This window comes from Lontra canadensis, unplaced genomic scaffold (genome assembly GCF_010015895.1).
Source record: "Lontra canadensis isolate GAN:19392208 unplaced genomic scaffold, GSC_riverotter_1.0 scaffold99, whole genome shotgun sequence".
NCBI lineage: Eukaryota > Metazoa > Chordata > Mammalia > Carnivora > Mustelidae > Lontra > Lontra canadensis.
The window spans coordinates 5,232,041-5,302,693 of record NW_022631093.1 but is presented as its reverse complement, the minus strand read 5'-3'; the positions used below and the strand labels follow the sequence as shown (position 1 = coordinate 5,302,693).

The window sequence follows — 70,653 nt, the reverse complement described above, 5'->3', positions numbered from 1 at the left end:
GGAGGGGGTCGAGTTGGTTGGTAAGTAAATACTTGCTGTTAATTATGCTACACGGTGACTTTTGGAAAGCTCTAGGTATCTGGGCAGTTGAGAAGAAGGTCTTCTCTTTTTGTGTCTCAAGGACAGCACACTCACGTGGACACTCAGAAAGGTCTATTTACTTCTTCTTAATGTTTAACTCTTCCTAATGTCCCATCACAAAGCTTGTTCCTAACACTTGTGGGACAAAAGACAGGACAATGAGGAGGCAGACATTCTATGAGCCTATACACCGAACAGCTTTATCAGGGTGTAATTGACAATCAAACTTACCACCATAGATGTAACACACGTACACACCCATGCGGCCATCTCTGCAAGCAGAGAGTGAACACGTGTAATGCTCCCCAAAGACCCCTCCCCCTGCACGATTCCACCCTGCCATACCCCCACCCCACCTCTGCCATCCCCAGGCAACCACTGTTCTGCTTTCTGTGGCAAGGGATCGATCTGTGTGTTTTAGAGTTTTATGTAAATGGATCCATATACTACGTACTCCTTTCCTTTGTTTTTGCATCTCAGCATCCTTCTTTTGAGACCCATTGTGCTGATGCCAGTATCATTGTTTCACTCTCCTTTATTGTTGGGTAGCGGTCCACCGGCCCGCCGCATAGACATAACACACACTACTAACCCATTGACTGGTTTTTGACTACTTGTTTCTTATTTGGGGCTATTAAGAAAAAAGGTGTTAGGAATATTCATGCATCAGATTTGGTTTCTATATATGCTTTCTTTTCTCTGGAGGAAACACCCAGTACTGGAGTAGCTGGATAGGTTATGTGCATATTTACTTTTTAAGAAACTGTCCAACTTTTCCTTACACGTGGCTGTACCCTTTTCCACTCCCACCCACCAGCAGTACAGGAGAACGTTCCAGTTCCTTCCCACTCTTGGGTGTGACTAACGCTTCGAATGGTCTTTTCCATTCTGGCCATTCTGACAAATGTGTAGTGGAATCTTATTGTGATTTTAATTTGCATTTCCCTCAAGAATAATGACGCAGAGAACTTTTTATCATGTGCCTGTTTGTCATCCGTGTATCTGCTTTGCTGAAGAGTCTGTTCAAACCTTTGGCCCTTTACTGAAAAATGAGCTCGTTGTTTTCTTGATACGGAGTTTTGAGAGGTTTTCTACTCTGTATATTCTGTACTCTTAATCAGTTGTGTAATTTGCAAAGATTTTCCTCTCAGTCCATGGCTTGTCTATTTATTCTCTTAACAGCATCTTTCAAAGAGCAGAGTTTTAAATTCCAATGAAATTCAAATCATTTTTTTTTCTTTTATGAATCATGCTTTTTGTTCTCATATCTAAGAACTCTTTGCCTAGCTCAAGGTCATAAGGATTTTCTCCTGGAAGCCTTATGGGTTTGGGGTCTCACACTTAGGCCTAAACATTTTTTTAAGACTCCATTTTATATATGGTGGAAAGTCTGGTCTAACTTCTCTTTGCATATGGAGTTCCAACTATTTCAGTCCTATTTATGGAAAAGAATACACCTTATTCACCAAATTGCCTTTGCAAGTTTGTCGAGAATCAGTGTCTATTTCTGGAATCTCTGCTCTGTTCCATTGATCTATTTGTCTATCTCTAGGCCAATGTCATCATCTTGATGAGTGTAGTCTTCCAATAAGGTAGTATTAGCTTCACTATTTTATTCTTCTTTTTCAAAGTTGTTGGGCTAATACAGGCTTATTACTTCTATATGAATTTTAGCATGAGCTCACTGATATTTAATTTAAAAGAAAGCCAGATGGGATTTTGATTGGAAGTACAATAAATCTATAGAACAATTTGCTGAGAATTGACAACAATACCGAGTCTTCTGACCCACTGTTTTTCCCATTTATTTAGGTTTTTAAAATTTGTCTCAGCAAAGTATAGTTTTCAGTCTATGGATCTTGCACGTTGTTTGTCATGCTTATCCCTAAGTGTTTTATAATTTCTGGAGCTATTGTAAACTGTGTTTTTAAAAATTTCATTTTTGGTTGTTTATTGCTGTCAGCGGAAATACAATAGATCTTTGTACGTTGATCTTGTGTCCTGCAACCTTGCTAAACTTGTTTATTAGCTCTGGTAACTTTTCATAGATCCCATCAGATTTCCTGCCTAAATGATTATGTCAATGGTTAGTAAGAACAATTTTACTTCTGATTTGGATAATTTCTTTTTCTTGACTTATTGCACTGACTACAACCTTCAGCATAATTTTAAATCAAAGCGCTAAGAGCAGACATCACTGTTTACTACTTGATCTTACAGGGTAAAGGCTGTTCGTCTTTTATACTGAAGCATGGCGATAGGTGCAGACCCACTGTACAGGCCCGCTATCAGGTTGAGGAAGTTCTCCACCATTCCTGGGTTGCTGAGAGTTTTTGTTTGTTTTTCATCGGGAATAGATGCTGGATTTTTAAATGTCTTCTCTGCATCTATTATGTGTTTTTGTTTTGGTTTTGTTTTGTTCTTTGTTTTTTGGGGTTTTTTTGCTTATTAATATAGTGAAGTACGTTGATTTTCAAATGTTAAACTCACCCTCCATTTCTATGATAAACTCTACTTGGGTATGATATATTGCCTTTTTATAGGTTGTTGGATTTCTCTATGCTAAAATTTTGTTTCAAATTTTTCCATCTAAGTTTATGAAGGCTATATTGGTCTGTTGTTTTTTTGCGATGAGTTTTTCTGGTGTGGAATTAGAGTGATGCTAACCTCATCACAGGAGCTGGTTTCTACTTGGGCATGGTCTATTCTTGGAAGGATACTCTGAGGATTCCAGAAGACCCTCAGGGTGATTCTGGCAGGTGACTTGAGTTTTCCAGTTATGTGCAATATGAGCTAGAAGAGTTCTGCATATGGTTCCTCTGCCACTTCCTTACAGTCCTGGGCAGAGCACTGCAGGCGAGGCTCTTTAAAACTCTGGACATAGGGTGGGGCTCCTGAAGCCCAGGACCAAGACGCACCGCCACCACAGAGCCTTCTGGAATCCTGACTAGCCATCATCTGGAGTCCTTGCTCAGTTTGAAACTAACCTCTTTCCCTTTTAGAAGACGTGCTGTGTGAATCACCCTGGCAAAAACTCTCTCTAGTGTGTTTTCAACCTGCCTTGGCTACCACCACCTTCCCACTCAGACAAGCTCCAGGCTCTCATCTTTAAAATCCATGAAAACCAAAGCTCGTGAAGCAGGGTCTTCAGGACCCTCACCACCCTTGCCCCCACTCTTCCACAGGAAGAGCTGAACCCCCTCACCCTGTCCCCGCTTCCCATCCCACAAACAGCAATCTGCCTCTCACCCTCACCACTCCTGCCAAGGTCACCAACAAACTCCTTGTTGCCAGTCACTTGGGGGTCCTTCTCTGCTTCACAAGTCATATCCTTGGGCACTGCCGGCTGTGTCTCTGCCTTGGTGCATCTCCTGTTGACTTCTGTAACAGCTGGTCCTCCTCCTCCTCCTGTCTCACTGGCCTTTGTGTCTCTCACAGACACCAAACATACTGGTGCTCCCATGATATCTTTCTCCTATTCTTACTCCTTAGACTGATCCCCCAGTTCCAGAAGACGTACCCCTTCCTCACCAGCAGCCACACAGGTGCGCTCAGACTGTGCACAGGCTGACTCCAGACAGCCTTGTCCCCACTGTGCTCATTCCATGGGGCAGAGACCAGATTTGAGTTATGCACAACCAGGCCCTATGTGACTGCTCTACCTCTATACATTCCAGGCACACCACTTGACACCCTCCACAGCAATGGTCTCTAGGCTGCAAAGGCTTTAAAGACTCAATTCATCCCTTAATCATCTTCGACAGACCCGGTGCACAGTAGGTGATCTTGAAGAGGGCTGTCTTCCAAGTCCAACCCCCACTTGTAGCCAGAGTGGGTTTCTCCACCGAGAAAGGCCACCACGTCCCAAGGGTGGGGTTGTCCTTCTTTTGGACTGTGTGTTCTTCTAAACCAGAGGAATGGATGGAGCCCGATGCTAGCTCTGCCTCTCAGACTCTGAGTTTGCTGATTTAGCAAATAATATAGTCTACCTTACAGACTGTGGGGAGGATTGCGGAGGTAAAGGTGTGGAACTGTCCCCTGCCTTCGGTCCCCCGCCTTGCTCTCTAGGGTGCTCAGGACAATACCTCTGAGCAAAGGATATTTCAGGGAAAAATTTCTTATCCCAAAAGGAGCCCAAACCTGCCCGACCGCCGCTAGCTCTCAAGGTCTGTTCCATTTCTGTGCGTAATTGTGCCCTCAATCTAGTCATCTGTCCATTCAGATGGCAAAGGCTCAGTGCTTGCTGCAGCCACATGCTGTGGCCAGCACCGGGAGACCAGGACCCTAGGTGACCAAATACAGTCCCTGCCCTCAGGACACTGCACTTTGCCACACTTGGGAAGTGTCGGAGTGGATCTAGGTATATACTTGCTAATGGAGGAAAAACACTGGCTTCTGGGACAAAGCAGTAGCAGGGTGGGAAGTAGAGAGGTGGCCCCAAGGAAGGGCTCTCTAAAGAGGTAAATGTTAGAGAATGCAGTTGGAGCGCAGGGAAATTTCTGAGAACTGGTGGAGCAGCTGGAAGGGGCAGGCTTGAGCAATCAGGGAAGGCAATGTGGTGGCCACGAGACAAGGGGAAAGGGAAGGGTCTTGGGTACCATCGGAAAGGTAGGGAAGCACCAGATCACCCAGGACACAGAATCAGGGCCGGATGCTAAGAACAAGAGGCCTTCTCTCAGGGTTCTGAGCGGGAATGAATAGGATTTGCTTTGGGGTTTGCAGGTGGGGGATTTCCTTACTGTCAAGGGCCATCTGCCACCAGGGGGAGCACCTGGTACGCACCGCCTGAGCCCTCCCCTTTCTGCCGGTCAGTTCTTTTAACTCCTACACCCAGACCCCAAGCCCGAAAGTACCCTCTTCCTCAGACCGGGAGCTGGGAACCGGTAGAGGAGAAGAGAATGTTGGCAGTAAACGGAGTTCGTTGCTTACGGAGTCCTACGCACCTGGCCCGAACGAGTCCCACTGTTACACACATAGTCCCTGGCCTCTAGCACACACAATACTATTAATAGCCCCTTTTTGGATGGCAATTCGGCGATTACAATTTTAAATGTGTATATTAGTGCCGAGCAGTTCCACGGCTGGGACTTCAACCTCAAGAAATACTTGTCTATTTCCACGAAGAGGCTTGTGCAAAGATATTCATTCACTGGATCGCTATTTGTAAACTGGTTAAAAAAAAAAAACCAACACAAAACAACAACAAAAATACCCCAGAACAACCCAGAAACAATTTCAATGTCTAATCCTACCAGGGCAATGGCAAAATAAATCATGGTCCATGTACTCTTGGGGAGCTATTATAAATAATGAGAGATCTCCAGATAGTGTTTTGGGATCATTTCCCAGACACAAAGAAGTTTCCCACAAAGCTGGTGCGCTGCAGTCTCATCCTAGCAAACAGAACACAGACATAAGCAAAATAAAGCTATTTTTATTTACCTTCATATGTAAATTTATAGATAGAAGACTAAGGAGGAGGCAGAGCAACCTTTTTAAAAATAGCTCTTTTCTCTGGGGCAGGGTTGGGATGAGTAGCTCAAATTAGGTCAAGGGTGGCTTGTACTAGCTTTAATTTCTCTCTTTTTGGGGGGGTTCCATACAAAATTAAAAGAAAACAATCAAACATTTGAGCTTGAAGTTACAGAGCTAGGAACTGGGGGAGCTGGGATTCAACCCAGGTGGAGGGGCAGCAACGTTCAGACACAAAGCACTGCTACTCTTCCTAGTCACCCCCTGACTCGGGTTCATGGAAGTATCTTCTGAAGACCAGACACCGTGCTAGGCACAGGGAGACCGCAAAGAACAAAACTGAAGATCTCTGTCTAGTGGACCTTACTAATTGTTTGAAATACTTTTAAAGGTATTTTCTTATTTATTTGTCGGAGAGAGAGCAAGAGCGGGTGCGCACAAGCAGGGGGAGCAGCAGGCAGAGGGAGAAGCAGGTTCCCTGCTAAGCAAGGAGCCCAAACCAGGGCTGGATCCCAGGACCCTGGGATCATGAGCTGAGCCAAAGGCAGTTGCTTAACAGACAGAGCCATCCAGCAATCCCTGTTTGAAATCCCTGTTTGAAATATTTTAAAGTAAGACAGGCACACACCCCCTGCAGATAACTCTTCTTCTCCCCTGTTCCCGCCCCCCCACCCCCCCCACCCCCCGCCCAGTTCAAACTTTGGTTGGGCCATTGAATAATTGGGCCACTTTTTAAATTCTTACCATTTCAGTTACTTAAACTGGGAGTCTCTGTATATTCATCTACAAAATGGGCCAACATTACCAATAGGGTTATATACGAGACAGAAACTTAACGGAGGGCTTGGCACAGTGGTATATGCTTGGTCACAGGGACATGATTACCCTTGAGGTTCCGGTCCCTTTGTTAATAGTTGTATAGGTCAGGTCTCTATCCAGCTCTTGAATCATCCAAGAGGGTAGAATTGTGAACAAGGGATGGGGTGGGGAAAGGGAAGGCTAATTCATCCTTCTCTATCCTTGAGAGCTATTTTCTTAGGAACTATGAGGCTTTAAAGTTTTGAGCTCCCAAGATCAAACCTGGGCTTTATCTTGAAACCCAGTTACCGGGAGAACCCATCATTAATTCAGCCAGGCCCCATTCAAAAAGCATGTGCACATCACAAGCTCTGTTACCAGGGGCCAGCTCGGGGCCTGGCACGGAGAGGAACTGAGCTGGTCTCAGTCTTAGATCAGATCACAGGCTGTAGTGGGAGATTTTATGGAGACTTGGGCTGCCCGGGTGTGCGCAGGGACAACTTGAAAAATATCTAGGCAAGGACTTCTGGAAACCTGGCGGCTCCTTACAGCCCGCGATCGGCTCACCCACCCCCTCGCTCCTTCCCTCCCGCCAGCGAGTCTTTTCCCTTTCCTCGGGTGGGCTCTGCGGAGAGGCGGGGCGGAGAGACCGTGGACCAGCTCCCCAACACAAGGAGCTGGCAGGACCGAAAATGAGGCTCGCAGTTTGGGGGGCGTGGAAAAAGCGCAGCCCCGCCCCTCTACGTCAGTCCGCTGCAGTTAGAGAGGTAGAAATCGCAGGGCGTTTCTCGGGTCGGCCTTAGCTCAAGCGGTTACTTCGCGATCAGTCTTCGGACTTCTAATCCCTTCACGGGGGTTCGAGACCCGCGGGTGCTTTCTGACCCTTTTTGTCCTGCTCTTTTAAGAATTTTTTAGTTTTGTCCTCTGTCCCTCTTCATTTTCCCGCATTATTTATCTGCTGGTAATATATGCTGAGGTAGATTTAATGGCCTGTGGGAGAGTATGAAGAGGGTCACTCATCAGCCCAGAGTCAGATTTACCCTGTATGACAGACCAGACTCAGCACCTGCAGCTTTGTCCAATACCCGGGGCGAGGAGTGTGAGGGGGAGTCCCCCACGAGAGACTCACTGTCAAGGTCACGATCAGAGCCCTGTATTATGGATTTCAAGTCCAAGGGAATCTCCCAAACTTTAATAACAATAGGTATCATTTATTATTTTACCATTACAGACTATTGTTTGCGTATGTTAAGCTTCTCGAGGACCTGCTGGATCAACCACAGCTAGTGAGACCTCCCCCTCCTTGCTTGCTCCTAATTTTTCTTTCAAGTCCTAGAACACCCCCAAAGGGCTCCCTCACAGCCTGTGGCTGTGCTATCTTACCACATGGACTTCTACCCAAGCCTCCCTCCCTACCAAAAGGCAATCTCTCCTTTTATCTTCCCCTCACCCTTACTGGTTCCCCTCACAGCGCTGGCACAATTCCTAGACATTTTATGGGAGTTTGTTTAATGCGGGGCGCTCTCTGGAATGCAAACCGCGCAAGGGCAGGGACTCGGACCCCCGCTGTACCCAGGGCATGTAGCCCTTTCTAGGTTAGATCGAGCGAATGCACGCTGGAGGGCTTTACAGACGTGTCGCCCAAGTTCCGTCGGGAAAGGTCTCTGGGACGAGGGGCTGGCCTTGGTCGTCCGGGGACACAAATCCCGGGCTCGGGGAGGCCAAGACGGCGAGCGGCGCGGGGACCCGCGCAGCCTCGCAGCCCTTCGGGGACCGCCCACCCGCGGCCCTGCTAGCGGCCCACCTCCCGCGGCTGTGACCGCCGCGCGCGCCACAGATCACACCACGGTGACGCACGCTTCCGAGGCTTCGCGGGGGCGCTGTTCCGCCTCTCCGCTTGCACAGGCTCCCAGGCCTCTGCACCAGCCTTCCTCCGGCGCACCGCCCCTTCCGCCTCCGCCCCGGGGCAGGGGACTCGGGGCCCGCCAGCGCTCGGCCTCTGACGGCGCTCCCCGCGGACCCGCGCGGGATCCTGAGAGGGAACTGGGTGCGGCGAACAGCCCGCGAGCAAGCTCCTCCACCGGCGTGGAACAGCCCCGGCGCAGAAGGAAGAGCAGGGTGGCCCCGGGCTCCCAGCCCCTCGCTGCCCAGTTCCTCCCGTGGGCCTACATACTGGCCCTACCATGGCCCACCTCCTCCAAAAACAGAAGTAAAATCTACACCAACAAAAAGGATCCCCCTAACCCAGGTCCTCTCCTAACAACAGTCCGCTTCTTTGCCCCTTCTTGGCAAAGCACCTTTGTCTCCATTTTCTTAGGGCTTTTCTCTCCACCAGTCCCTGGCTTTTATTGAGGGGTCCTCTGGCCAAATTCAACCACCGATTCTCTTTCCCCACCGTCTTCCAGCCCAGTGAATTCACAGACTCACCCTCCTCCAAGCCCCTGACACCAGGCTCCTCTGTGTCCCCTTGTCTCACGGGCCTGTCTTTCCCTATCTCCTTTGGAGGCTCCTGCTCTGTGGACCCCCAAGAGTTAGAGGCCCCATGGCTGTACCAGCTTTGCTGTGACTATCCCACCCCTCTCATCTCCCTGTCACCAGATTCAGTCCCCAGGCATTCAATTGCCAGTCTGTGATGAATGCAGACAGCTCATCAAGCCCAGGTTTTTTTTGACCTTCAAATTTTAATATCCAGTTGCTTCCTTGAGGTCTGACATTGCCAACATGATTAACCCAAACTCTGGAGCCCCTCCCCAAAACCCACCCAAACAGGTTCCTTCCTCCTTCCCGTCAGGAAATGGCAGCTCTATCTAATTGGTGGCTTCCATCAGAAATTTCAATGCTATCTTTGATTTTTCCTCATTCCCCCCCAATTCAATCCATTAACAAGTTCTTGTGATTTTACTTCTAAAAGAAATCCTTAATTCTCTCACTTCTCATCATGGCGACCTCCAGAGTCCCTGGTTCCATCACTTTCCACCTCCACTCCTTGACAGCAGAGAGCCGGGTTAGCTTTGTGTTAGCACCCTCCGTTTCATCCTCCAGGTGGAAGAGTCCCCCATCAATATATTATGAAAAAAGGGAGGTCCTTCTACGAGGACTCCCCAAGCTGCTGGGGTCCTCATAGAAGGATACAGAAGCGAGCTGCTCCAGAGGGGCAGAAAGATGTGACATGAGCCCCTTGGGATCCCTAAACCTCCATCTGGGAGGGTGGCTGGAGACTCTCTCATCCTTAATGCTACAGCTGGGGTGGGGGGGTTACACAGGAGGATGAAAATACATGCATTTGGCAGTGGGTCAAGTGCAGACAACGTGCTCCTCTGCTCTGCCCTGTGTGTGTGGCCCGGTGGCTCTTGCTGCTTTTTTTCAGACCTGAAAGAGTATCACAGCCACATGGCTTCTCTTTGTGAAGAGCTCTCATCTGTCAGCTCTCCAGAGACCTGCAGATGGGGCCGCGCTCTGCTCTATTGTTTGGCTCATCTTATTGGTGTCCTGGTTTTTAAAAACTTCCACGAAGGGTCAGGCAGAATAGGTGGGCTTTGAAGGGCTCTGAAGTCTCACGTGACTGCCCCAGCTCAGGGAGTAGGCAGTGGGCGGCTGAGCTTGTTCTGCTGGACAGAAGGGGCCACTTGGCCCCCAGGGGCCTGACACCCTTGTTCTCCGGCTCTTTCTGCCTACAGCTGTACCTGAGCCCTCCTCTCTTCAGGGCCCAGGGCTCCAGCTCAGAGAGGCATACCTATACTAGACCCTTTTAGAAAAAAGGGACCAATGAGAATGCCCCCCAAAGAGCCTGTCTGGAAGCCAGAAGCTCCCGGGATGCATGGCTGCACCCCTGTAATGGTTACCTGGTGTCCCGTAGGGAAGGGGATCCTGGCACCTGCCTCTGGGGTAGGCATGGGGCTGGTGGGATGAGGTCTACTCCTCACAGGAAGTGGGACTGCCATTTCTCCCCCACTTCCTAGCCAAGTGCTTGGTATCCCACAGGCGTTCAACACAAACCGACCAAAGGAGGACTTCGTGAGCGTTGAGAATGATAGTCCTACCCTCTCCTTTCAGGGCAGTGCTAACTTTCCATGTATCTTCAGGCTAGGGAAATCCCATTGCTTTCCAGATAAGGGTGATTAGGCTCCAGAAACTGATGCATTGAGGAAAAAACCTCAACAACCTGCATTGCAACCCCCTGGCAGCTGTTGGCGAACCAATAAACATCTGGAGAGAGTGGAGTCAGGTCTCGCTGAAATCATCAAGACAATGGCTTTCCTACAAGAATGTATATTTTTGCCTATCTGCATCACGATTACCTACCTGGTGCTCCCAGATTTTGTCAGGAACTAGGGAATTCTTGCTGGGTTCATGTGGCTTCCAGAAGCCTAGTCGGCTTCCTGCTGCCCCTGACCTGGCCTCCTGGGGAAGCAAAGCTTTGCCTTTGGAGCCCAATGTGGAGACAACAGCGACAGCTGATAGCCCTTCCTGGCCAGCCCGGAGGTGCTCTCCCAGATGCGGCCAATTTCTCAAACAGGCGTGCTCCAACTCTACCTTGTATCAGAATCACCTGGAAGGCTTAATCAAAACCCTGGCTCCAGCTCCATCATTTCTCACCCAGTAAGGTTGAGGTGGGGCTCCCCCACTTTCATTCCTGCTAAGTTCCCACATGATGCTACTGGTCCCCAAACTACATTCGGAGAAACACTGGTCTAGGGCAGTCCTTCCAAGTCTGCTGGGACATTTGCCACTTAAAAGGTCGTCCCTGCACCAGGACCATTCAGGCCAGCTGGAAGCCTGTTTGAAATGCAGAAGCTGAAGCTTTTGATTTTGATGAAGTCCCAAAAGTTCATTTTCGCTTTTGTTTCCTTTGCCTTTGGAGACATGTCTTGAAAGAAGTTGCTGTGGCTGATACCGAAGAGGTTACTGCCTATGTTCTCCTCTAGGATTCTGATGGATTCCTGTCTCACTTTGAGGTCTTTTATCCATTTCGAGTTTATCTTTGTGTACGATGTAAGAGAATGGTCGAGTTTCATTCTTCTACATATAGCTGTCCAGTTTTGAAGAGACTGTCTTTTTTCCACTGTATATTTTTTCCTGTTTTGTCGAAGATTATTTGACCATAGAGTTGAGGGTCCATATCTGGGCTCTCTACTCTGTTCCACTGGTCTATGTGTCTGTTTTTATGCCAGTACCATGCTGTCTTGGTGATCACAGCTTTGTAGTAAAGCTTGAAATCAGGTAACGTGAGGCCGCCAGTTTTATTTTTGTTTTTCAACATTTCCTTAGCGATTTGGGGTCTCTTCTGATTCCATACAAATTTTAGGATTATTTGCTCCAGCTCTTTGAAAAATACCAGTGGAATTTTGATTGGAATGGCATTAAAAATATAGATTACTCTAGGCAGTATAGACATCATAACAATGGTTATTTTTCCGATCCAAGAGCATGGAATGGTCTTCCATCTTTTTGTGTCGTCTTCAATTTCTTTCATGAGTGTTCTGTAGTTCCTCGAGTACAGATCCTTTACCTCTTTGGTTAGGTTTATTCCCAGGTATCTTATGGTTCTTGGTGCTATAGTAAAGGGAATCGATTCTCTAATTTCCCTTTCTGTATTTTCATTGTTAGCGTATAAGAAAGCCATTGATTTCTGTACATTGACTTTGCTTCTGCACAGCAAAGGAAACAGTCAACAAAACAAAGAGGAAACCCACGGAATGGGAGAAGATATTTGCAAATGACAGTACAGACAAAAGGTTGATATCCAGGATCTATAAAGAACTTCTCAAACTCAACACACACAAAACAGATAATCATATCAAAAAATGGGCAGAAGATATGAACAGACACTTCTCCATTGAAGACATACAAATGGCTATCAGACACATGAAAAAATATTCATCATCACTAGCCATCAGGGAGATTCAAATTAAAACCACATTGAGATATCACCTTACACCAGCTAGAATGGCCAAAATTAGCAAGACAGGAAACAACATGTGTTGGAGGGGATGTGGAGAAAGGGGAACCCTCTTACACTGTTGGTGGGAATGCAAGTTGGTGCAGCCACTTTGGAGAACAGTGTGGAGATTCCTCAAGAAATTAAAAATAGAGCTTCCCTATGACCCTACAATTGCACTACTGGGTATTTACCCCAAAGATACAGATGTAGTGAAAAGAAGGGCCATCTGTACCCCAATGTTTATAGCAGCAATGGCCACGGTCGCCAGACTGTGGAAAGAACCAAGATGCCCTTCAACGGACGAATGGATAAGGAAGATGTGGTCCATATACACTATGGAGTATTATGCCTCCATCAGAAAGGATGAATACCCAACTTTTGTAGCAACATGGATGGGACTGGAAGAGATTATGCTGAGTGAAATAAGCCAAGCAGAGAGAGTCAATTATCATATGGTTTCACTTATTTGTGGAGCATAACAAATAGCATGGAGGACAAGGGGAGATGGAGAGGAGAAGGAAGTTGAGGGAAATTGGAAGGGAAGGTGAACCATGAGAGACTATGGACTCTGAAAAACAATCTGAGGGGTTTGAAGGGGCGGGGGATGGGAGGTTGGGGGAACCAGGTGGTGGGTATTGGAGAGGGCACAGATTGCATGGAGCACTGGGTGTGGTGCAAAAACAATGAATACTGTTACGCTGCAAATCAATTAAAAAAAAAAATGCAGAAGCTGCGGTTCCTGCTCAGATTTATTGAATTGGAATCTTCATTTTACTAGGTTTAAATAGCACAGACCTGGGCTGTGTGTTAAATATGCTAATTCCTGCTCTTCACCCTGCCCCAACTGAAACCATCTGGGAGACTATACTCTGGAATCTGCATATATAACAAGGCAGAGAGGGGAGTCTTTTGCATGACAGTGCTGGAGAACCTCTATTCTGCACGTTAAAATCCCCAGGAGGGGTTTTGAGCTGCCAATTCCCTTAAAACCAATTAATGTCTGAATGGCTGTTGAGGTCCAGGCCTATGGATTTTAGAAAGTTGCTCCAGCTCCTACCTTGCAGGAGTATTGAGAACCACTGCTCCTGGGGTGCCTGGGTGTTTCAGTCTGTTGAGGCTCTGCTCCTGGTTCCAGCTCAGGGCGTGATCACAGAGCCCCGTGTTAGGATCAGCCCATAGTCTGCTGGAGAGTCTCTTTCTCTGCACCCCCCCACAACACATACTCTCTAAATAAATATAGAAATAAAATCTTAAAACAAACAAACACCCACTGCTCTGAGGGTTGTTGCTAAGTGCATACATACCTCTCCCTTGGCTACCCAAGGTAGGTAGTAGCTACCAGAGTCTAGAGTCAGAGTCAGTCAGAACACTGACTTCATCTGTTTTGTTTTGTTTTTTCTTCTTAAGATTTTGAGAGAGAGGGAGAGCAAAAGAGATAGAACAAGAAAGTGCGCACAAGCTGGGAGAGAAGTAGAGGAAGAGGCAGAAGCCGACTCTCAGTTGAGCAGAGAGCCCAATGCAGGACTCCATCTCATGACCCTGGGATCCTGAACAGAGCGGAAGGAAGAGGCTTAACCAGCTGAGCCACTGAGGCCCCTCCCCCCGACTTAATCATTAATGACACCTCCTTGAGTAAATCGTACAATCTCTCTGACCCTCAGTTTCTTCTTCTGTAAACTAAGACACTAAGATAATAAAAGGGAATGTGAGTATAACATACACAGCGTAAGGCTTTGTACAGCTAGGCCTTCAGTAAGAGAGGTCTCTGATTATTAGGATTGGTGCCAGAGGGTGGGTTGGTGGAGTTCCGGCATCTTGGTCATTCAATTCCTCTCCCACCAGCCAGCCCTATGGCCACCCTTAGGTGCTATAGGACAGAAATGTGCAGGCTTTTAAGTGTGTGAGAATGCAAAGCTGGGCATGTTTCCAAAAGGCCCTGTGAATGATCAAGGGCTCAGTTGATACCCATCCTAATTTGTCAGTGAAATACAGAGGCACTGTGGGTGTGGGTGGCCATGGGCTGAGCTAGTCCGTCAGGGCTGTGTGCCTGGGAACACCTCCTGCTCAAGGCAGGTGTTTGGTGAGTCTAGGAGAGATTTGAGGGCCCGGAATCCCCCTGCTTCCTGGAGCAGGTGCACAGAGGGGTCTCGCAGTCTGGCCCTGAATCCCCACCCTGGAGTCCCCATCTTGACGCAGGCTTTCCTTGAAACCAGGGCAATCGAGAGACCATTGCAGATGCTGAGTGGAAAAAATATAACTAAATTCATAGGCTCAGTCCCCAAAGTGGTTCTGGTAATATTGAAAATAGAGTTAGAAAGATGATAAATGTGTTTTTCTTTTTAGTCGTTTGTTAGTTTAAAGGTTTATATTAATGTCTAGGGCCAAGTAAGAAGTTACCACAAACCTACTGGCTGAGAACAACGTGAATTGCTTCCCAGTTTCATGAATATTCTGGGTGGGCTTGACTGGATTCCCTGCTCAGACTCTCCTAGGCTGACATGCTGTCAGTGGGCTCTTACCTGGAATCTCTGGGAAGAATCCATTTCCAAGCTTTTAGGTGGGTGGTAGAGCCTAGCTTTTGGGAGTTGTAGGTTCAAGGCCCCCATTTCCTTGCTGGCTCTCAGCTGGGGATGAATTCACTCCTAAAAATTACCTGCTTTGCTTCCCACTTGACTGACTAGAACTTCAAAGAACAACCCTGTGTCCAGCCCCTCTCAAACACCAACTGTCTGCCTGACTTCTACTTCTGCCACCAGCTGGAGAAAATTCTGCTTTTAAAAAGCTGTGTGATTAGATTGGATCCACCTGGATTATCTTTTGCCAAAGAGGGAGTAACACTAGAGAGCCAAGGTCACAGAAGCCCCCCTCCAAAATTCTGTCTACCACAGCACCTATTCTGCTTTTGTTTTGAAACTTATTAATAATTTATGTTAGCAGAATAAAGGGAAGTTATGATACATCACGTATGCTCACATTTACCTCAAAAACCAAATCTGAAAGAATGTGCTCTGATCATTTGACAAAGGTTGTCCCTGGTTGGTAGAGTTATAGGCGATTTTTGCTTTTTCTTTCTGCTTCTATTTTCTAAAACCTTTACAAGGAGAAAGTGTTAATTTTGCAAAAAGAAAAAAGTTATCTTCAAAAGCAAAGAAATCGGAGACATTAAAAGACACTAAATTAACACCAGTTTAAGGGGTGTGGTACGGGTGTGAGCACAGATATGCAAATCAAAGGAACAGAAAATGAGAAAATATGGCCCTGAGACACAAGTTGATACGAATAAAAATCAAATGTATCTCTGAGAAGGCAAAACAATATAATAGGAGAGGAAATAACTGTTGAATCCCTGGTGCTGGGATAAAAATTGGGAGGTGACATTATTCACAAAGACCCTGAATTCTCGCCTTAGAGCAACTCAAAACCAAATCGAATTTAAACATTAACAAGAAAATGATGGGTGCATTAGGAAATAAAGATTCACAAATAAGAGTTTCCTAAAGCTAAAAATGGAGTTAGAAAGATGGCCAAAGAGCTTTTATTTTTCATGATTTACTGGTGTAAATTCTGTGATTTCCAAAAAGACATAGGCTATTGAGAATTACCTTCAAAGACTTACTTTCCATGTGGGTTATTCCTCCTGGTGGAACTGTCACAACAGACCAGAGATAAAGGTGTTTCCATGTCACTCAAGGGCCCAGGGGCTCACATCAGTGTGGATTCTGTCATGTTGAAAAGGTTTTGAATTCGGGGTGAAGGTCTTCCCACCCTCCTGACCTTTGCAGGGCTTCTCACCGTGAACCCGTCAGAGGGCCTCTCGACCTGGTGGCGGCGTTCTCTCTCCTCTCTCTTGGTGTCACGAGCGGGGTGTCACTGTGCCATGAGCAGCTGCCTCTGTGCACAGTTAGAGGCTCAGAAACCGGGTGGCTGTGAACTGCCACTCGTTTTATGTTTATGAACGTGTATTTATTGACTGTGTGTCCAAGTGGGATGTTTAAAAGGCAGAGGTCTTGCTGTGCCCCAGAAGTTTGTAGTGTTAGGGAATTCGGGTCTGTATGAAAGGTACATAGAGTGGGGCTCCAGAGGGAGTAGTCCTCAAAATCCTGTACTGTAGGGACTTGGTCCCAAGGACAGGGTCCCAGCTTGTACTGGGAGCTCCTGGCTCAAGGAACATCAGGAACCCCTGCTCTAGGCAGGAAGTTAATAGGACCTGAATGGTGGTGTTTCCTGTCAGAGGAAGGCTGGAATTTGAGGCTGCATCTTGGTAGTTCAGAGACTGTTGTTGCTTTGCTCTCTGGCATGTTCTGAGGAGCTGTGCTTGTATATTGGAAGAACTGAGGATACAGGTGTGTGTGTGCCTGCACGCGTGAGTGAGTGTACACCCTAGCCCCGTGTTGTTCCCCTCCCCGACCATGGTGTGACCAGCCACCACCAGGGCTGTCTCCCTCACCCTCCACTTCTTGGAGCCAGACTGAAAGCTGTCACCGGGGAAAGGTCCCTGTGTGCAGATGGCTTCCTTGAGCTCGAATTACTTATGGGCTGTTGCCAGGAAGCCATAGGGACTTACAGGCCTTACTGACAGGGGAGAGAGTGGTTTTTCCATCTGTTCACTCAAAAACTCATTTCCGCCCAAATGAGGATATTTAATCAAAAGTTTTTCCCCTCTGTCTCTGCTGCTCCCAAACCTCAGACCTTCTTTCTTCAATACAACTGGAGGAGGAGGAGCCTAGAAATGGGGGAAACTACCTAAGCGTGATATTTCCTCCCCAGGGGAGTTAGAGGGCCCGGTCACCTGCTCAGGATAAGTCACTTGCTCTGTGGTGTGATTAACCAGCCATTTGTCTGTTCTCTGGAGCAGATGTTTTCCTTCTCCTGGGACCTGCTGGCCCACAGGTGCCCCCTCTCCAATAAGGTGTATGTGTGGGGGGGAATCTTGCCAGAGTGGACTAAAGCAGACCAGAGCAGGCCTCCCTCTGCTTTCGTGGGAGAGCTCTGAGGAGAGCAGTGGAGCCAGGCTTCCTCCAATCCACATGCCTAACAGCCTTCTGGAAGGATGCCCAAGTGTCTGTAAAGTTCCCTCTTCCTTTTCAATGGGCAACAGGGGCCCAAGGCCATCTTGTTCAATCAAGGGGTTATTGCCTGTCTGGAAACCAGGCTCTGGGATAACTCCTTTTGAATACTTACTGTGGGCCAGACCCTGTGCTCAATGCTGGGACACAGTGGTGGGACAGAGAACAGCTCACACCTTCACAGGGGAAGCCAGAAAGGAAGTGGAGAATGACTCTGAATAAGTTATTAAGACTATGATAATGGGTGCGCAAGGGATGGTGGAAGGGCCTTCTGAACCAGGCGTGAAGGATGAAACTGAAAGGGTAGATGATTTCCAGATTTTCCTTCACCTACAGGGTTCTCATTCCCTGAAAATGGCCTCTATTGACACTCAAACCATAAAACGTATCCATCTTGTCTTTGTTCCCTCTCACTCCAGATGCAGTCCTCTTGTCTCCACTGACCATGTGCTTGCTGAGACCACTGATGACATGCACATAGCCCAATCCAGTGGGCACATCAATAACTTAACATGGCTGACATGCCATCCCTCTTGGAAGGCTCTCCTCCCTTGGCATCCACGGCCCCACACACAAGTTCTTGGGTCTTTCTGCAGGTTTCTCTTCTTCTGCCAGGCCTCTGGATGCTGGAGAATCCCAAGACTCTCTTCTTTATCTGTGCACTCTTGCTAGGTGATCTCACCTAGGCACTGTGTGTGAATAATTCTTATATGCAATGACTCCAAACACCTCAACTCAGTCCTGACCTCTTCCCGGAGCTCCAGGCTTGGATATAGAAAAGCCTCCTTGACATCCCACTCTGACATTTAAAGGGCTTCCCCAACTTCAAATATCCAAAGTACAGCCATTAGTTTTCTCCTCCTGATAGCCTCTCCTTCACTCTTCCGCATTTTAGAAAAATGGACACCAGCTTTTAGCCAGCTGTTTGAGATAGAAACATCACCATCTTTGAATTCTCCTTTTCTTCCACACCAGTCCTCCAACCTAATCCTAAATCCTGTCTGTCCTACCTCCAGGATAGACCTCATCCCTCCATGTCCTTCTGTCTCTAGTGAGACCACCCTGGTCCTCTGTCATCTCTTGCCTGCATAGCTCTGACAGCCTCCTGACTGGTTTCCTAGCTTCCACTCCTTCCCTCCACCCTGAAGCCAAAGCAATCTTCTAAGCACAAACTGGGAAATCAAGAAAACAATGTCATTTACAGTATCATCAACAAATTAAACACTCAGGAATTAATTTAACCAAGGTTCTACCAAAGATTTATATGTAGAAAAGAGTAAAACACTGTTGAAAGAATTAAAGAAGACAAAAATAAACCAAAGACATCCTGTGTTCATGGGTTCGAAGACTTAATATTGCAAAGATGTCTCTACTGTACCACAAAGTGATCTATAGTTTCAGTGATATCCCAATGAGGTTTTTTTGCAGAAATATAAAAATCCATCCTAAAACTCATATGAAATCTCAAGGGACTCTGCATATCCAAAAAAAAAAAAAAAAAAAAAATCCTGAAAAAAACCAGACAACTCACATTCTTGATTTCAAAACTCACGACAAAGCTACAACAATCAAAATGGTGTGGTTTGACTCATTAAAAACAGACCTATAGACCAATAGAAACAGAGCACAGGCATAAAGCCTTGCATATGTGGCCAAATGATTTGCAATAATAGTGGCAAGACTATTCAACAGGAAGGCGACAGTCTTTCCAACAAATGTGACTGCGAAAACTGGATGTTTGCATGAAATGAACTCAGACCCTTATACCATACACGGAAACTAACTCAAAATGGGTCAAGGATCTAAACATAAATACTTTTAGGAGAAAACATAAGGGAAAAGCTTTACGACAATGGATTCAGCAATGATCTCTAGCATATGGCACCAAAAGTATAGGGAACAAAAGAAAAACAGACAAATTGGACTTAATAAAAATTAAACATTTTTGCTCATCAATGGGCACTATCAACAAACTTACAAGGCAACCCACAGAAAGGGAGAAAATATTTGCAAATCATATATTTCATGAAAGATTAATATCCAGAATATATAAAGAATATCAGTAACATTCAAGAAGCCAATGACCTAATTCAAAATTGGGCAAAGACTTGAATAGATATTTCTCCAAAGAAATACAAAGGGCTGATAACCACATGAAAAGATGCTCAGAGTTGCTCATAATTAGGGAATGAAATGAAATCAAAACCACATCCATTAGAATGGGTATTATAAAAACAGAAAACAGCAAGGCAAGAATGACATGGAGAAACTGAAACCCTGTGCACTGTTTGTGGGAAATAAAATAGCAAAACCACTGTGGAAGCGGTATAGCAATTCCTCAAAACTTTAAAGATTTTATTTATTTGAGAAAGAAAGAGAGAGCACGTGCGTGCATGCGCCCGGGGGTGGGAGGAGGGGCAGGAGGAGAGGGACAAGGAGGCTTCTCCCTGCTGAGCACAGACACCAACACTGGGGCTCCATCCCAGGACCCTGAGATCACGACCTGAGCCCAAATCCAGAGTCAGGTGCTCAACTGACTGAGACACCCAGTAGCCCCATTTCCTCAAAAAATTAAAGATGGGATTATCATACGATCCAGCAATTCTTTTTTTTTTTTTTTGGTATATATCCCAAATAATTGAAAATGGACTCAAATATTTGTACACCCATGTTCATAGTGGCGTTATTCACAATAGCCTCCAAGTGGGAGCGACCCATCCTCCATCTATGGATGAATGTGGCGTATGAGCAACAGACGATTCCTCAGCCTTGAAAAAGAAGGACATTCAGACACATGTTATCACATGGACGAACCCAGAAAGCGTCCTAAGACAAAAAACCAGTCACCCAAGAACAAATACTGTATGATTCCATTTATATGAGGTACCTAGAGTGGTCAAATTCATAGGGACAGAAGGTCAAACAGAGATGACCGAGGCCTGAGGGGAGCAGGGGGAATGAGAATGCAGAGCTCGTGTTTAGTGGGTTTCAGTTTCACCCAATGAGATGAAAAGAATCCTGGAGATGATCGCCCAACAATGGGAATGTACTTGATGCCACAGAACTACACACTTTTAAAAATGGTTGGAAAGAAGAGCCTGTGTGGCTCAGTCAGTTGTGCATCTGGCTGTTGGTTTCCACTCAGGTTGTGATCTTGTGGGTCATGGGATCCAGCCCTCCATCGGGCTCCCCACTCAGTGCGGAGTCTGCTTGAGAGTCTCCCCTCTGCCCCTCCCCCCACTCATGTGTGATTGCTTTCTTTCTCTCTCTCTCTCTCTCTCAAATAAATGAACAATCTTTTAAAAAATGATTAAAAAGGTAAATTCCCTGCTGTGTATATTTTACCACAATGAAAATGTGATCAGGACATACTGTTCTTTCCACCCAGAGCCCCCGCCCCGGCCCCCCGCGTTCTTCAGGGTGCTCACTCCACCGTCTCTCTCACCGATAAGAGCTTCGGGATGGGACAGCCTCCTGCTCCGGATGGTCCATGTGGCCGTCTCCCAGAGGCCTGAGACCACAGCCCGAAGGTTCCTGGGGAGCAACCAGGGCCCCTCCCCCAGGTCCCAGAGTCCTCTCCCCACCAGAGGTTAGCTGTGCCTGAGGCTCTATCCGGGGTCCTTTAGCCCCTTCAGGCCTACAGACGGGTGTGTGTCGGGGGAGGGGTGTGAGTGTGAATGTGTGACCGTGTGAGAGTGTGTACATGTGTGTAAGCACTTGGGAGTGTGCGTACTTCCCTGAACCACCTTGGTCCTGGGTTTGGTCACAGGATCCCACAGAGGAGATGTTTCTTTCTTTGCCAGGCAGGCATGGCCAGAAGTGGCCTCATTTGACTTCTCGGGAGAGGGCGCTGGGCCCATCCCTCATTCCATGGCCTTCTCTCCTGGCTTTGGAAAGTTTTCTGAACACAGTATTCCGGGCAGCTCCTCTCAGACCGTGACACGGAATTATGGCTTCAAGCACAGAGGGAAATTTCCCCTGCCAGGGCCCCTGTGCTCAGGGTCTTTGCAGTGCTCTCTACCCTAAAGGCCTGCCAGCTGCTTAGTGACAGCTGAGAGAGAAGGGAACTAGCAAAATGCTTGGCCTTCCTCCCACTCCTTCCTTTTCCTTACTGGGGCCCAATGGGCAGGGGTCAGCCCAGCGCTAAGCAACCTCCTGGTTGGGCTGTCCTCTGGCCTTCTGTCTGAGGGGAACACGGGGCAGGTGCACACCTCCCTCCAGCAGTCCCCCCAAACATCCAGTGCCAAACCCTCAGCCCTGGGCATCCGTTCCCAGATAGGAGCCCCTAATCCTTAGCCTGGGGTCTCCAAGAACAACATAGGTGGGGGTGAGGGGTATCAGGACCCAAAAAAGAGAGCTTGCTCTTTTTTGGCTGGGAAGGGAAGGCAGGACCAGGCTGTGTGTGGTGCTCAGTCTGTAGGAAGGACACTCCGGCTGAAAAGTGGAGTGTTCTTGTCAGGGAGGCTGGGATGGAGGCCGGGCAGCAATCACAGGCACAGAGAGAGGGATTTGGGCATTTTTAAGGAACTTGTGTTGGTTTTTATTTTAAATGAAGGGATCTTTAAAAGTGATCCTAACCGCTTCTTAGGATTCTGATGTTTTCTTGGTCAGTCAGGGCTGTGCATTTCGGGTGCTTAAATGAAGTATGGAGGCAGCATATCCAGCAAGAACTAGCCGTCACTGGCAGCCCAGCCAGCACGGCCCCTGGGGCTGGGTGAGCAGGGCAGAGCCGTGAAGCAGGACTGGGAGCCGCAGAAGGCTAACTGTCACCTCTCAGGACACCCCTCTTGGAGCCCTTCACCTCCAGGAGAGTTCCTACACCTGCTCTCATCCCCTCCCACTTCCAAGAGCTCCCAGCATCCCTTCGTCCATCCCTACTTCCGCATCTGTCACGGAAGCGCGGGCCACGGTACCATTAGCCAATGCACAGCTCCCTTCCCCATGAGCACGGACACTTCACGAGACTGAGGCCTCACACAGATATTTGTGGAGGGACCGAGGAGGGCTGCGGAGTGGTGGATGAGTGACTGTAGGTATGACAGGTAGTGTCTGTCTGCCCCAGACTCAGCGGGAGGGGCTCCATCTGGGCTGCCACCGCTGTCCCCAACCATGGTGCTGAGTTCTGTGTGGGTCTCCAGGTCCTGGAGGTAAAATGACCTGTCCCCAGGTAAGGGGGCTTTCTTTGGCAGACATCAAAAAAGGGCTGTCAGCTGCATGGATCCTGAGTAATCCCAGATAGCGGGATAGAAATCGGGATACCTAATGCTGTGCTAGGCATCTTGTGGGAATCATCTCGTTTCTTCTGCAGGACAGACCTCAGATGGAGATGCTCTGGTCAGCCCCCTGGGACCATTCTGGGAACAAGCCCTGACAGTTTAAGGTCACAGGCAGGGAACAGTGATGCCCTGGCTGCACTAGGCTGTCAGTGCTGAGGATATTTCAAAATGGAGAAGACCAAAGGAGCCAGGGAAAGGATTTATGTGGGGGTTGGCACAGGGGGTATGGGCCTGGAAAACCTGGACAGACTCCCATGCCAAATGGTGGTCCCCGGGAGGCAGAACGCTTGGGTGCCGGTCCCAGTTCAGCTATCTGCGGTGCTCCCAGGGCCTGTCCTTTCCTGAGCCTTGGCCTCCTCATCTGTATAATGGGACCATGCAGGAACCTCTCCACAGGGTAGTGCCGAGCATTCAAAAGTCCAGCACCAAGGCAGGGGTCACAAGGCTGGATGGGAGATGGGGACTTCCAGCCAACAAGAGGCAAGGCAACACAGAGGACTCGAGCCCTCAGGGCCCATAGAGGCTGAAAGGAAAATGAGTTCAACAAAGATGGAGCATGTCCCACAGACCATCCCCTTGGGGCTCCTTGTCACGCTGTTCCTGGGTGCAATCTCCGCAGGAAGGACCAGCACAGCCCCAAGAAGCAGACAGCCCCCCGACCTTGCGAATACCCAGGCCGGCCCGCGCTTCCCATCCACACAGGAGTACGTTTCTTTAGTTTTATTATTACAAACACACGATGGCTCTGCCACACCTGGGAAATCCTGGGCTCTGCATGCTCTCTCTCTCTCCCCCCTCCCTTTCCTACCTGGACAGGGCCACCAAGAAGCGTCCAAGCTGCGTGCAGGCACAAGACATGTCTGACAGAGCGATTCAACTCATAGCTTATAACGATGCCATTTCTCCAGTTGTAAAAGAGCTTTACAAATACTGTGCCAGGACCCCCTCCCCCCACCCCCATGATGCTGGACTGCCTGATCTGTGTTCTGTGAACGCCACAAAACTTCAGCCCCCTTTTCCAGAGCACTTGGCACGGGCGGGAAAGTCCACATTCAGGACAGGTCCTTTTTAGAAGCGACTATCAGGCAGGGACATCCAGGTCTCCACAAGCAGTGGGTTAACAAGCCATGTTTGGGGGTGCGGGGAGACATCTCTTTCCCTCCTCCCTCCACCCACCCAGGGCTCAGATCTCATTGTGGTGCAGCCCAGGTACACTGAAGTGTGATATTTGGTTTCAGAAACATTCAGTCTCTTTGGTAAACTCAGAGGAAGTGGCGGTGAGCTGCCGATGTGCGTTCTTCCCACGTCCTCCGCGCTAATGTTTCATCCTCTCTAATAACCGCTGATACACGGGGGCTGGAAGAGAGAAGTTTCCTAAGTGAAAAGGATGCGTATCTGTCTAGGACACCGTCAGAGCCACGCGCAGGGCCAGCAGGCCCTCCTCCTGCTACTCTCCCCTGGCCCCCTGCTTTTTGGTTTGGGAGACATCCTGTCTTACTCCACAATGTAACAAAGATCGTGATGTCTCGGTCCATGATGTAATGGGAACTGGGACTTCTGCCATCTACCAGCTTCCATCTAAACCACCATGTGCTCCTGCTAATGGCACATGCAATATTCCCAGGTTCCCAAAGCCAGAAACTCACAGCAACCTTCAAAGGCTGGTGTTCTTAGTATCTCCATCTCACAGAGAAGGGAACTGGGTGTTCTGCGTATGACCCCAAAGACCACGCTTGTTTTATTGCACCATGACGTTCTCATCTATATACAGCTGATGGCAGGTTTGTGCCTGCTCGGGGGGAAGGCCCGAGCACCTGTACAAAGGACTTTAAACCCAGGCCAGACTTACCTAGTTTCACAGAGGTCCGTGCGGCCTGAAAGAAAACACCAAGTGTCAGGTTTCTCGTGAAAGTTGTACCTGCCCCTGCTGGTGGCCCCAATGGCTACCCCTACTCAGAAAAAATGCTGGGGGTGAGGAAGAGCAAGGGGAGTGTGTAGCTACTGGGTCCTAGAGAGCCCTCAGGTGGTCTTGGCAGCCCCAAACACAGTGTAAGCCCCAACCAAGTAGAGTCTGGCATAGATATTTCTGGGAGACCCCAAAGCCAGGCTTCCACCGAGACTGCAGCCTAGAGTTTGGGGAGCTGGGACAGCATAGTGGGTGGCCCTCAAGAGTAGGAGCTCAAGGCCAAGTACACTTCTCAAGGGGCACGAAGAAAACCCCTTTGTCCAAAAGTAAAGGACACATTCCAGCTCCAGGACTCTGGGTAACAACACCTCCAGCAGCCTCTTCTCTTGAAATGCAAACTTTCTATAAGGTGCTCAGGTTCCTGAAGGGCTCCACTTCATGCAAAGCAGAAAAAGGAGACTAGGTGGGGCTTCTAGGCCCTGGGCAAGCTAGGGAGCAGAAAGAGAAGCGCAGGAAAAATCAGAGAGGTTCTAAGGAGGAAGCAGAGCCGAGGCAAGGAAGGGAAGTTCCCCTAACACCTGCCCTGTATCCAGATCCCACACCACTGCCTCACAGAGCTTCGGCATTCCCCAAGACAGGCCATGCCATGAAAAACAGAAGGGGACTTAGAGGCCCAGGCTCAGGCCAGGCAAGGCCACGGTAAGGTGAATTCAGGATGGGCGGCCTTGCTTGGACAGATGGATTCCAGAGCTTTATCTGTCCTCACCGGCAGTGGCTTACCCATGGAATGAGGGTCAGAGACCTCAGTTTAAAGACCCCAGCTTTTGCTCACAAAGGAAATAGGGAATGCCTGGGATCTTTCCTCAGAACTCCACTCAGGCCAGTGCTAAGGATGCTGTATGGAAGTGGGGAGAAGTTTCATGGAGTCCTGGGAAAGCACAAGGAAGGAAGACAGGAACCCAGAGAGCCCCCTGAATGGGCCCAAGCAGAGGACCCACGACTGCTCAGACCACAGGCAAACCTAGAGGCATCTCACCCTGGAATATGCTGATGCCTGTTTGAAGATTTCAAGTGCGGAGTCTGCAAGTTCATCCCCTCGCTCCTGAGGTCTGATGGCTGGAGACAAAAAAAGGTGCAATACTGGTGAGAGCAAAACTCTTAGCACAGCACTGACAGCAAGCAGGACTGAGGGGCACTGTTGGGCTTGCTGGTTCACGTTCTCCCATGGATTTTTTCCTTCATAACTTCCTCTAGCTCACGGTAGAATGTGGCCCATGGGGAAAGAATGCAAAGAAAGGTGAGTGTACAGTGCAGACAGAGGCTGGACCCAAGTTCTGTCTTGTTGGAGGTAAAGAGAATTCCCATCAGGCGTGATGGCATAAGACACGTGGGCTGGGAGTCATGTTCACCACATCCATGGGGGACAAATAAGTGGGCTGTGTCTGAGTGCGGCTAAAACAGGCAATTCAGCAAAAAGAAACATGTCCTCTAGTTTCTAGTGCAGCACAGTGGAAACCCACACTCCCGAATTCACTTTTCAATCAGCCCCAGCGATGCCGTCCATGGAGGCCCTGGGTGGCATGTCATGCGCTCTTCTTATCTTTAGTTTTCCTGTCAAGCACCAGCTGCCATGCATGCAGAAGGGTCAGCTGCAGGCTGAGGGGGGATGGGGGAGATTAGGACCTTACCTGGAGGCTGCAGGATGCTGGAGATGGCATAGACCACGCCGTTGGTGGCCATGATGTCAGCTTCTGCAACCGGCTCCTTATTGACATTCACGACGTTGTTTTTCTGGGAGAAAAAGAGACGACACAGACCACATGGATCTTGCTCACTCGGTGAGAATTTACTGAGCGCTCCCAGATGCCAGATCGTGTGTTAGACGTGAGGGATACACTGGGGAATGGAACCGCCTCTGCCAGCCACATGCCTTTAGTTTGGTGGTCGCGTTCTAACATTGGCATGTGGCTCAGTGCAGTGTCATCTACAGAAGAGCCCCCCATGCTGTCATGTTGTCCTCTCAGCACTGTGGGCTGAAGAGGGGGTTGTTACCACCCCACTTAGCAGAAAAGGAAACCAAGACCCAGGACGGGCCTGGGGTCTCCTTTAAGCTAAGTAGGTGGGACGGTGGGGAACAGAAGCCAGGCCTCCAGCCCTGGTGTAGGGTTCCTTCCACTTGTCCTCAGTGGCCCGCCTTTCTTACAGGAAACGCACCCAGGTGTCTACCTCAGTCCTTCCTGAACAACTCATGGTCTGACCCAAAGTGGAAGGGGGAACAGAAGGCTGTGATGGGACCCCTAGCCCCCAAACTAGGAGTCAACAAGTCCTCATGTTCTGTCTCCCTCCATGCTTCCTCAGGCTCCAGAGGGAAGGTGGTAAGCAAAGGGATGGCTGTGAGGGGCCCGGCACCGAGGCTGGGCCAGCCACATTCTGGAAGATGGGTGGCTCCACAGGGAAGCCCAATGACTTTGGCTGGTACAGCCAGGCAGGCCACAGGCAGCTTCACTGAGCTTGGCTGCCCATCTGTTCTGTCTCTCCAGTGAGGACGTCCCCTCAGGCAGCTTCAAAGTGGAACACGTGTCATCAAGGTGCAGAGCCAGGGGTGGCTCGCGACCGCGCATCTGAAGAAAAAGCCGCTAGGGATAGTCTGGCTCATGGTGGGGCTTGGTGAGCCCCAGATTTGAAGGGATGGGGTAAGAAGGGGGCTGGGGATTGATTCCTCAAGATGCATGAGTAATTGCCTATCATCTTCTTAAGGGAAGGAAGACCTACTGGCCTCTCCCCTGTGCCAGTCAGACGCTTGATTCCCTGGCAAATCTAGACGTTTCTATTCATGTCTAAGCACCATCTCGCCTGATTTCCCCGAAGACCCTTTTCTCTTTTCTGTTTTTGGGCAGTCTGCCCTCAGAGATCCAAGGTGTACCTTCAAGACCCTGTGTGTGTGTGTGTGTGTGTGACCCTGGCCCAGGGGTTGGGAGGTGCCCTGGGGTCCCCAGCGGCAGAGCGCGGCTGGCCACCTAGTCCTCAGGCACACTCACCGAGCTGACTTCCAGCTTGTCCCCCTGGAGAGACTTCAGCCGCACCAGGGCCCCGATGCCCCCGCTGACCAGGATCTCGTCGCCAATGTGGTATTTCAGGATGTTGGCCAGCTCTTTGGCATTGCCTGCGGGTTTGTGGGAAAGAAGGGAGAGCAGAGTTCATTGTAAGCCCGGTACCCAGCTCTGTCTAGAAGGGCTGGGAGGGGAGGCAAGTGGTGATGGCCGAGACATAGAACTCCGCGACCACGTGAGGAGCACACAGCGGGTGTGTTCAGCCCACTGACAGGCTGCCCGCCGGAGGCTCTGGGGATAGAGGCACACATCTGCCTCGTAGTGGGGAGGGCGGGAACGGCTGGGTTAAGCAAGAGCTCTCTGTGCTGCTGAGAAGGAGTTAATCCATACTCCTCTGTGAGTATGACTCATTTTTCCATGAGCTAAATATTTGCTTGGGAAGTCAGGAACCTTTCCAGCACCGGCATCTGGGACATTTCATCATCAGCGTGGCTCCCGACGGTTATAACACAGTAGTGAAATATTTACACATTCTGCCCTCAAATGCATATTCCGGGGCAGCCGTTTCCTGCAGGGAGAACTTAAAAGACTCAACAGCTGTCGTCTGGGGGGGCCGTGGAGCCGATGAGGTCAGGGCTAAGGGGGGCATTCCCTCCGCAGCATCCCTCCCTTCACGTCTCAGCATTCCTTCCAGCCCACATCAGCTTCTCCACCAACTGGGGAGACCATCCGATTGCTCATAAAGGTGCACAGGCATTTTCCAAATTAAGTGTGGGAGGCAATTCTTAAAGTTGCCAGCTGTCCTCTCATATCCATCACGGCTGCCCTGATACTCACATTCCCAGCCAAGTGGCTAGATTTCCCCCAGGGCTTCTACATGCCTATTTCCAGCATCTTGAAACTAAGAGCGGAGGAAGTTTGAAAGCATTTGGGAGAGTTCACTTAGGTACAGACAAATCCAAATTAGTGCCGAGGAATGGAGCCACCAGGTACCATGTGGTTTCCAAACATCCCACAACTTGGCAGATGGGAATTCCCATTCTATAGAAATTCCACCTGGAAGCAATGAGCCATGCCAGCCCCCAGGGCAGGGGGCCTCCTTCTTCCAAGACGTCTAATACCTGGATTGACCTTTGCGCCTGGCTGGCCCTCTATCCCCCAGGAGCACTGGGGGCTTTTCCTGCCTGCAGGCCTGGCGGAGGGCACATGTGGGAAGTTTTGTCCAAGCCTCCTCCTGCACAACTGAAAATGAGAGGGAAGCGAGCAGGCTCACGGCCATCTGGGGAACATTCCACTCCTGCTGGACCAGGAGAGGTGGAAAGTTTATGTTCAGAATGAACTTCTCTCCTTTTCTCAGGAACAGACGTCAGCATCAAAGACACAGGCATTCGTTTGCAATAAAGACTATTAAACAAGACACAAATTCGGCCCACAGATGCCTGCAACCTGAACTTTCTGAATAGAAAGTTCCTTCCTGCCCTGGGGCTAGAAGGAAGGTATAGATGAGGCATGCCCAGAGGGTGGCCAAGGTCCTTCCTCCTCCTCCTCTTCTCTAGCTTCCCTCCTCCTTCTCCTCAGGCTCACCTTTGTGGGAGGGCCAAAGTGTGCCCACAGGCGAGCACCAGAGCTCCACACTACACCCCTACCCCGAACCCCATCATCGCAGCCATCACCGGGGGAGGACGTGTGCCCAGCACTGCTGGCAACACCTCATTTACTCCACACTACACACAGCAAGGCACCCTCATTTTTCTAATGGGAAAACGGAAGCTCCAAGAGGTTAAAGGACTTGCTAGACATCACTCACCTGGTGAATGCCAGAGCCCGGAATTAAAACTGCTTTTAGATGATCCAGGAATCCAAGCCCTTAACCACAGGGGTTATCTCTCAAACATCCTCAGCTAAATTTCTCAGGGCCAGGAATAGCTTCTCTGGTAAAGCTTTGGCCCTGAGGGACATTTCACATAGGTAAATGGCTTCATTATGGCTGTCCTCACAGGTTCTCACGGGGAAGACATGTCTCAGTGACGGGGCTCGTTGTTACCCACTCACTGTCTCTCTACTCTTCTCTGCCTTTCATGGTACCCAGGGAGACTGACCGCTGTGACGCATGCCATCCAGGGTCCCTTGCCCCCTTCTCATGGCTGACAGGAGGCCCACGCAATGGGCCTGTGGGAGGAGAGGGAGGCTGAAGGAGTCCTGGCCCCCTTGCCTTGGCTCAGCCCGCAGCTGCATGTGGGCCCTGACTGCTGTCCTGTGCCCCTCCCCTGAGCTCTGGTTCTCCTTGTGCCCTCTTCCCCCTGGTCTCCCCAGCCCCTGGCCTGCAGTAGAAAACACTTTTCCCTGGGTGTCCTCATCTTTTGCTGGTCCCTTTCTCCTGCCCACACTTCTGCAGTCTCCCCATTAAGTTCCTTTCAGTCAAACCCTTAGTAATGAGCCCCCTGTTTCCTGCTGGTCCCCTGACTGTTCCAGTCACGTTAGAAACCGTGCAAAATATACTTCGCTTGGTCTTTACCCAAGAGTTTGTTCAGCTCTTCTGGTGGCATGGCTTGGAAGGCCTCATTTGTAGGAGCAAAGACTGTGTAGACCCCTTCCCTGTTGAGCATTTCCGTCAGCCCAGCAGACTGGATGGCGGCCACTAGCATGCTAGGGAGACACACAGAGAAAATGTCACCTGCCTGTGACGGGGAGGGGATGCCCACTTTCCCAAATATCTTCCCACTGCTGGGAGGCAAACCCCAGAACTAGAATTTACATCCCCCTTGCTGTTTTTCACCCCTTGCTCATCATGCACAAGGAGGGAAGACTCCATTCTGCATATTTTCTCCATAAATGTTCAGCTCCATCAAACAGCCAGAGGTCAGAGGTCGGGGGGGAGCAGGAAGGAAGAGGCCAAGCCACCGGGTCCTGGGGTTGTGATTCAGGGAAGTGCAGGGGGTGGGGGCCTCCTGGCTCTGGTGTCACAGCACCCAGGGGTAAGCAAGCAGGTCAGAAATGGAGAGAGGGGGCAAGAGAACAAAGTGACATAGGGAGCTTGAGAAGGAGGGGCAAGGAGTCTTCAGGGGCCCCAAGGAGATATTGTGCCGACTGAGACTCATCCCACACTCAAAACTGGGTGCCCTCAGCTTACTTGGGACCTCAAGATGAGAGTGTGGTATCTTTTCTTGCCCTTCATACGAAAATGCAGCCCCCTCCCTGTTCCCAAGGATGTGGGGATTACAGTCCCAGAAATAACCCTTCTTCTCAACATAAGCTTCCAGCATGAGCCTCGCCCTTCCCAGATCCCCAGGCTGGAAGGTCACCAGGACACCGCCAGTGTTCACTGAACCCCCCGAGGCAGTGGGGAGCTTGACAGATAGCGGAGACCCAGCGTCCTGACCCAGCACGACCACTTGGCAGAAGTCTCCCATGGCATGAGGCTGGGTACCTGAAGCGATTGTCGCCCTTCAGGACGTCCATGACGGTCCCCATCGGGGGGGTGAGCATTCGGTCCATGGTGAAGAGCGTCCCGTATCTCCCCCTCTTGTCGTGGGCGGCGATGCAGCTGTTCTCGATACACAGGCTCTGCACCAAAGAGGGGCAGACATAGGTCATCCACCCTAATGAGGCCTCCTGATGTGCTCCAGGCACACACTGGTGGCTTCATCCGCACGGAGCAGTGAATGTATGCTAGAGCGGGTCATTACAGTGAGGAAAAAATGTCGTGTTTTCTCCAGGAAAGGAAAAATAAAAATAGTGTTCCTTAAGGAGAAAGGGCCACTGGGCCCCACTAGAGTGACAGAGAGGCCCCACGATGAGACTGTCCCAGTACACGTGAGGTCCATCGATGATGATGAGATCAATAGATCAACTCTACTGCATTGTTTACTTTAACAGATGACAACCATCTTTAGTCACTGGTACTGGCAGGTCCCAAGGAATGCACCTGTGTTGTACTGTGCTTTCTGGCTAACAGTCCACAGTAACTGTTGAGTTTGAAGATAGAAAACAGACAGGAGAAGGGAAAAGAGAAACTTTTGGACCAGGAAGAGCTGTGTTTCAGTTCAGAAGGCTTCTCTTCGCATAAGCTAAGGATTCAAACTCTCCATCCCTCTGCCCCTGTTGATCACAATGACTCGATGTGGACCACTGCCTACCTAGTCAGCTACATGCTACATACCCACATATATAATTTTTTTTCTTTAATATAGTTTTCATTTCTTAGAGCTGAGGCAAAGAAAGAGCATGATTTAGGAGCCAGAACTTACATTGCGATAAACAAAAACTCTCAGTTTTTTGCCACCGAGAGTGTCCAGGGTCTGTCCATGATACAGATACTTGGAAGCTAGCTGGTCTTTAATCATGTGATTCAGAAGCAAATTCCTTGTATGCGCATCAATGTTAGGGGTTCCATCTGCAAGAGAAGGTGGGTTTGGTCCAGAGGCATGCTCCAGAAAGGAAGAGAACGAGAGACAAATGCAGTGGGAAGCCCAACCCTCCTTGCACTTGAAAATGGGATATTGAGAAATCCAGGGAGGCTGCCAATATTCCTTAACATCTGGCATCTTCTGCAAATCAACCAAACACAAGAGGGTATAGATAATCAAGGGTGTCTGGAGTTTTGCCCGTGGAGGGAGGGGAAAACACGGACACCCCTTGGCCTCGTCCTCCGCCTTCCCCTCAGCCAAGGCTCAGCTGTATCCTCGCTCTGACCTTCTGCCGATCACATGAGCAGTTGATTCTGCGAATAAAAAGGTGCTCTCTGGCCAGATGCAAACTCTTGGATTCTGAGGACCAGACCCCCAAATGCATTCTCTGCTCTGCCAGATGATACAGCAGAGCCCCTGAGGTTTCGGGTGAGCCAGTGGAAGCACTAACGCTGGCGGGGTGCTGTCCCTCTGGGAAGGTGCTGTGGAGGTGACCCGCTCCTGGGGCTGCCCTCACCACGTTACCTTTGAATACAGAATTCATGGGGGCCAGGAGGGTCAACCGCTCCTTTCCGGAGAGATGAGTGCCGAGTCCAGCCTGTCTGAAAAGGTCAACGGCTGTGGAAACATCAGACTCCGCAGCCAACTCAAATAGCGTCTTGGCTGCAAGGAAAGAGAATGCAGGTTCAAAAGTTACAAGTGCTGTTTTCATTTATCCTCCGTCCACCCCACAGCATGACGCACACCAGCAGGAATGTCATCTCGTGAGTCAACAGCCCTCTCAGCCCTGCAGCGGCACAGTGGGCTCGTGTCATCAGGCCCCTGTCCCCTAGGTCTCCCTGGGCAGGGCAGGGAGGTGAGGAGCAGGAGGCAGAGGCCAATCTCTGTCCTTGGCTTCAGCCAGGGTGCCGTCTAAGGCCTGCGGCAAGGCAGCGTGGTCTGTGTGGTGGCTTCTGAGGGTCCCATGGTGCCAGTGACCACACCCACAGAAAGCTAACTTCTGGTTCGGTTTTCTTCTGTGAAATTGCTTCACTTCTGGGCAACCGACCTCCCTGAAATTCCAGAATGGGGCTAGCCTGCTGCACAAAGCCCAAGCCAAAGTCCACTCAGTCATTTCTCCCAGGCTCGGCGAGACGGCGGGTGCTCAGAGGCCAGCAAATGGCTCTCTGCGCCCAACCAGAGCAGGCCGATCTCCTGAACGGCTTCTGGGATTGAGTCAATCCCTCCCCGGCTCCCCTCAACAGCTCTCTGATGCCTCCAAAGTGAAGCCTGGACTCCCAGGCCTGCAGCTCAAGATTCTTCACAGTCTGGCCATGACCTGCCAGCTGCCCAGGCCCTCTCCCCTGAGAGGCTGTGAGCTGGGTGCCTGCAAGGAAATGGCCCCCATGATCCCTGAATTCCCCAAGGGCCCCCACTGCAGATGGCAGAGGAGCCAGCAGGCCTGGCAGGATCATGGCCTCGGAGGCCTGGCTCACCTGAGTCCGGGATGAGCAGCTCATCGATGTAGTGGATCACACCATTGGTGGCCAGGGTGTCTTTATTGGAGATGATGGCCTTCCCATTGATGGTGAGCATGTCCCCGCTGCAGCCCACCTCCAGGGTGGTGCCCTCCAGGGTCTCCATGGACATCCCTGCAACGATGGCTTCTGCACACATGGCCGACTTTAGGATGTGGTTGTTCAGCAGGTCTGGGGACCAAAACAGACACAGATCAAGGCTGTGCTGGCTCTAGGCTGATCTCAGAGGCCAGCTCACAGCTCCCGTGGCTGTGGATTCTGTTCTCTCGGACACTGACCTGGAGATGAGGCTGGGGGCTACACTGCCCACGGCCTCCTCTCCTCCTGCTGCTGTCCTGAGTCAGCAGGCAGACTGACTGAGTCTGAATCCCAGCTTGGCCACTTACCCGCTGTGGGGCCCTGGGCAAGTCTCTGAGCCCCTGGGAGCCTCAACTTCCTCCTCAGGTCGAGATAAGCCTAGCATTCATCTCCTGGGGATGGTGTAAGGAGGACATGAAGCCCAGAATGTAACGCACCCAGCACAGTGCCCGACAACACAGTCAACACCCAACAAACATTCGTGACTCCCTTATTAGCACCTGGACTTGAGACTGAATTCTATTAGTGTCTGACCCTCAAAATGAGTTTACCCTCAGACTTTTTATCTACTGACCTTTAGAAAAACGTGAAATTTGATAGGGAAAGATGGAAACTGTAGCAAATGAGTGTTCTAGATTATCTGCGCATTTTATCTGTTTTTGTTCATTTTACCCAAGGGCCCGCTAGCTTCCAGGATCTGTCTTCGGGTTCGGGGATGGTGCTCCGTCAGACACGGTCTTTAGCACTCCCCTCACTCCACCCGTAAGTCATAAATAGAATTTATTTCCTTGTCCAAGTGGCCCTCAGGGACAGGGCAGAGGCTGGGGGTCCTGAGGAAGTTGCAAGGAGCAGCGGGCAGACATGACCCCCACCAGGCAGGGCAGATTCCCAGACGGCCACTCCCCCAGGTCACCAGGGCCCTTTCCCTTACAGTCTCACCACAGAGGCAAGTTTCAATTTGTGCTGAGCGTGGGAACCAAAACCACACCGTCATGGACAGGAGGAAGCTCAGAAGGCCTACAGAGGCACGGGGCTCCCACAGGAGCGTCAGGGGCCTTGAAAGCCATTTGGCTGGCGGGAAGGGAAAGGACAACCAGGCTGCCATGGGAACGAGGTCTCAGGGATTTAGCTTCTAAAGGAAGGAAGGTAAAGGCTGGGTGGGGTAAGGGTGACCTGCTAGGGCCATGGGGAAGGAGAGCAGGCCAGGGCTGGAAGCCAGTCTTCAAACAAGGCACGCCAGCCCAAGGCTGCTTCTTTCCTCTCTGCCAAGCCACCAGAAACAGCCGAGCCTGTGAGGCTGGACTCCTGTCCCTCTGTCTTTGAGCCAGCCAGTGACACCCCCGTACTGAGGGCCTGGTCTCACAGCAAACGAGTTACTGAGCAGGAAAAGGCCCGTGTGCAAAAGGAATAAATTAGGGCTGCCTTTTTCTTACAGCAAGAGTTCTGATATCTTCAAAGATGAAAACGTGTTCTGTACAAAAGCAGTTTAAGGGAGAACACAGCTCCAAATAGAAAGTTCAGTATGCGGAGATGCGCCCACATCCCAGCTCCTTCGGGAAGCCTCGGGACCCCTCTGGCGGCACGTGCCCCACCCCCGCCCTCATGCCCACCACCACGGGGGCGTCTGTGTCATAGCGCTCACCACTTCAGATCCCACAACCTGTTTTTAATCCCAACCAGGCTTAAACTTCCTTGCAGACAAGCCTGTACCACGTTTCCTTTGGGGGCCCGGGTTCATGTCACAGAGGCACCGTGACATCTGGACACAATGGATCCCCATCTGCGCTTTCAGAAAAGTGTCCTTGCCAGCCCTGTGTGGCTGCAGGGAGAACATTTTACACTTATCGGGCCTCTGAAATACAGTAGGTATTTTAAATCGTACAGTTTGAAGGTGGGTTGAATAGACTCCAAAGAAACGAAGTCATCCCGAGATTGTATTTGGGAGGAATAAGTGTGTTTGGGTACACAGAGGACCAGGGGGTTACTCCTTTCTACAGGAGATGCAGGGGTCAGTGGCCAAACCTGGCCTTCACTCCCCTCCCCTCTCACATGTGCTGGGTCCTTTCTTCTCCTCCAGCAATAATCAACGCACCACTAACTGAGCAGCTCACTGAGGAGGCATGGAAGGACACAGCTCTGAAGTCAACAGTCAACTCTAACTGGTTATTAGTTTCATTTTGGATTATCCACGAGGTCCCTGGCCAGACAGGAAGAGTTCAAGGGTCAGCACGATGGCCCCATTCTAAGGATGCCCGGACCGGCCATCTCCTCCCCACACTCCCAAGCTGCTACCCGCTTGGCAGACTTGCTCTGGTTTTGAGCATCTTCAGCTCTGAGTCTGGCCAGGGCCTGCTGTGGACCTCCAGCCCTGCCTTGCTCCTCAGCACAGCTGCTGCTGGACAAAGGCTGCTGCGTTCTTCCTTGTCCCTCTGACCAGGGCTCTGCTCTGGCCTCTACAGAGACAGGGCCAGATGGGAGCAATGGGACAGGATGGTGCGCGGACTGTTCATCTTGTGCAAGAGCAGGCCTCGGGCTCAGTCTGGCCGTTCCAACGGCGCTCAGGGGTGCTCACCTCTCAGGGCTTCTGGGTCACCCAGGATCCTGTTCAAGGTTTCAGCAGGGATCTTCTCGAAGGCTTCATTGGTAGGGGCCAAGAGCGTGAACTGACCATCCCCTTCCAGCACGGTGTTGAGCCCAGATGCGGCCACAGCAGCCTGCGGGGCAGGGAGAGGAAAGAGAGTTGCCTGAAGGCTCTGGGAGGCTCTGTAGACAAGAGGCAGACGCCGCCTCACCAGGCCTGTGAAGCGCTTCAGACTCATAGAAGAAATGACAAGACGCCAAAGCTCACCTCTCCTGGTGTCCTCTGGGGACCTCGTCAGGACTGAGCTCCCACCACTCTGGCCATTTCTCAATGACTTCCTCTGCCTTCGGCCTTCCCACCCCAGGCTTTGGCCTGGCCATTCCCTCTGCCCTTCCTCCTTTCTTGGCTTCTCTGACTCCTATCCCTTCACTGGGACTTGATTATAGTATCACTTTTCTAGGTAGCCAACTTGGTGTTGCCCCCATCGCCACCCCTCCCCCTGCCACTGCCCTCAGACCAAAAAGAGTCTGTTGTATGAATTTTCACAGCTTGTGTCCTCCTTGCATAATACTTAAATAGCTCTGGGCAATGCTCCTTCTGTGAGCTCCAGGAGTGGAAGGATCACATCACCCGTTTCTACAGAGAAGTCCTAGGATCTTCTAAAAGCAGAAGGTGCCTCCTGCTGCCCCGGGGTTGGGGATACACCCCTTGGCACGGTCTGCAGCCCTGCAAGCTCTGGCCCCTGCCGCTCTGCTGCTTCCACGTCACACTCTAGCTGTGGACGTTTCTTCCTTCTGGCCCTGCCTGCCTCCTTCTTACTATTCCTGCCCCGGAGCCTTTGCCCTTCCCTTCTGTTCTGCCCGCTGAGCTCCGACCCCTGCCTTTCATGTAACTGGCCATTCTCATCCTCCAGTCCTCAGATCTGAATTCACTCTTCCAGAGAAACCCTCCCTGACCACCCAGTGCCTACCGGGCCCCTCAGCTCACCACTCCCTGACTCCCCGATGCCTAGCCCCGTCCATGGCTACCTCGTGTGCATCTGGTCTGTCTCTCAGGAAGAAGGAAAGTGCCACCAAGGACAGAAATTTGTCTGTCTCATTCACCTGTATACCCCCGGCAGGTGGAACACCACCAGGCCAGGAGCAGGTATTAAAGTATGTGTTAGCGGAAGGAAAGATGGGTGTAGGGAGGCCCCAAGGGGAGGGAGAAAAGAGGGAACACTTGTCAAACCTAAAGTAAGAGGATGATACTCAGTGGGGGTTATACACGGTTAATCAAGAGGTGCCACCAAATCTGTGGGGACGTATCATTTCCTCGCAGACCCCTGACCTTGAAGTGACCCAGAAGGAAAGCAGGGGAGAGCTGAGAGAGCAGGGTTCCCTGCAAAGCCACTTCCTGAGGCCACATCCCTGCTGGGCCAGCCCCAGGGTGTTTGTCTCTGTGTGTTGGAGATCTCCAGGGGAGGAGCCTCTGCAACCCCCCTTTGGTATCCTTTGTGGTCAGGAAGTTCTCCTTGAATCAGGGCAAAAACCCTGACGGAGCAGCCTGTGTTCACTTCCTCTGAGCAGCCACTGCCAAGAGCAATGCCGTCTTACCGCTCCAGTCCGAAGACAAACTCATGCCGGGCAGGGCCGAAGGAACGGTGTTCTGTGGCTGCAGAGTGGGCAGAAGCCAGGCCAGAGGTCAAACCCAGACTCCCTTGACCTCTCTGTTGGTCTGGGATCCAAGGAAACTTGGGGGTGGCTGGGGCAGGGGTCCCCTGGAGACACACGCTCCAGAAGGTCATGAAGCCTGGCACTATTCTAGTCCTGCATACGGAAAGTGCCCCTGGGGAGTGGGGGAGGGCACTCTCACCGCTGGAGCCCAGAAGTGCAGGCCCAGGCAGCCGAGGGCTCAAAGGGACCTGCGGTGCTACAGACTACGGGACTCTTCAGGGGAGTCACGAAAGGACAGCCTTACAGAGGAGAGGACGGGCAGAGGAAATTTCCCAGCAGTGGATTAAGATGCTTCCTCGTGGTCAAGCTCTGTAATGAGTGGACCCTCTGTGTTCATGGGCTCTTAGAAGAACAGGCTGTATGTCTCCTAAATGCCCATGAAGAGACACCCTCTGCTTCTCCTGCAGAAGAAGGCCCTTTTGAGAGGTCCTGTGTCCCCAGGCCGGGTCCTCTCCCACGGCAGTCCCTCACCCGAAGGGTCTCAAAGGTGTCTTCGATCTCGATGATCTGCTGGATGTTGTTGGTGATGGTGGAGATGACCTTGTCGATGAGGTGCACCACACCGTTGGTGGCATGGTGGTCAGCTTTCAGCAGCCGAGCACAGTTCACGGTCACGATCTGTGCGGAGAAGAAATGAGGATGAGCAGTTCACCTACCGGAGGTGTGGGCCCAAAGCCTCAGCAGGGGAAAACAGGGCAGCATGTAGGTTCCACAGCCGTGGAACCAGAGGGCCTGGGAAGAAGCAGGTGCAGGAGGTGGGAATGACCTCCAGCCTACCTCACCCCCAGAATGAAACCCCAGAGCCAGCCCCACGTGCAGACCAGGCCTCGGCTCAGGGTGGATACAGGGCAATGATGGGTCCCTGGGGACTCCCTACCCCGTTGGGATAATGGTGGATCTGGATGCCCGAATTCTGGTACATAGAGGTGAGGGCCATGCCGTGTTTCAGATCATCCGTCAGGACCCGTCTGTTGACCATGTGGTAGCGAAGGGCATTGAGCAGCTCGATATTGACGTTGCTCACCAGGGAGTCCAGCACTTCCTGGAAGGAAGGCCAGAGTGGCAGTTAGGGGGCGGCCGACCACAGGGGCAATAGGTGACTTCCTGCTACCCTGGGAAAGTCACTGTGGAAACCAAGGACTCCTCCTCAGTGAACACAACGTCTAGACAGTTGGATGGGTGGGCACAGGAAGCCATCTAGTAAGGTAGAGTTTAACTCAAGTTCCCTGACTTCATCTGAGGACTCAAGGAAGAAGCTTCGTGCAACAGTGGGAAACCGCTATACAGTGTCTTGCTTCCGGCCCACCAGCCACCCCTCTGGGAAGTAAGGTGGTCATCTCACAGCTGGCAGGGAAGCCCAGGCCTCGTTGCTGGGGGCGAAGATGGTGAAGCTGCCCGGCCCTTCCATCTCGGGCCTCAGCTTCTCTGTGCGGTCCGTGTATAGCTGAGTCGTGGTGGATCCAACGACGCCCAGGGTCTCGTAAAGGTTCGAGAGAGGTAGGGCTGCAAGGGCAGAGGACAGAGGTGGGACGGACCTGTGGAGCCTGCCCCAAGCAGACCACACCTTCCCTGGTGTGCAGAGCGCACAGAACCTCTGTAGGACAGGTGTGTGGGAAAGCCAAAGGATAGCCACCACGGGCCAGCTGAAAGCCTGTCACTTTATGATTGACAAGCTTTTTTTTTTTTTTTTAAGATTTTATTTATTTATTTGACAGGGAAACATAAGCAGGAGGAGCAGCAGAGGGAGAAACAGTCTCCTCGCCAAGCAGGGAGCCCGAAGTGGGGCTTGATCCCAGGACCCCGAGTCCATGACCTGAGCCAAAGGCAGACTCCCAACCAACTGAGCCACCCACGTGCCCTTGTCATATACTCCTTAAACCAACTCTGGGGGTCAAATGCCTCCCTGCTGAGACTCTACTAATTAATTGGTCATTTTTCATCATTTTAGCCACAGGAAAATGAAGCTTCTGTTCATAAACATATAAGATTTATTTATTTATTTATTTATTTGGCGGACAGAGGTCACAATTAGGCAGAGAGGCAGGCAGAGAGAGAGAGGAGGAAGCAGGCTTCCCGCTGAGCAGAGAGCCCGATGCAGGGCTCGATCCCAGGACCCTGGGATCATGACCCGAGCCGAAGGCAGAGGCTTTAACCTACTGAGCCACCCAGGCGCCCCTGTTCACAGACATATAAAGATTTGAAAGAGAGAGCACAAGTCGGGGGAGGGGGCAGAGGGACAGAGGATCCCAGTCAGACTCCCCACTGAGCTCAGAGCCCCATGCTTGCTCTCAAGGACCCAGAGATCATGACTTGAGCTGAAATCAAGAGTCAGTTGCTTAACCAACTGAGCCACCCAGGTGCCCCGTTCATAGATGTTTACATAATACCAGCAGGAATATACACCCAAAATAGATATTCTAGTTACAAACTGGGCTTTTTGATTTATCTAGTTGAAACTGGTTTCCTAATGGCCTCTACTGGAATGAAAGAACATTACAAATCTTCCAGGTTCTTTGTCTATTTCCAAGCAATAAAATGTTATTTCCTAAAAACCCAAAAGTGGCCCAAAGCACAGAAGGCCTTCCCCACCCACATGCCATTCTCCTCTCCCCACCGCATAATTCCCACCAGCCCTTTCACCTAAGCCCTGACCCCCTTATGACCTTGGCACCAACCAAACTGTCATTTCAAGTCTGTCCCACATTCTCAAGGAATAATTACCAAATTTCAAAGTTTAAACTTCCCCTCTGCATAGTCCCTGGGGGGATACGCTTGAAGGAAATCCTCTGAAAAAATTCTTAGGTGCCGAGGTCTTTGGCTCCTCTGGCCAGGCGTGGTTCCCTGGGCTGGTTCTGGGAAAGCCTGCCTGGTTGGCCACCCTCCCCCCAATGGACTCCAAAGGTTCAGGTTCCAACAGAGGGAGGAGGGGGTGGCTCTGTGCCCCAGTCCCGCTCTCCAGCTGAGCTGATCAGAAATGCTGGGTGTGGTTAGAATCCCTCCCAGCCCAAGACAACAAGGCCAGCAGCCCAGGCCTGGGAGGCGAGCACGGGCAGGTTGAAATTGGAGTCTGCTGCACCAGCCACGTAAGAAGGTCAGCTTGCACAGAAAGGAGCAGTGCAGGAAGCTCCCTGCTCCCAGCTTCCATCCTCTGGCTCTTGTGTGGCTCCCGGAGCCAGAGAGCATGCAGGGAGGGTGTCCCTGCAGCCCTGTCACCTGTACCCCCCTGTGGATGGACTCTGCTGCCTGCTATGTGGGGGCTCCTTCCTCCCTGCCTCCCCCCCCTCTCAGCACCAATGCTGCAGGCTTGGCTTACTCACCTGCGGGACAGCCCTTCTCTCCTGGCACCTTCTCATATCCAGGACAGCACTCATAGCTGATGACTCTGCAGTGAGACAGACAACACACGTGAGGGCGACACAGGGCTTCCCTCCTCCTTGCTGTCCTGGGGAAGAGGTGCCTCCACAGACAGAGGAAGGGAAAGGATGGTAAAACACCCTGCTCTCAGAGGAGACCATTCAGTCAGCTGTATTAGTGCATCATGGTGTTTAGGAGCAAGGAGCTTGTCACTCCTCCTCAGCTTTGCAGAATGTTCCCAAGGTTGCCATCCGTACAGCAATCCGGCTGGGACTGTGGCAGCACGCTCCATAGGGGGATTAGAAAACACACCCACCACTCTTTCTCCAGCATCACTCATGGTGAACCCCATGGTTGGCGTTCTTGAGAGGCAGTGGGGAGCAAGGTGGGTGGTTCCCTTGGCCCGCTCTGGCTGACGCTGCCACTAACCAACTGGGGCCTCTGCTGCCAGCCCTGTCTCCTCCCTGGGTCTCCGTGCCCCTCTGTAAAACCTATGTGTGTATCCCGCAACGGTCATTGGACTAAATCTCCCGTGCTCATCTAGGCTTCTGATTTAATAACCAAGAAGGACAGCATAGAGATCATCATCAAGTTTTTCTGTCTTCACAGTCAAACCTTAAAACTTTTAAAATTAAGACAAAGCTCCTTTGGGGTGTTTTTTATTTTTTTCTTTCATTCTTTAAATTGAAAACAGAATCTTAGTAACAACAATGATATGGTTTCAAATTGAAAATGTACAAAGGATGACATAGCAAAGTGTGCCCCATTAAACCTCGCATCCCTCAACCGTCCCATCATCCTCCCAGGAAGCAACCGCAACTACCCATTTGCTTAATTCTTTGGTACCTGGATGAAAATGAGACTGGCACTCTACAGTGTTAAACTTTGAAATCATTCGGCGGAAAAACTTAAAACTTTCTCTTCTCCCAGCTCAGGCCAGCCCATTATGCAACATCTGCCATCCTCTGGAGGTCTGAAACACACAGCATCAGTGAACCCACTATTCTGGAAGCCCGAAAGCCTGAGTTTCAAATCGTATGGCAAGGAAGTAAGTGATCAAAAGGCTTACAGCTAAGAAAGACTTGCTTCTTATCAACTCCCTGGGTTCTGAGTAAGGCTAGCCCCTCATGGGCAGGGTGAACACAGCCTTCTTTGACCTTGGAACCAAGGGCAAGTGGTCACGTCCTGTCCCTTCCCTTCCTGTACAGGGATTCACCCTTTTTGGGACAGGAGACAACTCGGGCTTGAACTGCAACAGGTTTGCCCATAGAACTGCCCACCATAGGGCTCTCCCAGGATGTTTAATGACCTCGCCGGAAGACAGGCAGGCAGAGGGGGAAGAAACAGGGCTTTGGGGCCAGGCAGGGTGCTCTCAATGCACCCAGGACATTCTGCTCTTATTAAATGACTTGGAATCATCTCAGGGGAGCCCTGGTGAGTCATGAGAAGACAAAGCCGACTTCATCTGTTATCCAGAGGGGGTTTCAGACACTGACTGGCTAGGATTCTCGGGCTGCCGGGGAGCTACAGGAAGCATTTTGCCAGAAATGGGTCCCCCAGGAAATGGCTGCAGAGTGACAAGTCATGCGCCTCCCTCTTTGCCCTGCTCCTTGCTTCCCTCCGCCCACCTCATCCTCCTTTTCTCCAACCTTCCCCCATCCTGGTCCTTTCTAGCCTTTCATCTCCATACCCATAAGGGCTCTACTTGTAAGGGCTAAGCAGACTCAGGACTTGCCTTGACTGACCCACAATTTTATTTTTGGAGACTAAAGTCATCTTCTGCCATGAAAGTCAGATTTGACTGACAGGCAACCTTCAAAGGCAGCATAGTGTCATGGAAACAATGAGAATTAGGGAACTTGACTTGTGACCCATTGGTAACCAGTAGAGTGACCTCAAAGGTCCACTTTTCTCTCAGGGTCTCCATTGCCTTATCTACGAAATGGGGTGAGGTTAAACTAGATGATCTCCAAGGTTCGTTCCAAACTCACACTCATGATTCTAGTCACTAGGATTGTTTCTAGGGGGCAGAGAAGCTCTCTTTCAAAGGACAGTGTCTGCTGGCTTCTCCCAGCTAATCCTAGGGAGAGCTCTAAGCCTCAGGCCCATAGATCCAGTGGACACCCATGCGTGGGATCCCAGGGCTTCTCTGATAAATACCAGGGCTCTGGGGCTGGGGTTGCAGAGGTGGGATTAAGGTCAAGTCTGCCAAAGCTTAGCATCTTTCTAAAAGTGCCTGGGTGACACTTCACGGAACTGGAGAAGCACAGTTGGAGGATGGGTCTTCTCCTCAAAGCTCTCCTCATCTCAGGGGTCCCCCGTGCATAGGGGTGCTGCATACTCTATGCCTTGGAACTCCCAGCTGGGCTCACCAACATTTCTTCTTCCAGGGTGTCAGCTTTTGAGTTCCATCTCAAATCAAAACAAAACAAAACAACCTGAAGAGAGCTCCACAGCTCAGACGGCCTCACCAGAATTTCACTGAGGACAGAGAAAGCCAACTCACCAAGTGTGAACTTTGTAGTTCCTGTGGCTGCATGTGTCTGTGCGTGGGGTTGGGGTAATGGGATGTGTGGGGAGAAGAGGGCTGGGAGGAGGAACAGATACAAGCAGACAAGTCTCAGTGTGAAGAAAGATACTTAGGATGGAGTTAGAAAACTGCAAGGGTTCTCAGGGGCAGAAGGGTTTCTTAAGATCACAGCTGGGTAGGGGCAGACTTAGGACCCCCTCCCCCCAATTTCATCAGGTCTCATCCCTTTTCCATTGCACTTGGCAGCATACAGGGGGCACAGAGAAATCTGACACTGAGAGGACATAGGTGCTCTCTTCGGTGTGGACAGAGCTCCCCACCTCGTCAGCCCCCTTTCCATGTGGGCTTTGCACCTGTGTCCCACAGCGGCTGGATGTGGATGGCACAGGGCAGCCCACAGAGGTCAGTCCACCAGCTGAGGGCTTTTCCCTGGTTAACGAAGTGTGGCTCTGCCATGAAGCTTTCTCCTCATCCTCCCACCCCACTTGCCTCTCTCTCTCCTCTGCCCTCCTCCTGCCACAGTCTGGCATCCTTGGCACTCTCCGGGTGTGAGGACATCAGCCATGCCTCTTACCCCCAACCTGGTAGCCTTCTGGGCTGAGATGCTTTCTCGGCCAGCGGTTTCCCTACTGTCCCCACAAAACCAGACCTGCTCAGAACCGGTGTGCATGGCAGAGAGGTGGAGGCAACTGGAAATTACAGACTGAGAAGACAAGCCCATTGAGATGATCTTGACCAAAACTTTCTGGACGAGCGGTGCCTGCTCACAGCCCAGTGTGCTATTCCCCTTGAGCTTTGGCTGAGGAAAACATGGGTGCTATGAAGAGATGGAGCTGGGGGCCATCACAGTGTGGTGGGTGTGATACCTTCTCTCTAGGATGAAGGCAGGAAGGATGGGAAACACAGGAGCCTCCATCTCTGTCTCCCCAGTTCCTTGGCCTCCCCGTGTAGAGAGGACCGATCTATTGCTCTCTGAATCACATCCCATCAGGGAAAGCTGCTCTGATGAGAGGCTCTGGGCTTCTCCTTGACCTAACACAGTCCAGTAAGTAAAAAACCTCAGAAAAAGACTATCTCTAGGACAATGAGACATGACTATTCTTGTTCTGGTTTCTCCATCAGAAGAACCATTTGAGGAAGAAGGTGAGGGAAGGTGACCAATCTAGAAGGGCCTTTAAAGGAGGAAGGAGAGGCAGTGTCGATCCAGGGTCTAAAGATAGAGGTGGCTGGGAGACTCTCTGCCAATGGCCTCCAGAGCGTTACTCACAATCAGATACAGACAGACGCATTGCTAGTTCTTTCCTCAAAATGATTTTCCACGAAGTTAATATAATAAATTAAAACAATCACTCTCTCCAACCATACTTCACAGTTCCAGCCGGTTGTCATGGCTGTAAATGTCTAGGGACGAACCAGACTCTGGAAGTAGGTGGAGCAAGGAATGCAATCTGAGCGCCAGTTTCCCGTGACAGAAGGTAAACCACTCAGCGTGTCATGATTTCCAAGCAGAATCGCAGAGCAAACACAGCCCCATATCGTCTAGACACAAAGCCATCCCCCGTGGACTGTTGGCCTGGTCTGGTTCCTTTTCTGCTCTCCTGGCCTTGGAAACTAAGCTGAGCTTTTTTGAGCCTCCAGCAGAAAATCAAAATCTTGACCCCTCTGATGAGAAAGGGCTCAGTTGGGCACCTTGGTGGTTCAGTCGTTTAAGCGGCTGCCTTCTGCTCAGGTCATGATCCCAGAGTCCCGGGATCGAGCCCCACATCGGGCTCCCTGTTCAGCCAGGAGTCTGCTTCTCCCTCTGACTACCCCCTCTTGTGCTCTCTCTCACTCTCCCTCTTTCAAATAAATGAATAAAATCTTTTTTAAAAAGGGGGGTGCTCGCTTTGACCTCACGGCCAGCACCAAAGGCCCCATCATTAACCAGGGTCCAGCTTGGTTCATGAGAAGATAGAGACTTTAAAAAATGTACTTACATGTTTGTGACAATCTGTGTGTATGGAGTGGGTGCACACATTGTGGGGGCTCCTGAACACTGACTGTGTCTCTTGAGTTCCCGTGCCCTTTTATCTGACCAGAAGTCCCCTTGTAGCAGGGAGCACAATGATCACCAGACCGGGGGTGAGCAACCAGAAGGTGGCTGGTGAGTCTGAGCTGAAAGGCCTCTGCTGCCCCTCAGGAGACCTTGTCTCCTGTACCTTCAGGCAGAGATTTTAGGGCTGTAGAGAGCAATGTGGGGTAGGTCACTCGGGCCCTATACCCCATGAGACTAACAATAGCTGCTACGTTTACTTTCCCTGGAGACATCAGGCCTGCCCCACTTCCCAGCAGATGACTTTGAGCACACTCCTTAGGCTTTCTGAGCCTCAGTCTCCCCGCTGTAAAATGGGCTAATAATAATACCGTTCTCATACGGTGACTATGGGAATTCAATGGGTTCACTTATGAAAAGTACTTCACAGATGCTTGATATTTACTAAGGGCTCAGTTCTTGAGCTTTAAAAAAAAAAACAAAACACTGCAGGTATAAACTTGAAAACTGTAGTTAGATTAATAACTTCATTGAAAGCAACGTCCTGCATGAGACCACTGTTTATCACGGTGTGATAAACAAATTCCCCATAAAATGCAACCTACAGAACGCAACAGACAGGGCCTACATTGGTTTCCCATTGTTGTGGTAACAAATAATCCCAGATTTAGTGGTTTAAAACAACACAAATTTATCATCTTACAATTCCAGATTACGAATCACCTTACAATTCCAGATTACAAATCACCTTACAAAGCGGCCTTAATGAGGCTGAAATGAAAGGTTGTATTCCTTTTAGAGGCTCTAGGGAAGAATGTATTCCTTGTCTTTTCCAGCTTCTGGAGGCTGCATGCACCTCCTGGCCTGCAGTCGCATTACTCTAACTTCATCTCCTTCTCTGACTCTGACCTACCTACCTCCTTCCTATAGGACCCCTAGGTCCACATACCAGATGACCCAGGATAACCTTCCCCTCCCAAGACCTTTAACCTAATCATATCAGCAAAGGCTCATTTTCCTTGTTCCGGGTTCAGGGATGAGATGTGGACATCTCCGGGAGTTGTCATTCTGCCTGCCCCAGCGCAGGACCCCGGATGCTGCATGGATGCACAGAAACAACAGAACGAATGTCAGCTAAGCTGCCACCTTGGAAGTTATAGAGTGGGACAGAACCTTCAGGCAATCCTGTGCCACTAAGGTGGCGTTAGGTGGGTGTCAAGTATATTATTCTGAAAGCACATTATACATGGGGTCTCAGATGGCTGCTCGAGGAATAGGAAAGAAGGAAGGAAGTGCTGCTCCAGCTGTGGGGAGAGCCTGGCATCCCCGGCTGGCTCCTCACCATGCTCGTGGGACTAAGGCTGTGGGGGACAAGACAGGGAGGAAAAGGAGGGCTCTTCTTCTGCTTCAGAACAGATGTCCCTGGGTGTCCTGTCAGCACGAGACCCTCTGGTAAGGGCTTGGCTGGCTGAGGGCCAGGCTCGAGCCATACCCCAGTGGCCTCTGCCAGAAGCTGAATCTCTAAGCTTTAACGTGAAGCTGGAGAAGTATGAATATCACAGTCCTTGGGCAGAGCAAGGCCGGCTCCTAGAGGAAGGGGCGTGTCCTCCCGCCAGCTCATCTTGGCTTCACAGGATGGCTGCTGAGCTCATGAAAGTGTTGCTGCTCACGAAACCACTTCAAGACTTCTGGAATGGACAGCTACCGCCCCTACCTGCTCGCTCCCCTGCTGGCTGTGCCTCTGCCACGTGTCGGACGTCTGGGATCCAGCTATGACTGTCACCTCCCTGTGATGTCAACTCCGACCCGACTTGGCTGTGAAGCAAGCCTCCCTCTTGTGGGGCTCACACAAAGGAGGCCTGTCGGGAGGCAGCAAGGCTTCCTGACCGCAGTTTCCTGCACCTCGGCTCAAGCTGCTGCACAGAAACTTTTTGTGGTTACCGATCAGACTGGGGCCTGGAATCACAGAGTGGGACGCTGGCTCCAGCCAGGCCCTCTCTGCTCGATTAGCTAGCGTATCACTCTGGAGCTCTTTGGGATCTGGAAGAAAAGCCGATGTGAATTTCCAACTAATAAAATTCAGTCGAGTCGCTAAATAGGGGCCCGCTGGTAACCGCTTCCTGTAATAAAATCCATATGGCAGGCTTGACAAGGAGCACCAAAGACTCAGGTTCTTCTCTCTTTGGAAATGCAGAAAAGCCACTGTCAGAGGACATCCTAGGGTCCTGTGGCCAGTCCCCTCCCTTCCTCCATGGAGTTGGGAATCCAGGGCCTCACCGAAGCAGGGAAATAGCTCCAGGCCCCTGGATTCTCTGTGGGACTGGACACTGCAAAGTCTTCCCCGCACCGCCCTGGGTTTGGTGCCACTTGTCTGCTTTCAAATTTAAATTCTTCTTCCAGACCTGGGCCCTTAGGCAACCTGTGCTGCCTCCCGCCCTGGGACACTTTGCTTCCTTGTACCCCAACACACAGCTCTGCTCCAGCTTCTTCCCTAGAGTCTTGCTGAGAAAATTCTCACTGCCCAGTGGACCCCATGCAGAGACGATCCTATTTGCTCCAACCACAACTATGCTCCCCGTTTCCCAGTCTGGTCTTCACCCCTTCACCCCAATAAATGCACCTTGGGACCCATTTTCACGAGGGTGATGTCAACTCCAGCCCTCCCCCCACTCCCTTCCCGACCACCTGTGGCACTGAATCTCTGGGGGACGGATGGCAGCTCGCTCACGGGCCTCAGGCCCCGTCCATAAGTGAAGTGCAAGGCTGTTCCATCTCAGCTCCCCGACAATGAGGATGAGTTCCCCTTTCCCTCCCTGAGTCCTCTGGCCCCCTTCCAAGTGAGCTCCACCTTCCCAATACTGCATGTGATGTTCCAGGAAGGGACCCTCTTGTCCTGGATCATGAAGTTTTCTATCAACTCACTTTCCTAGCCTCGTTTCCTCTTTTGGAAGTCGCCCAAGCAATGGCCACCTGGACGAGTTGAAGGCATACACCAAGCCCTTGTGGCTTTGTCAGACCAGCTCAGAGGCCTTGACGAGGCTCTGGAGGCTACCTGACCCCACTCTACTGCTCTTTCCCACCCACTGCCCACCCCCCTCTTCACTTTCTCTCCCAGGCTCCCCCTGTGCTCACTGGTGAGACAGCAGCACTCTCTCAAAGCCAAGCCTGCCCAGAGGGAAGAATGGGTCAATACAGCTGGGCGGCCTGTGCCCCCTCCTGGCACACAGGTGGAGAAGGATGTAGGCGCCAAGAGCCAAGAAGCCAAAATGGCTCGTCACCAACAGTGGTGTCAGCCAGAGAAGTGCCAAGGAACGTTAACAAGCTACTGTTAACAGGGCAGGCAAATGCTTCCACACAAGGCCACCCAAAATGCCACAGCCCATGCCACCCCAGGGCCAGCTTGATGTTAGAAGCAGGTCTCATTTCTAGGGAAATAAGGACCAACAAAAATGGGCAATTCTTGAAACCCAGGACTCTGAGATGGAGAAGAGCTGTTTGCTTGGTACACGTCTTTGGTCACTTTCTGAGAAGCAATTACACGTGGCCTCGCTCTATGTTTAATTAAGTAATTAATTAACTGTTTGAGTAGATGATATACACACAGGGGGAAAAATCAAGCAGCACTAAACTATTTTTATGTTTGTTTAGCTGGGGGCACCAAAGAAGAATGTATGGTGTAGAATTCGCATAATCTCTTTTTGTCCACAGCAGCAAGAATTACTGCTGGGTGTTGATTCCCGAAACCCAGAAGGTAGATCCTCTTAGCTCACTCAGCCGTCACCTTTGAGGTTGGGCATGGTCAAGTGGGAGCCAGCAGTCATGGATCCGCCCTACACGAGCTCCCAGGGGGCTGCTGGTCTCTCCCCAGCTCTGCCATGATCCCCAGTTCCTCTTGATTTGTACCCAGATCCATAATTCCCGAAGACAATCAGGGTCAGAAGTTGGACTATTTATTTTCTACGTCCGTTTTAAGGAAAGAGCATTTTCCCTTCCCTCAGCAGGTTATGGAGTGGGAAGAGACATTTCCTCAAAACCCATGTCCCAGGCAATACATTTACAAATCCCTAACATGGGAAGGAGTTCAAGACAGTGGCTTGGAGGCTCCTAACCCTCCTGTTCTGCAGACAAGAGGAAGGGCAGGCCCTCCCAAGTGGCTCGGGAGGTTTCTCAGAGCACTTTTCCTGTCTGCAGCAGAGAGCCAGCTTTGAGATCAGTTGATTCTTGGTACCCAAACAGAGCTAGGTCGCCCAGGAATTCTGTTCGAACACGCACGCCACTCTGTTTCCACCGGGCCGCAGGGCCCCTGGGGCGAATGCCACCTCCCCCGATGCTGGCACCAGCAAGGCCTGTGGGAGACACACTGGTCCCCATGCCACAGGCACTGTCCCTTGGGTCCACAGGGCCCAGATCTACGACAGCAGCAGGAAGCCCTTACTAAGTAAGCACTTACTACATGCAAGGCCTCTCCTTCAGCCTCGTGGCTGCGTCACTGCATTCAGGACTCGTGGCTATCCTGGATCCCATAAGGAAGTCCTTTCTCATCCCCATCAGGCACAAGAGGCTACAACTGTGAAGCAACCTGCCCAGCTAAGGGGCAGAGCCAGCCCTGGAACCCAGGAGGCTGAGCCGAGGTTTTGCTGTCTCCTAACATGCTTATTTCTAGGCACGCCGTCTTTTGGGCGTGTTTACCTTATGACCGCAGAGCGGGAGCGGTGTGTAAGTTCGCCAATGGGCTTTCCTTCCTAGAGGTACAGGCCGGGGGCACCTCTGCTCACTTGGTCCCACTTAGTGAGGAAGGAGAAGCACGCGCACTCACACAAGCGCAAACCCCATATTTCACGCTTCTTATAATCCCACATCAGTCCTGAAAACTGTATCCAAGTCTTGTCAGGAACCTTAAAAATACACCCCCCCCGCCCCCCGGCCAGCTTACTGAAAAGGCCACTCCCAAGCACACAGCTCCCTGACAAGTCTGCACAGGCACCCTCATGACTCCTGCTGCGGCCTAACCTTCCAGAAGGCCGGCCCAGGCCCAGGGCGCCCCTGGCTGCCCTCCTCGCAGCGCGGCCACACGGTCTCGAGCGGCCACAGACACTCACGTAGATTTGCCACAGATTTTCCTCTGGTACCACTGCTTGCAGTTGGTGAAGTACTTCTTGTTGGTGCCGATGAGCTTCTGCACAGCACACACGTTGGGGCTGAGATGGAAGCAGCAGTGTTAGCAAACTGGGCAGCATGCCCCCCCACCACCATGTCCTCCCCCTGCCCCCAATGTGGGCCCTCCTGGGCCATCAGAATGTTCTAGACATGAAGAAGGTATACAGTCATTTTAGGGTTTTTTTTTCGGGGGGTAGCTCAGGGGTAGGCACTGTCTCTAGCAATTTCTAGCCCCCCTGCAAGTTTCCTACCATATTAAATACTATCTAAGTGCATCTCACATGCTGACATGGTTTCACATAAGCGTCCTTCTTATACACAGGTATTTGGTATGCATAGATAAAAGCATCTCAAAATGTTTAGGTCACACGCTATAGATGGAGACAATGAGCTAAGGTGTATGTCTGCTAAGCAAAGCAGCTTTGAGAGAAAGCTCCCAGCCTTACGTTGTACCCCCAACCCCTGAGCCAAAATGTCCACAGGCTCTAACCCGGCTTCCCGGGACATGGCCAGCCCCACTGTCATGAGGGGAGGCCAAGGTCTGGACCCGGCACCTCCCAGGCAGCACCTCACAGACGTACTCTGCGTCCCTAGGCCAGAAGCTTGGCTCTGAACACAACCAAGCTGACTGTGGTCAGGACCTCGTTAGGAGATGCTCTCCTACCTGACTCCCATCATTCATACCCGGGCCCCATCCCGAGTCCGCTGTCCCCAGAAAGCCTTCCTCTAGGGCCCTAGGCGACACCCTTCTGTGCACATCTGACCTGGAATATGGCCCTTGTTTGATGCTTGGTACCAAACAGAATCCAACACTGATCAGAGAGGATTATCTCCCTGCCCTCCAAAGAATAGGGTTCCCTGCCTTGTTCTTTCTTTTATGTCCCAGATGGGGCCTAGCCCTGGGTCAGGGTGAAGAGAGACTTTGGAAGGACCTTGTTGAAAATACTGCTCCTGGGACCACCCACTCAGAGGAGTCCATGGGAACTCTGGAGAAGCTGATGGCAATGTCCACAGTTCTGAGAAGCCTTCCTTCCCAGAGCCATGGGGGTTTGTTTTTATGTTTTTTAATCCATGGACCAAGTCATGATCCAGACCATGCTCAGGCCATGTGGTGGCGGGATTGTCATTAGGAGCCCGTGGCGAAAGAAGTCAGCTGTGGCTATGTGGTCACATCTGTGGGGGTGTGGGGGGGTGTCTTCCTGCCTCAGGTCAGGTTCATTGGCCAAAGCGCAAGTCAGAGGAAAGCAAAGCAAAGAGCCAGGGTCTTCCAGAAAACCTCTGCGTCCTGAGAAATTCAGGCGTGACTTTTACATCTCAGTTCCTCTGTTACTTTAAAAATGCACTCCGTAACCATTACTTGCTGGCAGGAAGACACGGCTCCTTCAGTGAGAGCTGCACCTGCCATCCCTGGCCTGCTGGCTGCGGGAACATGGGCAGCTCTCAAATGTTCAGAGTTGGGTTATTGCGTAGGAGGGTGCACTGACACTTTGCTTCGCTGCTGTCTCTCTTATCCCACGTGGATGTCACCTTTTGTCCAGTTTTTTTTGTCCAGTGGCTCAGGGGGCACAGGTGAGTGGCCCAAGTAGGCCCACTACGTAGCAGTGAGTTGGCGTAGGGGGGCAGGACAGGGGACGTTAAGGGTGGAGAGCAAACCCCAGGCTGGCAGGGAGGTAAGCCCACATCCCCTTAGCCCTAGCTGGGTCCCTCCTGAGGATTCTACCGGAAGCCCCTTTGCTCCTCTGTCTGCTGCCTGAGATTCACAGGTTACAGCCGTCCCCACATAACCCCGGGAGAGTCCCCACTGGCCACACTCCAGCCCTAGGTACTGTTTACTGCTGTACAATCTCAGAAGCTCTTCTGTGTGACCGAGCAGGAAACAATTACTGTCGATGAATTCCCTGCAACTTTCTGTAGGCGGTTGGCAAATCTTCAGTGAGTCTCTTGTGGATGTGGTTCCAACATTCCTCTGCGGACTGAGTTTCCACCACTGCGGCCCTTTGAGATAGAGCGGAGGATGGGGGCAAGGGGAGGTCTCGCTCTCCCAGCAGGGTGGGAGGGGCAGGCTGTATACACAGGAAATCAAGGCTGAAGTCTACTTGAAATGACCTCGCCATTTCTGGGCCTTCAGCCTTCAGCACCACAGCTCGGCGGTTCCAGTTGGATTTGAGAATCAAGTGCTCCAGGAAATCCAGCCCAGTTTGGGAGGCCGGTGGAAGTACGAATGCATTTTTCTTTCTCTGTCAGTATTTCTGTCCCTCTCTATAGCAACATGGGTGCAGCCGGGAGTCAGGAGACCATGTCACAGTCTCTACGCTCCCAACAGCTCTCTGCACTGGAACTAAGTCCCTCCCTCCCACTAAGCTGCAGTTTCTCCATCTGTAAAATGGGAACACAAGCTATACATCTCCCATGTGGTGGTGAAGATGCAAGCAAACGGGGTGGGGGGATAGAGCGCCGTGCATGGGTGAGGCACACTTGTTAGCTGTGCGTCAGGTCTTGGAGAGCACCGCGTGGCCTTAAAACAGCAGAGATTTTTCTTCCCTTTTCACCACTTCTCACTGAAAATGGAGGGTTGGGGCTTGAACAAGGTCCTGCATTTTGCACAGGGCGCCACACCCATGTGCAAGGCCGCACAGTCCCATGGTACTTCTCGGGGCACGGTGGTCACAGTAAATGCAACCGTGCTTACAACCATTTTGTCACAGTTCATCTGCCCATGGGCCCACACTTTACAGGGGAGGGGGTACAGGTGTGACTTCAGACCATCCTGCCAATCACAGATCTCTGCAGGCCTTTCCCGTGACACCCCAAGAACCAAAACAACAGGATCAGCCTGCAGAGGCATGGGGAGGAGGGGTGCAGAGGAAGTTGGTCTAATATCCAAAATTCATAATAAGGAGCACTTGTTTGGCAAAAATAAATCAATAAACAAATAAATAAATAAATAAAATAATGCAGTATTTTCCAGGTGGTGAGTGTCTCTTCTGGGCTCCCAAGGGAGGGAGGATTTCTGTAGAAGTGATTCTTGGTGGAAGGATGCCAATGCCCTTGGGGAAGCTTCACGTTGGTGTGCACAGAGACACCATTCTGGGGGGCTGTGCTGCAAGACCCGCTATCCGGATCCTCTTCTGACTTAGTGGCTAAGATACAGAGGGAACAGAAACTTCCCAGGCACACTGTGGCACCCAAGCAGAACACGCTTCTTTAGCAAGAAAGGCAGGAGGACAAAGGTGAGCTGGGCATAGACAGTGAGAATGCCAGGGACACCCATTTGGACTTTCAAGCCTCAGAGACCTCTTAACTTTCTGAACCAACCCTCAGCCTTCTGCACACACAGCCTAAGCCCAAGGTGATTCTCCCCTTGCCCTAAAGACCCCTGGACACTCCCTGGTGCTCTGCTCTTTCCAGGAGGGTACCGAGGCTGCGGCTCACCCTTCCTTCATTCCACTTGGCAGAAATCCCCCTCCCCACAGCCCTGTGGACCTGATAGGCCAATTAAGCCCATGTATAAGGCCACAGGCACAGGGTACAAGGATGACTACCCCTGAAGGGGGCAGCCTGTACACAACCCTGAGGTTCTCCTCAGGGTGGGGAGCCGCGGCTTTGTAACGCCTCTGAAGTCAACTCTAGTCACCCTTAACAGTGAGTTTTGACTTGAGTACACATCTGCCCAGTCACGTGGCAGTCTGGGCCCTACTGAGTTCAAATCCAGACCCAATGGCATCTGAACTCCTACTGGGGCCCAGGGACATGTGGGCTACCATGTCCTTTACCCACATAGACTTTTACCTCATTGTGAAAAAAAAAGAGTTGATACAACCAGGTCTGCTGGAAGCTATAGCCAAGCCTGGTTAAGTGTGAGGCACAATGGTTTAGTTTGGGATGTAGAAATACTAGCCATCCCTGTTTGGGTCTGGGCAGGGATCTTTACCAGGTCGGACCCTCTGCCTGGGTTTGCCTCCTAAAGCCAACACATCCTCAGTGTCTCAAAGGACTGTCCACAATGATAATGTCCCACACTTATAATCCCAACTATTGTTTCAAGGCAGATTCCAATCTTGGCTCCAGGGTCTAATGCAGGACTGCAGGAAAGTGAAGCATCCTTTCCGGACTCAGTTTCCCAGTCTGTACCACGTGTGTGAGGGGAGGAGATGCCACACTGCCACTGCCGTGCCTGGTGGTGGGCGCGGAGCCTGGCCAAGTGAGCAGGAGCCTCTGGGCTTTGGACATTGCCAGCTTGCATGGCCCTGTGCCACGTGTGGAGACGCTCTCTGGACAAGGACCTGGCCCCACTGGAATCTGCGCCCGGCTGGGTGGGCTTTCCACCGTTATTCTGGGCAGAGCTGCCAACTCCCCCCGCCCCCCACCTCGCCCTCCCGGGGAGAGGAGGCTGAAAGCCCTGGCCGTTTGTCCAGCCTTCTCGGCCGGATGGGGAGTGTTGCTGGTCAGCTCGCCCGTCCCCTCCTGTACAAGTAGCCTCTCCTGCGGGCGTGCCCTCCAGATCCCCCACCCCGCTCTGTACACCCCGTGCAGGGCCGGTCCCTCGGGGTGCCGGCGCGCCGCCTGCTTTGCGTTTGCGCTTTGTCCCGCGCGCCCCCGGCCCGTCCCGCGGCCACCCCGAGCGCTGCGGCCGGCTTACCCGTGCTGGCGGCCCCGGAGCCGGCTGTGCTGCAGCACCAGCTGGTATGGCGACTTGGCCGGGCCCGCCAGGGTGGCGGCGGGGCCCAGGGCCAGCGCCAGGACGAGGGGCAGCAGCCGCACGAGGAGCGCCATGGAGCGGGAGGACGCGGACCTCGGGAAGTGAGAGCGCCGCTGCCGCGGGCCAGGTTAAGTAGGCGCTGAGCAGGAGGGAGCGGCCGCGAGGGGCGGGGAAGCCGGGCGCCCGCCGCCCCCGCCTCCTGCCCGCCGCCCCCGGCTGCGCGGCACCCACCAGCGGCTCCCGCAGTTCCCGCTCGCCCGCGCTCCCCGCGCGGCGCCCACCCCAGGGGCCAAGACCCCTCCGCCGGGTGGGGTTGGGTGGCGCTGGCAGCAGGGGCGGCGGGCCGGCTCCTCACACCTCTCTCTCCTCCAGGCCTGCAGAGCCCCAGCCCAGAGATCCCTCCCTGACCTCTGGCTGCAAAACTCTAGGGGAGCAGGGCACTGGTGATGCCCTCCGCACTCCCTTCACACTTGTCTGTGTTTCCGGAACTGGCCTCACCCTGGCTAGCTAACTGAAAGACAGGTAAGGAGTAACACTTGGATTGACAGAAGCCAAAAATCATGTGCTACCATGACAGAAGCCAAAAAACTAAGTTACCCTCAGAACCCCCAGAAGTGGCTGTTGGGGGGTCCTCTCATCTTGGTGCACACTCATTTGCTTTCCTTAAACCTCTCTTCAGTACTCTGGGCCTGACGGACTCTGCAAAGAGATGGAAGGGACTAGATTTCTGCCCTGGAGGAGCTGAGAGCACCTCTGCAAATAGTCACATGGGAGGGGCCGTCAGTATTCACCCAAGCACCTATTAATCACCCACTAGTTGCCCCCCCCCCACCCCCCAGCGCTGTTGGCCCTGGGGAGACAATGAAGGCCTGGTGAATGACATCTGGGCTCTTTCTGAAAAAGTTCACAGTTGGGAGATCCAAGAGCCAACAATGTGCCATGGAGAGTGGCAGCTGGAGACTTGGGAGCCCCAAGGAAGCACCTGGCCCTGTGGAAGTGACATCTGGTCTCAGACCTGAGGGTGAGAAGGAGCTGGTCAGCAAAAGGGGGCACGTGTTCAGGGAACTCAAGTTGTCCTGTTGGCTGAAGAACGGGGAGGTAGAGTCAAGGAGAGAGGAAGCTGGAAGACTGTGCTGCAGGGCCCAGATGCAAGCTAAGTGCTCGTGATGGGAAAGCAGGCAAGTGAAATGATCAGTGTCAGGAACAGGCTGAGAGTCGCTCAGATAAAGCAGGGCCACACCGGAGGCAGGAACGTCAGGTGACTAGGAGGGTGGCACAAGAGAGCCGGACCATCCGTGGTAGAGATGGGTATGCAGAGAGGTGGGCCAACTAGAGGGGTGTGGAGGAGGTAACAGACCCAGCAGAACCTGGAGGCTGTACGTAAGGAGGGGAGGGGAAGGAGGCAGAATGTCTACGGCGCTCTTGGCACGCACATCTCAGTGGGTGGGGATGCCATTTTTACAATAAGGGACAGGGATGGAGTTGCAGGTTTGCCAGGAGAGGGGAGGTCTGACATGCTTGTGACTGATTGAGGTGATTGAGAGTGTCCCACAGACAGCAGGACGTAGGCTGTGGCTCTCCAGGAGGGTGGGGGTGGAGAGTCACATGTGAGAGTCACCCTGGGCACACATGAAGCTGAGGCTGTGGGAGAGCATGGACTCTTGGGGAGGGCAGAGAGAGCAGGAGGTGGGTGATGGCCGTGACGGTGAGGACGCAGAGCAGCCACAAAGCCGGTGACGGAGTGGAAGGAGATGGGGAGCGTGGGGCTGTCCCTGGGGAGGGAGGCCGTCAAGGAGGGGCTGTTCGCAGTACTGCTGCTCACATGACAGACCCAAAGAGCCTGCAGTGTTGCATACAGAGAGCCACTGGAGACTTGGCTGTGGGCAAGAGGATGGCTGAAGCCAGATGGGGTGGTTTGACAGTGAATGGGTGGGGTGGAGATGCGAGTACAGAGCATAGACAATTCTTTCAAGAATCTTGTCTGGGAAGGGAAAGGGAGAGTCAGGATGGGGGTCAGGGGAAGACAAAATCAAGAAAGGCTCAGACATGTTAGAACGCTGATGGAAAGGAAAAAGAAAAAGAGGGATAATCAGAGTAGGAGGTGCAGGGAGAGTCATGGAGCAGAACAGTTGAGGGGATGGGGGCAGGGGCACCTCCTACTTAGGGCAGTAGAAGCTATTGGGGGCCTGACTTGGAGGAACAGAGGGGGTAGGGAGAAGAGGACAGATTTCAGGGAGACTTCAGGGTAGCACTGACTAGACTTGGAAACCCCATGGGCACTAGAGAGTAAGGAGTGAGGCAAGTGAAGAGGCAACCAAGGCTTGTAGCTGGAAGGACTGGATGTATGAGGGGCACACGGGAAGGTGCATTTGGGTGCCAGTGGGGAGTGAGGCGTGACCCCGGGTGTGTTCACATCGCGCCCCCTGAGCCACCTGCATTTCCAGGTGAAGAGGTCCTGGAAGGAGCTGCCTTCACAAGGCTGGAGTGCTGGGGAGGGGCGAAGACAGGAGACGCACCTTGAATCACCACACTAGCAGGTGGCGGCCAAAGCCAAGGAGTAGACGAGGTATCTGGGGAACCTCTGTTGGAAGAGAGAAGGAGGAAAAGCAAGGAGAGGGGAAAGAGGAAGCAGGTCCACGCCCTGGGGAGAATCCATTTGAGAGGCTGAGGGGCAGGCAAAGAAGGAACCCAGCAGGGAGGCCAAAGGAGAGGAGGGTTTCAGAGAGCACCATCATTGCCAGGTGGGGCGGAGAGCTCCGGCTGGATCCTATCACTGAGTGAGTTCTAGCTTATCATTGGCACTCGGGAAACCAAAGACCGGAAGGCTGTAGAGAGTTTCCTGGAACCCCAGTTTGTATCTTCTGCATTGAAGACTAGGGAATGAGGTGGGGTGGTCTTGACCTGATGGCCTTTCTCCCCACCCCCATCTCCCCAGAAGGAAGGGGTGGGACATTCACTGTCTTGGCTAGCTCTGGGAGGGAAGGCTCTGTCACTTTGAGGAAAATATTCCTTTGCCTGTTTCTACGCATATGAGGCTCATTCTGCTCGCTGGTGAGCACGGTCAAGCACATACCTCAGTCTGGAATAAGTGAACTTTCCCGAAAACAACCTTCTGAGAGAGGAGAATGTCTCTCCTGCTGCCTTAGATTCTGGGTTCGAGTCTCCAGGATTTAGCTCCACTTAATCTGTGAATTCTTTCCCTCATTGTGGGGTTTATTACCATTTCCTTTTTTTTCCCCTGCAACATCTGAGAGAAAATCCAGAGAACAGGATAGGAAGAGCTATTTTGATGATTTCCACACCAAGAAATCCTGTGTGCTGACTCTCTGCTCAGCCAGGGGTCACCCAAAGAGAGAGGTGTCTTTGACAATGACCCCACTCAGTGAGTCAGTCTGGACGGCTGCTCGGATCACCGGCTGGGAAGGCTGTACCAGCTGGGCTGAGGTCTGAGCGCATGGCAGCCTCCATGGACAAGCATCTGAGCCTGACCTACTGGAAAATAATTCCTTTGTAAATGTGGGGTGGCATTGACAAGGACTGCAGGATAAGAAACAATAGGAAGTTTCTGGGAAGGAAAGCGGGGAAGTAGCCCTTGGCGATCTTATTTGATGGTTCACCTTTGTCGCTGGAGTCCCCACACCAGGTCCCCCAAGTAGAGAGCCAGCCTTGCCCGAGTAATGGCCTTGGGACAGCAGAGCTGTGGAGTTCAGGTGCTGGAGGCAGGTCGCCTGAGTTCAAATCCAAGTCCTCCTACTTACAAACTATGTGGCCTTGGGCAAGTTGTTCGACTCCTCTGAGCTTGAGTTGCTACTTCTCTCACAGACATGCTAATAAAACCTGCCTCACAGGACTTCAGCGTAGATTACATTATATAACTCAAGTAAAACGGCCAATAAATAGGAGTTGCTTGCTTCTCCCTGGTAATGGTTCTATATAATAGAAGCCACTGATTAGCAAGAATAGAAGTAATCATGTGAAAATGATCATTTAATTAATTTCAAGCAGAACGTTTCTCTGTTTCAACAGGACTGCTTGGCCGAGGACAGGAGGAAGCCTTCAAAGAGATTCAAGCTAAGGCTTGAAACTCCCCCGGGGGCCAGAGCCCTGGCAGCATGTGGACTGTTGGGAAGATTCCTCCTGTGTGTAAGGGCCCCAGGACCCCGCCTTCCCGGCCCAGCTCTCCCCGTAGCAAGATTTATGGGCTTTGGAGCAAGTCAGGTAATCTCTGCAAAACTTCCCTCATCTGTAAAACTAACATTCGATGACTTGAGTTTTTCCATGAGCTCAGTAAGAGATTACAGCGATATTTCATTTACTGTTTAGATGTAGGAAAAAAAAATTCACCTTCATGCCCACCACTGTCCCCTCTAGAAAACCATAAACCACAGAGCCCCACGATTGTAAACATGTTCTCCCACCAGAGATAGCTGCTCTGGGGGTGTTTTTGTTCTACGGGACAAGATGCAGCTGGCGGGAAAAGCAAGGGTCCTCCATCCCCGCCGACCTGGAGCCAGCCAGGGCTAACACAGCTCACTAAGAGACCGCTCACTTGGAAAGGATTTTCTTTTTCTTTCCATGTCAGACAAACCGAAGAGAAAGAGCGGCTTGTTTGGAACAATAATTACTAGACTTTTTCAGGCACTTTATAAAAATGACTACTTTCACATTCTGTGGCTCATGTAACATTCCCCCCAAACGGTTTCGTTTTTGAAAAATCACTCTGTTGTGCTTGACAACAGGCCTTAAACATCGGGATGAATTCGTGGTTTCCAACAAGTTGGCCACAAAGAAAACCGACAGAAACTGGTTTGGGGTCCCTGTGGGAGAGCTGGCATTGGCACCCTGGCCAAATTCATGCCTACCTCTTGCCATCCTCCCCATGGTCCCTGGTGATGCCCGTGCATCAATGGGGACAGGCGAGATGGTCAACATAATTTCCAGAAAACACTCAGCCTCTCTAACCTGCCACCTTGTAGAGAATTAGCTCTTAAAATTCAGTACCCTTGGACTTGCTGGGGAGAAGGAAGGATGGGTTTTGGCACGAGATATCTCACTTAACAGAGTACGCGAATCGCATTTTGAGGGAAGTTTCCATTCTTTGTACAACACACAGAGGCACTCTCCATCTTTACTTTACACGTGGCAATTATCCATCCCCCTAACAAACAAATGCACAAAACAGCCCTGTTTTCGAAAATTAAGGGGTGATTGCAGTGCCATTTAGGGAATTCGGATTTGGGTTGTCAAGGGTTTTCCATGACCTTGCCACTGAAAATGTGTGCATCTTGTTGGTGCACGAGGATCTTAGACCCCCTCTTCCACTACCACCATCCCGCCCCCATCAGACTCTGCCTTTTAACAAGATCACCAGGTCATTTGTGTGCACAGCCAAGTCCGAAAAGCACAGGCCTACAGGGTTTTGGGTGAAACAAGTAAAGCTCAGATAAGTTTCAACTACAGTTCAACTTATGGAAAGCTTTTCAAGAAATACAGACACCGACCGAAAGAAAAAAATCTGAAAACGTTTACCAGTGACACAAGCCCATTGAAAATGTGGCCAGGTGCTGCACCGAGGCCCAGGTGACTTTGTGAACGAAAGTCAAGGTACTCTGGTGACTGGCAGGGGTACCCCCCTCCCCCCACCTCCAGCATCGTCCAGCCATTGGATAGTCAATGTCTTCCACCACTGAACAGGGAAAAACAATTGTGTTTTGTCGGGGTCACTTTCAATTCTTCTTGCCTTTCAGAGCCTGCAAAGGGGACCCAGGTGGTCCACGGGTTTGCCACAGCCAGCACTGAAAACAAACCTGCAGCTTCAGGCTCTACATTTGATGGGGGCAGAAGAGCTGTCGCAGCCCTCAAATGGCATGAGGCCCCCAGTGTTTACTTGCCTAAATGACTTGCTGTTTTCACAACTTCTCCAAACACTGGCTTTCTTAATCAGGGCTTGCCAAACGCTGCTTGTTGGTTAGAACCCAACTTCATTTTCCAGGGAAATGGATTTTTCACAAGAGAGTTGCTCTGATTTGGCTCAGATAAAAATGTCCTGGAAAAATAATCCACAGGCACTTTTGAGGTTGCTTCAATCACCTGACCTCAAATACTTTCGAGGATTGTTGCCCACAGTAGGGAACTTGAGACAAAGCAGACCCATGCCTTTCCTCAGTGTCCCTCAAGTTTTCCTGCTTGGAGGGTAAAGGCCTCATGGAACAGACACCACCCAGTGGGGATGCATTCCAAACTCCAGCGAGCCCCCAGGGCTCCGCTTCATTACTGTACTCTTGCCAAGGGCAGTGCCTGGGGCTTGGAAGCCCAGCAGCCACTTTTGCCTCTCTCCCCATCCTGCCCCTCCACGTGCAAACGGTCCCCAAGATCCTCCAAGCCTTTCTTCCACACCTCTCCCAGATGTCTCTATTCCCCCCATCTAGCACTCCAATACCCCACTGCCTCGCCTCCCACCAGCAGCAGCCCCTAGCCAGCACCCCAGCCATCTGTCTTTCCCAACACTGCCTGTCTTATCTTCCCCAAACATCCCTTCTCCCAAAACATTGCTCTTCTAGGACACTCCCAATGGTTTCTAATGTTTATGAGAGAAAATCCAGACTTCTCTGCCTGTTTTCTTTCATTTTAATGGGCATTTTTTTCTTTCATTTTAATGGACCCTTTTTTTTTTCTGATTAAAAAAAGAATGCACGCTAATGATACAAAGTTTGGAAAATACCGAAAAGGCTAGATCATAGAATAAAATGGATCCATCCACAATCTTTATACCGAAAGGTACTTTCAATGTACCGAAAGGTACAATGATGCATTGCCCTTCTTCAACTGTGCCTGGCCTCTACAGGTCTCTGTGGAATTCCTCCTTCTGATGGACTTTGCCTGCTTTCCCATGGTCCTGGCATGAGCCCTGGCTCCTGTGGGACATGCAGCCCACACAGCCCCACTTCTGCTTTCCCTAGGCAGAGCACTGGGCTCCTCTTGTCCCCCACTTTCCTGTACCTGTATACTCCTCTGCCTTTAAGAACAGCATTACTACTGAGAAGCTGTGTGCCCCCAGCAGTTCCTTAACCTTTCTGAGCTGTTGTGTAATCATCTGGTCTTCCTTCCTTGGCCTTCCCACTTGAGGGAGGCTCTCCCTTCCCATGTCGACTGGCCGATAGCCCTTGGGTCTGCCGTGACAGTTGTTAGCCCAAGTGTTTACACATGCGCTTCTTTTAGAACTTCAGAATAACTCAGCACAGTCAACATTTACAGATTCATTAACTGACTGCTGTCTGTGTTTTGGAAAGTCCAGCCTGAATCCCTTCTGGTGCAATTCCCACCCATCGCAGTTGACTGGTCTGGGGAAGGCAGGGACTGACACGGCTCCACGTGGCCGCTCCCCCCCACACCTAGGACTTGCCTGCCTTCTGTGGCCGTCTGGGTCAGGCAGAGACCCAAGGGGCTTAAAGAACAGTGGTCCTGGCTCCCCTCCCCATCTTCCCCAGACGGGCTCACAGGAAGGGCTCAGCTTCTCTGGGGCTGGGTGCTCCCAGCCTCACATCCTGATTCTCTGACTGCCCCCGCCCCCCGCCACACCCGTGGTAAATGCAGAGAAAGCCTCCACTTCCTCAGCCCCATGCTGTGCAATCGTCAGAGACAGAAAGGGGAAGAAGTTAGAGCCCCGGAGGGACTCGGCTTTACTGCAGCCTTTCTGAGAGTGTGTTAAAAGCACCTAAGAAGGGGCGCCTGGGTGGCTCAGTGGGTTAAAGCCTCTGCCTTCGGCTCAGGTTATGATCCCAGCGTCCTGGGATGGAGCCCCGCATCAGGGTGGGGGGGGTCTCTGCTCAGTGGGGAGCCTGCTTCCCTCTCTCTCTGCCTGCCTCTCTGCCTACTTGTGATCTCTCTGTCAAATAAATAAATAAAATCTTTTCTTTTAAAAAAAGTGCCTAAGAAATGCTCTGACCCTGATACCACCCTGCCTCACCAAAAATGACTCTGGACATTGGAATTCATGGTACAGAGGGCGATTCTACAGGCCAGACAGCCTGAGCGATAAGAGACACAACATTCTGCCTGCTGGTTTGCACACGTTGGAACATGCCCCTTCTCAAGATCAGCACCTTTACCCTGGTATGAAAGGGCAAAATTTCCCCCCACTCGAGTGCTCCGTGATACACACCCTGACTTCCCTGGACCCTCCACTCCCCTCACGCAGCAGTCGGGCTCAGGGCCCATCCCAGAAGACGCGGCCCAGAGCACACCTGTCAGCCCCAGCCACCCCTCTCTGCTGCTGGCTTCCCCGCCACCCCCAGCCTTCCCCCAGCATGTCCTCCTCAGTCTTCCACCCTGGGGGCCCCTGACCTTTCCCCAGGGTGGGATGGCCTAAACGCTGTAATTAGAGGAGTCCTGGAAAGGGGCTTGGATTGCTGCTTCTGAAGACAGCAAAAGCAGGGAGGAGCCCGGGGTTCCTCCAGACGAGGCTGTGTCTGGGAATGACCATGAGCTTCCTGGCGGCAGGGAGGCAGTCCGAGGAGGAAAGTGTGTCCGAGCATGCATGCACACACACGGAACACGAGCCCACGGACACAGCTTACAGAGGGCAGGTACTGCTGTAATTACTTTCCACCCATGAAGTCACTTTGTCCTTAAAATAATCCTGTGGGTTGGGTATTTTTCTTGTTTTACCGACGAGGAAGGCAAGGCTGGGAGAGGTGAAAGGGACTTGCGGGAGAAGCGATGGAGCTAGTAAGCTTTGAACAGAGGCAGCCCAGTTCTTGGCACCGGCCCTGCCTACACCGCCGTGTGCTGCCCCTTGGCCGGCAGGGTGGGCTGCACACTTTTTGAGAGCCCTTGAACCTTCTTTTCTCTCCCTTGCACAGGGAGCAAACCCCTGCCAGTCCCCAGCAGACTTTCTGGTGAATGAGGCTGTTTGGGAGAGGAAACTAGTGACCCCCGGCCACTCCCCTCCTGCCCCGGGGACGGAGACACAGGGGCCTGAGCGGCTTGCACTGCTGTTTACTCTCACGGGAAATTCAGCGTTCCTTTGAGTGGATCCACGAGAGATCCACGAGAATTCTTCAGCCGTCCTCCACAAGCTTACCGTTAGACCCCTCCCCGCCTGCAAAAAGGACCATCTGTATTTACCGCTGGGTGAATCTAAGTGAGCCAGTGCTTCCGAGATACAGGCAGGGGGATTCTCAGCCGGCTTCTGCCGTGGCGACTTTCGGCTCCTCCAAATCACCCAGTGGCATGGTCCAGCTCTGAGGAAGTCTCCAGAAGGGAGGGAGTTAAACCAATAAAAATGCTACTCTGTTGGCATGGGCAGGAGGGGAGCTGCTTTCTTGAATTTGTGTGAAGCACATCGCCGTCTTTTCCCCCAGGGTCTAGACCTGTCTGCAGCACTGACTTTGGGCTCCCAATGGCCTGGAGCAACCCCGATGGGACATTCTCCAGCCGCACCCCAATTTACCCTGGGGTATTCTCAGAATAACTCAGCACAGTCAACATTTACAGATTCATTAACTGACTGCTGTCTGTGTTTTGGAAAGTCCAGCCTGAATCCCTTCTGGTGCAATTCCCACTAAGTTAGCAGGTTCCCACTGCTAACTTAGGGTCTCAGCTCATGTGGATTCTTAAAAGTACTGCAGCAAGCACTTTACTTATCCAGACCCCTCTTTGCAGCCTTCTGTGCTTCGACAATGACCTCTGCCTGACTCTTTGGTTGGCAAGACGGATCATTTTCTTTCCTAATATATTTCACACTGGGGATGGACTGTGTATACTGAGCAGTCATTGTTTCTCTTAAAGTATGGTAAAAGTGGGTAAAATAAGAAGTGAGAGGTAATTTTTGGGGTTCTTGGCACAACCCGCCATGTGACAACACTTCATCCAGGCACACTGAAAAAAACAAAACAAAACAAAACACCCCAAACTTCCCTTTGATACCTTGTTAAATTAGTACTCAAACCAATTATCCGTGCCTGAGAATTCTTCAGACGAATGGCACTGTCCCTTAAATTAACATTTAATACAACAAAATCCCAGGACAACAGAAGAATTAAAATGTCGCCAGCATCTGTAGAAAAGATTTGTCTAGATTAATGAGCACATTTCTGAAGTCACAGTCGAGCCACAGTTTGAGTAAGTCCTGTCGTTCTACCTCATTTACCAAAAAACGCTACTGCCGGTGTATGGACAACGGTGTTGCTCCAGAAAATGGTTTGGGACTGATTCTCCACTCACAGAACTCAGGCTACAAGTTCAGCAACAGGCTGCATGTGGCAGTTCCAGAAATGACTCAGTCATTCTCTGTCCGTGAGGCACTCAGTCTGGTGGGGGAGCTAGGCACATATACAATGAAATAACAGCTTAATACATGGACCTGTGGACAGGAGTTCCAAAGGAAAGTACCCAAACACACAGGGTGTGAGGGGGGTTGGTGGCCAGTCAATGGTGAGGGAGTACGGCGGGGCAGTGGGGGCGGGGGCGTTGGGATTCTTCCCAGAAGAGGTGATTCATCATTTGGTTGGGAGGGAAGCCAAGTCAGCAAAGGTAGACTGCAACTCATCAAACCAAAAACCAGAGGCAGGATTAGTACCAGTGACATACATACTGCTAGTCTAGGTTTCTGGTTCTCGTCAGAGCTCTACAGTTCCCGGGACAACAGGAGCCTAGAAGAATTGCTTTCTCATGTATCCATTCTTAATGGCCAAGGAAAAGGCCATCTTGATTATTCTATTTAGAACCCCCCCCCCTCTATAGAAATCTACTACATATCTTAAGGCTTGATATTTGGTTCTCTTTACAAAAAAAAAACATCTTCTGTGCGGACACTTTCCATACTTCACAACTGATCAGCACTCTGGAATGGGCCCCTAAGCCTCGGGGAACATTTTGTCTTCAGGGTCCCATCCACCACTAAGGGCACAGTACACCGGGGCCATGCAAAGACAGGTCAGCCACCTTTGCAGTTTAAAGGAGGCACGTGGGGGAGGCAACAAGCATGAGTGTGAGTGTGTGTGTCTGTGTGATGTGCAAACAGCAGACTCTATCTGTGTATCCAAATCCTATGAGCACAAATCCTAGTGAACCCTGGAGACAGATGTGGCTGGGTCTGGCCAAGTCAGGGAGAAGCACAAAGCTCAAGGCAGAGTTTAGAAAGGCTTGGCTTGCTGATTAAAGTCCAATACACTCTGCAACTTCAAAACATGTTTATTTAGATGTAAAGTCCTTCCAAGACCCCATAAATAAGATCTTGGCCCGTTTTCAGAGCGTATTGTGACTGTCGTGGCCTCTTTTTAACTTTGTTGCCTGTAACTTCTGCTGGAGACCTGAGCGGATCACCCCACACCAGTAAATTAATAAATAAAGCAGCAGAAAGGAAGACGGCAGGGTCACGAAGTCCAGGCTTTCATGCCTTTTCTTTCTTCATAACCGTTTCCAGATGTGGGGCTTGGCGCCATGCCAGCTCAGTGACAAGAACGAATGAAAGTCCTTCCTCCCCAGCTAACAGCAGGCGGCTACCGGTCCCGGCAGGATGGCCTGTTTGTGTTTGTGTTTCAGAGGGACTCCCTTGGCTGGAAGCATGGCCCTCGTTGAGTGGGGTTGCCTGAGGCTAAACACAAGCACCTCGGTGCAAGGCGTCTCCTGAAAAAGGTGGCGGGGAAAACTGCACACCTAGAAGAGCAGTCCTGGACCACGGGGAGAGACAGGGCCTGGATTTCGGGTCCCACATCCCGGCAGTAAAGAAATGGCATACATTCAGTCCATAGCATGGGACCCTGGGTTTACCATCGATGAAATGCTTCCTCCAGAGCCGCTGAGAAGACAGTCAGGAGCTGCTGTGCTCCCAGCTTCAGGGGAGATGGGGCACACACCCACCCTTGAAACCCAGGCCAAAAGAGAATTGTCAGGAGAGACATCCTGGAAAACACACATGTTCAGGGTCTCGTAAAGGACAGTCAGGACTACTTTTGGGAGCAAAGAGAAGAGCTCCTAGAAGTGGCAGGCTCCAGCATGGTTCAAGTGGCCAGTCTCTATGTGTGGAGGAACTTCTCCCTCAACCTCAGACCTTGGTCCATGTAGCAGTCAGGCTGCCAGGGGTCCCAGGCCTGGAGGCCAGGCCAGTAGAGCTGAGGGCTCTGGCCTTCTGCTTCAGTCTTCTTCTGACTTTTGGGGAAATCTCCTTCTATTGATTTTTTATTTGCCAGCCAACCTGCTCATCACAATCACAGGGAAAATAAACTGAATTTCTCAAACTGGAAACATATAAATTAGTCGGACGTCAACGTGGCCTTCTCTAGCACACAAATAGGGAGTCTGTTTGCCTGTGTAATGAGCATTGACCACTCCGGAGCCAACCATAAGAATGCACTTCATTCATTCTAGAACACAAGTAGCTCTTTACTTGTGGATTTCCAAGAAAATCTTGCAACTGGGAATGCTCTGAAAAGTCGCAGAAAATCTTGGCTTTCATGCCTCAAAGGACATCTGACCTCAGCTGGTTTGGCCTTGCAGAGAGCAGAGCTTGTTTCTTGTTTCACTTGCAGGAGTTAATTTTGCAGACTGGAACAGAAAGCCCCAGAAAGTGTGAGGGTGAGAGAGTGGCCAGGGTCACTTTAGGGAAGCAACAAAGGAGGCTGAGTCTGTCTGCTGGTGATGGGATCTGACTTTCGGTCATAGAGTGAGAGTGTAAAGGGACAATCCTGTTCTCCCGTCCTGGCTGCTGACTCTGTGCCCTCCTCAGGTCTTGGAATGGAAAGGCAGGCCGAGACAAGCCACACATATCCTCCATTCTACAGGCCCAAAACCCCAGCCCCAGGGCTACTGGGTGTGTATGCCACTTGCAGGTGAAATGTTGCTTACATAATCCAGATTCGGGAACAATGCATGAAAAGATATTTTAGAGCATGGATTCCTGGGGACTCATATCTTAGGGGCCAGCAGACAAGGTTCTGTTAGCCCCTTTCCTGGCCCTGGCTAGACTGGGATCCATGCAGCACTGCCCAGACCCAGGGATGCATGAGATGAGCTCCAGGAGGCAAGAAATGAGCAAATTTGGGGATAAATACAAAAGATGTAGAGAATTCTTTGTGTTTTCCAGAAGCATACCATGAACTGGGAGGGCCAAAAAAGGCAAGAAATCAAGCTTTGGACTAGGAAATCTTCAGCTCTGTGGTCAAGTTTACTAAGCTTTCCTGTTCTCAAAGCTCAGCACACTCTTGTCTTACCTCCACGCTGATGGACACATTGCTCCTGCCATCTGGCTTCTACTTGTCCATTTGATTTTAGTTTGGATGACACCTCCTCCAGGAAACCTTCCCTTCTTTGATAACCCTTCTCTGGGCTTGCATTCACCCTGATTTCTTCTGTACTATGGCACTTGTCAGTGTTGCAATTATCTGGTGATACGTAGACTGCAAGTTTGGTGAAGGCAAGGAAGTGCCTGCCCCACTCATGTCCCCATTCCCAGCTTTCAATCACTGATTCACGGATCTCTTCGTGGCGACCTGGTATGAACCAGTCAAATGATCAAAGAAAAGAGATGTCATTGTGCGGCTTTATCCCTCAGAACCGGCATGCTGGAGCGGGTGCACTGTGATGTCTTCTTTGAGGAAGCTGGGACAGGGAAGACAAGAGGAGGCATGGAACCTAGTTGCATCAGGCTACCACCCCCCCATCAGGGTGTTCTATTCCATGGGAATACAATCTGGGAATCATTAATAAGGCGGAAGGGCGCTTATATTCAGGGAGCTCCCACCACAGGCCAAGATGGTTTTCCAGATGCCAACCATGTTAATAATATCTGCCATTCATCCAGAACGGGCCTCAGGCCAGGCCACTTCTTGGGCTCTCTCAACAACCCTGCTGAGCAGAGACGACTGTTCCGTTTTTGCAGATGAGGGACTGAACCTCACAAAGGTGGGATGGGGCCAACACTGCGTGGCCACTGAGTCAAACGTTAAAGGTGATATTTAAAGATTTTAATTGTACATTTAAATAACTGCCAAAGATGCCAGAGTATTGTATTTTGAATATGGACATACCATTATATTTTTGTCAAATTTGGAAATGTAGATTTAGTTCATGCAATTTATGGAAAATGTCTGCTTTCTATCACTCCACCCCTTACTCATACCCCATGTGACCTTGGGGTAGTTATTTAACCTCATCGAAGTCAGGGCTCTCTATAAATCGGGAATAATAGTGGTACTGAATTATAGGGCTGTTGGGAGAATTATAATAAGCTGACGCATATAAGATGTTTAGAATAGGATTGGTCCATACTGCTAAACAAGTGTTTGCTATTATTATTACTATTATTTAAAATTTTTACATGATCTAATTGCAAAGTCATTTCTCATTGTCAATATTAACCAAAGCTGACTTAATTTTGGTCGGAAAAGTATCATTCCATTTTCTTTAAAGATTTTATCTATTTGAGAGAGAGAGCATGAGCAGGGAAGAGGGAGCAGAGAGAGAGGGAGAAGCAGACTCCCTATTGAGCAGGGAGCCCAACATGGGGTTCGATCCAGGACCTTGAGACCATGACCTGCCCTAAAGTCAGATGCTTAATGGACTGAACTACTTAGGCTCCACTGATTTCATTTCTTTAACTTGAATATACACATTGCTGTGGGCCCTCCTGAGAACCAGCTCCCTTAGGGGATCTGACTCTAGCAGAGACAGAGAAGTCTCTATGCCCATGAAGCCAGGTGCAATATCGTCACTACTTCTTGCTTTGATCTTGAGAGCTTGCGTTTTCTAGGTACCCTTCGGTACGTATCTTGGGGACCTTTGTATCCGGCCGCAATGCCCCACCCACTGCAAGCCCGATGAGAGGGAAATCTTGCCTTTGCCAAGTGTGAGAGAAGAGACAGGGAGGGAGAGGGAGGAGGGCTAGGCAGGTCAGCATGGACGAGGTGATCCCAGGCAGATCTGTTGTGGGAGAGCACACTTGTGGAAGCTGAGCAAATGGAATCTGGTACAAGCTGTGCTTGTCCACACAACCCC

At 51.1% G+C, this 70,653-nt stretch overlaps 1 protein-coding gene across 1 annotated transcript; it reads right to left on the bottom strand.

Annotated features, from left to right (window-relative positions):
- Positions 1-23,781: 23,781 nt before the first annotated feature.
- Positions 23,782-55,772, bottom strand: TGFBI (transforming growth factor beta induced). Its single transcript, XM_032837548.1, has 17 exons — positions 55,600-55,772; positions 50,903-51,001; positions 41,205-41,269; positions 39,230-39,390; positions 38,765-38,929; positions 38,359-38,505; positions 36,164-36,305; positions 33,472-33,684; positions 32,522-32,659; positions 31,838-31,983; positions 31,018-31,154; positions 30,106-30,236; positions 27,579-27,703; positions 26,229-26,331; positions 25,577-25,656; positions 24,484-24,508; positions 23,782-23,990 (listed from the first exon to the last, which is right to left on the bottom strand). Exons 1-17 carry the CDS (start codon positions 55,731-55,733, stop codon positions 23,950-23,952), a joined length of 2,052 nt encoding a protein of 683 aa, XP_032693439.1. The 5' UTR covers positions 55,734-55,772; the 3' UTR covers positions 23,782-23,949.
- Between the last annotated feature and the right edge of the window lie 14,881 nt (positions 55,773-70,653).

Bases quoted from the DNA above. Each gene is read 5' to 3' on its own strand.
- TGFBI (XM_032837548.1), bottom strand. From the start codon at position 55,733: ATGGCGCTCCTCGTGCGGCTGCTGCCCCTCGTCCTGGCGCTGGCCCTG. The intron at 24,509-25,576 runs GTGAGATGCCTC...GTTTTCTTTCAG, and splicing joins AGGCATCAGCATATTCCAGG to GCCGCACGGACCTCTGTGAA. The intron at 23,991-24,483 runs GTAAGTCTGGCC...TCTCTCTTCCAG, and splicing joins ACGGACCTCTGTGAAACTAG to CCCCCGTGTATCAGCGGTTA.